The sequence below is a fragment of the Nicotiana sylvestris genome, chromosome 10 (assembly GCF_000393655.2).
Source record: "Nicotiana sylvestris chromosome 10, ASM39365v2, whole genome shotgun sequence".
Classification (NCBI taxonomy): domain Eukaryota; kingdom Viridiplantae; phylum Streptophyta; class Magnoliopsida; order Solanales; family Solanaceae; genus Nicotiana; species Nicotiana sylvestris.
In genome coordinates, this window is record NC_091066.1 from 144,062,346 (window position 1) to 144,127,132 (window position 64,787).

Here is a 64,787-nt window from a genome sequence, read left to right on the forward strand (position 1 = left end):
CTCCTTATGTCAAACTGTGTGTACACTACTACAAGAAAAACATGGGAGAGGACTCATGAGGGACAGATTCATATATACACGCTATATTCGAGCATAATAGCTCAACAATCAATCATCAATAATCATCTCAATCTTACGAATAATTGATCACGTCCAACTATCCCTTATAAAAAGGATAAGCGGTCGTTGCAAATATAATCCGGGTATTTAGCCCAGAGTCGAATCTCACAGAGAATTAACCAACCAACTACTGTTGTCAGACTCACTGAATTCTCCGTAATCAACTTCCCGGATATTTTGAATAACACTTGGTGATATTTCTACTAACTATAACTGAATAAAATTAAGCAAACTAAGAGCTAACTATGACTGAGTTGTAAACAAATAAGAGAATGATCTAAGGTTGTGATTTCCCCTATTGATGGAATCCCTTCCTGTTATGTTTCGCATAGACTTGCCTAATCGTCTCTATCAATCATGAGCACTCTTACTACCGTAAATCTCTCCCGAGTAATTACGATAATTTACTAGATGCACTCTCCCGAGTTACGCTAGCTGGCTTTTCTTACAGCTCACTTAGATCGCACCCAAGATTTTGTTATCCCTAATCCCACCTTTAAACCCTCGGTTATTGATTCCTCATATACTTTGGGAGTGGTGTTGTTCAACAGCTACATAAATATGCACTCTCTCCCGAGTAATACATATTAAATATGCACAGCTAATTGAGGATCCTATCAATTAACTACAACAAGAACGTAGTTGAACAAATAGAGATTAAACTGGGCAAACTATATTAACACAACAAGAAGTTCATCCCTCAACAGGTTCCATCAAAACCCTAGACTAAATAATTAGCTACTCATAGCAAAGCAAGATAAAATCATAAAATTATTCATAATTCGCAAATAATGATAACAAGAAGAAGATTGAAAAACTTTAATGGTGTCTTGATCTTCTCAAACTTGTTCTTGCCTCCAATTCAGTCTAAAAATAAGCTTAACCTTTGCTTGGGTGAGTTTGTTGAGTTTATATAGGGTTAGGATAAGTTTCCCACGATTTACACTTAAGTCCCTAAATTTTTGGGCAATTACAAAGTCGGCCGCGGCAGAACGCGGCGCGACCACGGTGAATTGCATCAGTTCTGCTTCACTCGTTTGGCCTACCGCGTTCCAGCTGCGGTCGATCGCGGTGGCCTCTTGTCCAGTCATCCATTGTCTTTTTCTTGCTTATTTTCATTTGGGTTCTTCTTGATTGGCCTTATATCCACATTATTGACTCCAAAACACTCCATAGTCTTTTCCTAACTTGGATTAGTTCCTACAAAGCAAAAGAACAATAATTAGAGTATTTTGTTATCATTTTGCATTTAAAACAACAATTAAATATGGTTCATTTGAGTGTAAATAACGTCTATATAGCCTACTATCAACACCCCACACTTAAACCGTTGCTAGTCCTCTAGCAACAAACCACACTCTATAGGCCTAATCATCACAGGATCCCTCCCCTACTCTTTATACCAAGAATACTTCACATGGGTAGACTACTTCAACACAACCTCCTCGCCTCAAGAGTGGACTCCTTTCTAGCCACGCAATACCCCTAAACAACTCTCCTACTCTCAGTCAGAGGTCCAGACTTACCTTCCCTTCATGAATCATATGCCAACTCACTACAAAAGAGACTTATATCATTTACAAACCACATACTGAGGAACTCGAATACAACATTTCACTCACCCTCAGAAGCAAATTCTTATGCCACAAACAACACAACATAGGCTTGCCCGTAGTGTAATACTCGACTAATCGAGCTCATTCAGTCTAAAATCAAATAGGACTTTATTCGGTCGTAATGTTGGTTGTGGGACGGGTAGGATACATATGCGTATAGTGACTACACCTCCCTAAGTACTCCACTACATTGTGTACTTTTAAGCTCTTAACTTTGTCACACCTTCATTCCACCATTACATTATTGTGTTAACCCCCATTTTTTTTCTTTAAGCACACTTTTTCTTTTGATAGCTACCACCAATTTGAGACTTCTTTTCTCTTCTTTTTTTTCTTTTTTTTTCTTTTTTTTTTCTGGTGGCCTCTAATATTGTTTATCAATTAGTGCACCTTTTTCTTTTCATGTCCCCTTAATTCCACTTAGCAGCCGACCAACTACCCCACACTTATATTTTTCCATATCTATGACACTTTGAGTGCTTCTAAGAGGTGATAGGGTTCAACAAGTTAGGCTATTTAAACTTGGGTTAGGCTTGTAATGTGGTTGCCAAGGAAAACAGGCTTATAGGCTCAATGGGGTTGACTAAGATATATACAATTAGGTGGGAGCAACCATACATAGAAAGTTTAAGAAAAGAAATGCCTATATCACTTTCCAGACCAAACGCGACTACCATTTCGCTTTGTACACACACAGGGCAAGTTCTAGGCATTGAATGTTAACACAGAATACACAAAGCCTCACTCACACATGTCACATGACTCAATTCAGTTAGAATCATCAGACACTCTGCTCTAAGTACTTGAACCATTCAAGAACACACAATTTAAGGCCTTATTGGAGTCAACTAAAGAGCCTAAGTGTTACTCTAAAGCAGTCTTTATTCAAGGTACCATAGAGTTAAGGGTCCCTATTTCCATTTTTGTTTCTTGACCAAGACTTCCTAAACTAAAAAAAACTAACTACACCCGGTTCAAATGGCAACCCTTGGAAAAGAACCGTGGTTTAAAGAAAAACCAAGGGGGAGTTGATACACTACCTAACAACAAAAATCTTCTTTTTTTGTTCGACTTAGGTCCCTCAAGAGACCCTTCAAGAGGTGTCCGTCTTCGGGCTAAGTCGTATTTCATTAACATCAACCAAAAACACCCAATAACAACAACACCAAACAAATTTATAAAGTTATACAACAACAACCATCCCTCACCCCACACTTAAAGATTTAGCATGTCCCCATGTCAAAGAATTTAAAGCAGAGTAAGGTAAGTGGACTCCCCTGGTGCTCAGTCCTGATCAGAGACGGTACTAGGATCGAGGTGACACTCTCATCCTAGTTCCCGGAGCCAGCCCATGATCTTTTTCTCCGACCTCGCATGTTGAGTAGTCAAATTGTCAACTCTAGTACCCAGGTCAGTGACCGAAGTGCATATGCCAGCAATTTTTTGCTCCAAGGCTGTCATGCGGGTACTTCGGCAGGCCTGTGATAGGCCCGCCTCATCAGCACTCGGCTGTGGTGGGGCGGCATCGTCCTCAGCATTATTATCATTATCAACCACTACTACCGGCTCTCTCCCAACTGTGATTTTGCTAGCCCTGAATGGGGCTTTCAATTGCAGCTTCCCATCTATTATGGGATTTTCAGGAACTCGTGCAGCACAGCATAGCTTAGTGACCAGAGAGGGGAAGCAAAACCCTTTGAGTACTTCCGGGGAATGAATGAACGTTTCATCATGAAGGAGCTTGGCCACATCAAAATCGTGGTGGGTCATAAAACAGTAAATAGCCGCTACTCTTGGCCCGTTTACATCTGTAGTGTTGCTGGAGGGAAGCAAACGGTTGTTGATGATTGTGAGCCAATACTTAGCTTCCCAAGTGAGAGATTGGGAGTTTAGTGTAATTTTGTGATTTATCCATAATGGCTCACGATCAACCACACAGATAGTTTCAAGTATTGGTGCCCACCAGATAGTTGGGCGGTGATAAGCATGGTAATAATCCATCCCTCTAGTAAATACCATCAGCCTGTACACTTGGTGAATGGCCTCAAGAGACGCATTCACCTGGGAATTTCGTACTGTGACCACCCTATTAACATGCTCCGGGCAGTTCGCATAAAATTCCCTTACCAAGAGTACATTTGCCTCTTCCGGTTCATCAAAGAAGATGTCCAGTTGACACCTCCTCAACTCTTCAAAGATACTTGGGCATTCCGCTTGCAATGCATGCCTGTCAATGTGTACTTCAGGTAACAATCTCTTGGATGCCTTGGCGTTAAACCTATCTTTGAGCTGCTTTTGAAACAAACCTAGTGCGGTCAAACTGTTCCGCACTAGCCTTACCCCGAGCTCTAGATGAACCTCCAGGTCCACTAGCGGAGGACCCTGTGGTACGTCTCTTCCTGGACTGATGCATTGTACTTACCAAAACAGAGGCTCCTATTAGTAAGGGTGTGAGTTGTGTGAACCCTGGGTGGTTACTCAGACTTAACCATCATCATGGTCACATTAGCCGTTACAGCTCCATTGGGGCAATTTCACAAACACCTTGTGAGCATGGTCTCTAATTTAACACACTTATCCCTATGGAAGCATAAACTCTCCCCCAAATCAACCATTCTCACTTCACAACTCCACCCTACCACAATTAACTTTGCACCACAATACCAAGCTCTTCTCTACAAATTTTTACACATTACCCACTAAAAAGAAGAATAAAAACCAAAAATCTAATTATAAATACTACAACAATGCAAACATGAAAATTGCAAAATAGAGAATTACAAGAAAAAAGATGGAAAGTTTGACATACCTGGGTCTTGTAGAAGTCGAGAGTAATGGAGATGGGGATGAGGGAGTCTCTGTGTGTGTGGGAGAGAAGTGGGTTGGTAATAGATGGGGAGAAGAAGAAGAAGAAGAAGAAGAAGAAGAAGAAGAAGAAGAAGAAGAAGAAGAAGAAGAGAAGAAAGAGAGAGAGATGTTGGGTTAGGGTTTTGTAAAGTGAGAGAAGAATAGGGAAAGTGAGGGTGGGGCGGGTGTCTTTTTAATTTTATTGGAGGGGGGGTAAAAGAGAAAAGAAAAGAAAATAAGGAATAAAAAAAATTAATTACAACTTACCTGGGCGATAGACTCGTCGCGAATCACCGCGATCCCACCGCATTGGGGTAGGGGAGCAAAACAGAATGTTCGTGTTTCACCGCGGTCGCGGTGGATCGAGAAATCCAAATCATAATACTCTTCATTTACCGCGGTCACGGTCACGAATTTTTTTTTTAATAAGAATTTTATTTTCCTACACATCTGGTACAACATCAAACAAAAGAAAAAGAAACAAAAGAAATCATAGGTTGCCTCCCACGTATCACCTGATTTAATATCGTGGAATGACTCAGATGAGCGCATTTAAGGCTCGCTTGACCTCTGTGGTTCAGTCAGATGGATCACTGACACTTCCTTGGGTTCATACATGCCCACATATAGTTTCAATCTTTACCCATTTGCTCTAAATATGTGGGAATGTTTTTCTAAGGCAATCTCTATGTCACCTAAAGGGAACACTTAGACCACCCGAAATGGTCCAGACCATCGTGACTTGAGTTTACCCGGAAATAGCCTTAATCTTGAGTTATAAAGCAACACCATGTCTTCGGGATTGAAATTTCGCTCAACAATGTTCTTGTCATGCAACCTCTTCATTCTCTCCTTGTATAACCTCGTGTTCTCGAAAGCAAGAAAATTGGAACTCGTCTAGCTCATGCAATTCTGTGACTCTATTATTTCCCGCAGCCTCAATGTCCAGATTTAGCTATTTCACTGCCCACCAAGCTCTATGTTCTAGTTCTACTAGCAAGTGACAGGCCTTCTCGAATAGCAACTTGTATGGTGACATACCAATTGGTGTTTTGAAAGAGGGTCTGTAGGCCCGGAGTGCATCATCTAGCTTTTTTGCTCAATCAGTTCTTGTGGTGTTCACTGTCTTGGTCAACACACTCTTTGTTTCTCTATTCGACACTTCGACCTATCCACTTGTTTGAGGATGATATGGGGTTGCCACCTTGTGGCGCACATCATACTCTGCTAGCAATTTCTCGAAGGCTCGATTGCAGTAGTGAGTGCCTTCATCACTGATAATAGCTCTCGGGGTTCCGAAACGGGTGAATATATTCTTCTTCAAAAACCCCACCACCACTCTTGCATCATTGGTGGGGAGTGCTGCAACTTCCACCTATTTGGACACGTAATCTACAACAACAAATATGTACTTATTACCAAAGAAGCTAACAAAGGGGCCCATGAAGTCTATCCCCCATACATCGAACACTTCAACTTCTTGAATTGGGTTCATGGGCATCTCGTGGCGACAGGAAATGTTCCCGGTTCGCTGACATTCATCACAGCCCTTCACCCATTGATGTGCATCCTTAAACACTGTAGGCCAGTAAAACCCGGATTCTAGAACTTTTGCTGCCGTCCTGACTCACCTAAAATGTTCGCCATATGCCGATGCATGACATGCCTGCAAAACAGAAGATTGTTTTATCTCGGGGATACACCTCCGGATCATATTGTCAACACAAATTCTAAACAGATAAGGTTCATCTCAGTAATATATGCGGCAGTCACGGTAAAACTTTTTTTTTTGCACATAGGAAAGGTCATAGGGAACTATACCGCTTGCTAGGTAATTTGCAAATTCTGCATACCATGGCACTTTCTCAAGGCTTTTGGCGAGTAGCTGCGCGTCTGTAAAAGTTTCCAGAATATCCTCAACCTCAACTGAGTTTTCAGCTCCTTCAAGTCACGATAGATGATCAGCGACCTGGTTTTCCGTGCCCTTACGGTCACGAATCTCCAGGTTGAACTCTTGTAGTAATAGCATCAAACGAATTAGGCGTGGTTGGACTCCTTCTTTTCAATCAAGTACCTGAGGGCAGCATGATCAGTATATACATTTACCTTAGAGCCAATCAGGTATGATCTGAACTTGTCGAATGCGAAAACCATAGCCAACATCTCCTTTTCAATCACAGTGTAGTTCAGCTGGGCTCCACTTAACGTTCTAATGGTGTAGTAAATTGGGTGCATTATCTTGTCTTTCCGTTGTCCGAGCACTGCCCCTACTGCATAATCACTAGCGTCACACATGATTTCAAATGGTTGCTCCCAGTCGGGGGCAACAATGATGAGTGATGTGACTAGCCTCTTTATCAACTCCTTGAATGTTATCCTGCAATCATCAGAAAACATGAAAGAGTGATCTTTTTCTAACAACTTACAGAGAGGGTTGGCAATTTTTGAGAAGTCTTTGATGAATATCCGGTAAACCGGCATGCCCGAGGAAGCTCTTGATTACCTTAACTGATGTGGGGGTTGCATATTTGCTATCACATAAACTTTAGCACGATCCACCTCGATTCCCTTGCTTGATACCTAGTGTCCCAAGACTATACCCTCTTGTACCATGAAATGGCACTTTTCCCAGTTAAGTACAAGGTTAGTCTCGATACATCTTTTCAACACTCGCGTCAGGTTTGTAAGGCACTCATCGAATGAGTTTCCTACCACTGAGAAATCGTCCATGAACACCTCCACTATGTCTTCGACCATGTCGGTGAATATGGCCATCATGCACCTTTGGAATGTGGCGGGCGCATTGCATAGGCCAAAAGGCATCCTCCGGAAGGCATAAATCCCATATGGACATGTGATGAGGTCTTCTCTCTGTCCTCTGGTGCAATGGAGATTTGGTTGTACCCTGATTACCCATCCAGAAAACAGAAGTGGGACCTCCCTGCCAGCCTGTCAAGCATCTGATCAATGAAGAGAAGTGGGAAGTGGTCTTTCCGGGTGGCCAGATTCAATTTCCTATAGTCCATACAAATTCTCCAGCCTGTGATGGTTCTCATAGATATCATCTCATTGTTATCATTTTTTACCACGGTTATACCACCCTTTTAGGAATACATTGCACCGGGCTAACCTAGTTGCTGTCAGAGATGGGGAAAATGATTCTCGCATCCAACCACTTAATGACCTCCTTCTTCACCACTTCCTTCATGTCGGGGTTCAGCCTTCGTTGGTGCTCCCTGGAAGGTTTGTTCCCCTTTTCTAGCAGAATTTTATGCATACAATATGCCGGTCTGATCCCTTTAATGTCTGTCATGGTCCACCTGATGGCAATCTTGCACTCTGTGAGTACCCACAAAAGTTGTTGTGCCTGCACATCTGACAAACTAGATGAGATAATAACAGGTAATGTGGAGTTAGGTCATAGGAACGCATACCTGAGATAGGCGGGCAGTGGCTTCAACTCCAGCTTTGGTGGTTCTTCTATGGATGGCTTGGCTGGAGGAGTTTCTCTATTTTCTAAGTGCAGGGGCTCGAATTCAAGTGTTCTCTCCCAAAACCCTCTGCCCTCTAGAGTTAGCACCCATTTTGTCAATTCTTCCCCATTCACCTCATCTAAATTCACAAGACATGCAACAAAAGGATCCTCAATAGTCAATGTCTCATCATCCTCTTCCATGATTACATCCACATCATCAATAAGAGAACAATTGGCGAATTCACTTGGTCGCCTCATAGATTTCTGCACGTTGAATGTTATCTCCTCATCGTTCAACCTCATTTTGAGCTCCCCAGTTTCACAATCAATGAGGGCTCGCCCTGTGGCCAAGAACGGCCTTCCCAAAATTATGAGAATTTCTTCATCCACTCTACAATACAGAATCACAAAATCTGCAGGGAACACAAATTTCCCTACTTGTACTAATACATCATCCAAAATACTTGAGGGTCTTGTCACAATTTTGTCAGCCAGCTGCAACAACATAGATGTGGGTCTAGATGTTCCAATCCTCAACCTCTTATAGATCGCCAAGGGCATAAGATATATGATGGCCCCCAAATCAAAGAGTGCCTTGGTAAAGGCAAAGTTACCAATAGTGCAGGGAATTGTGAAACTCCCTGGATCAGACAACTTCTCAGCAACTGGTCTAGTCACCACAGCGCTGCAGGTCTGAGTTAGAGTCACTGTGGCCAAATCTTGAAAGTCGAATTTTTGGGACATCGAGTCCTTCATCATTTTTGCATAACCAGGCATCTCCTTCAAAGCATCAATCAATGGAATATTTACCTGGATTTGTTTCAACATCTTCAAGAATTTCTTGTATTGTTCCTCTTTCTGATATTTGGCCAGCCTCTGTGGGAATGGTGCTGGAGGTCTCTTCTTCCCAATAATTTGGGTTTTCTCATTGTCAGACACCACCTCAACTACTGTTTCCTGGGCTATCTCAGCTTCTTTCTCAGCCTCAATCTGTGTGTTGGTTTCTTCCTGTGCCGGATGTACTGTCACCTTTGTCAGTTTTGCTGAATCATCTAGCTCAATGAGCACTGGTACAAGTGTTTCAGCCTGTCTGATTTCTCGAGACCTCTCTTGCTCCAAGTCTAAGTCTCTTCCATTACGTAGACTCACTGCCATCAGCTGCTTCGGGCCTTGATCTTTTGGATTTACCTTAGCATCTGCAGGCAATGTCGCATGAGGACGATTATTTAAAGACATCGAGATCTGGCCCATTTGCACTTCAATATTCTTTATGGCTGACTCATGTGCATTTACTCATTCACTCATTTTTGCATTTGACCCAATAACCTGCTGCATCACTGCCTCGAGTCTAGCAAACTTATCTTCATGTCTCCCACCATGTTGCTACTGAGGAGGATGATAACCTTGCTGCTGATTTTGGTTATTGTATCCCTGTGGCCTTTGGTAGGGCGCCACATTATTGTGAGGTCGCATGGCTCCCATATTTCCATTGTTGTGTTGTGGATGGACTGGCCTGTATGGCTGATTCTGTTGGCCCCAATTTTGACCACCCTGTCTCTGGCCCCCATAATTAGACACATAATTCATGTCCTTAGGGTAATGATGATGATCAATTTTCGCATTCCACTGGCTACCAATTGGCTGACTAATGCAAGATGTGCATAGTCCCCCATTGGTTGTATCTACAATGTGCATTTGTTGCTTCTGACCTGACTCTTCCACCTTTTTGGTGAGTATGCTTATTTGTGTCATTAAGGTGGCCATATTTTCAGCAAGAGTGCTGGCTGGATCTAAGGGCATTGAGTGAACTACTGGAGTGATAGGTGCATTCCTGGTTGTCCACCCCGAATTATGTGCCATCTTGTCAAGCAGGATCTGGCTTTCTCTCCATGTTTTGCTCAAGAATGCTCCACCAGCTGAAGCATCAATATTAGCCTTCACGCTATCTGTTAGACCCATGTAAAACTGCTACCCCAATATCTGGTCTGGAATATCGTGGTGCAGATATATAACCAGCATCCCTTTGAATCGTTCCCATATTTCTTGAATGTTTCCATTGGTTTCTATCTGAAGCTCAAAATTTCATCAATTTGATAAGCAGTCTTGTTAGGTAGATGAAACTTATTCACAAATTGCTTGACTAACTCCTCCCAAGTCGTGATGGAATTAATAGGGAGTGAATTTAGCCAAGTCTAGGTAGCTCCTGTCACTGAAAATGGAAACAACAACAGCTTTATTGCTTCCTCAGTTACATTGGGCTACCTTTGAGTTTTGCAGATTGACAGGAAATTCTTCAAGTGTTGTTGAGGATCTTCAATGTATGACCCTGAAAATAGTCCCTTGTTTTGCAACAAGTGCAACATGTTGTTTGTGATTTGAAAAGATTCAGCTTGTATCTGTGGGACTAATATCGCTGTGGCCAAATTCTCCGTTGTGGGTTGCGCCCAGTCATATAAAGAAGCCTCTGGCACTAGAGGTGCCACTACCTGCGCAGCTGGGTCTACCACGTTATCCCCATTGTTGTTTTTGTTGTTTACCTGGTCTGCCATGTCTGGTTCAGGTTGTTCAGTTGATTGTTGTTTTTTGTTTTTCCGGTTGGCCCGATTCAAGGCCTTGAAAACTTTCTCGAGATCTGATAATGCTATAAATACTTCACAATTTCTCGATGAGTTTCTAGGCATGCACCTGTAGTTAACAAACGTTAAAATTTCAATATATGGATTGAAGATAGAGAAAACTAACTACACTAAGATTTTTTATATTTTTTTCAACTGTAATTGATAACACCGTTAATTCCCTGGCAACGGTGCTAAAATTTGATCACGCCCAACTATGCCTTATAAAAAGGACAAGCGGTCGTTGCAAATATAATCCGGGTATTTAGCCCAGAGTCGAATCTCACAGGGAATTAACCTACCAACTACTGTTGTCAGACTCACTGAATTCTCTGTAATCAACTTCCCGAATATTTTGAATAACACTTGGTGATATTTCTACTAACTATAACTGAATAAAATTAAGTAAACTAAGAGTTAACTATGACTGAGTTGTAGACAAATAAGAGAAAGATCTAAGGTTGTGATTTTCCTTAATAATGAAATCCCTTCCTGTTATGTTTCGCATAGACTAGCCTAATTGTCTCTATCAATCATTGTCACACCTCCTTTTTGCGCGCCCGCCCCAAAGGGTTAAATGCGCGAGGGGAGTTTTTCCAATTTAAGTGACAATATTCGAAATGGGATTATTTATTTAATTCAGAGTCGCCACTTGGGAAAGGTTTGGCTTTTGGTATCCCAAGTCACCGGTTTATCTTAAATCCCAAGTCGAGGAAATTTTCGACTTTTCCAAATGAAGTCTGCGAACCAGAAATTCTAAGTAAGGAATTCTGTTGACCCGAGGGAAGGTGTTAGGCACCCTCGAATCCTGTGGTTCTAGCACGGTCGCTTAAATTGTTATAATGGCTAAATATCTGATTTAAATACAATGTTATGACTTACATGCTTTTATTAAGTTTAAACCGCTTTTATCATTATCACTTATTTTATAGAATTGCAACGTCGTGAAAATGCATCTCGAACCACGTCACAATCAATGCGCACATGATTGTCGATACATTTTGACTTCGTTGAGATTTGGATTTGGGTCACATCAATGCGCACCCAAATTTAAGAATATGATTTAATTAAGTCGCGCCTAAAGAGCCTAACGCGTTATTATTTTTTGAGAAGGCCATGAGATTCACTAAACGGCCTAGCCTGAATTCTAAATATTTATTATGATTATTTATCGAGAGCCCCGCAATTTTGCATTTTTTATTTGGCGAGGCTCGTCTCTATTTTAGAAAGGATATCCTAAAGTGGCTACATTTCTAATACATTTGTCCCTAAAATTAGAAGAAAAGGTACATGCTAATTTAATTATATGCTTTGGCCTGATCCGGATTCTTATGATTAATTATTTACAAAGTTAAGAAAACGTTATACTTTAATGGAAAAATGCTTTAATCTGACAAGAAATCACATACGAGCTAACGAAATATAACACTTAATCCGAACATTTCTTGAGTTGAACTTAACTAAACTTATTTAGGCTAGATTAAAGGATTTAGCTACTAGATATTGTTACCAATGGGACTTTGAATATGACCCTACGTACTGCCTAATGGAACCCCAAAAAAAACTAAATGAAACAGAAACAGCATTGTACAAGGTCGGAGTATACATACCCCGTACTAACAAACAACTGACGAACTAACACAAAGGGCTAAATTCAATCGAGTATCAGTACATACTTTCACACTATTGAATTATAAACTAATCAATTTTTTACAGACCCGTTAATGTACCATGAATATTACAACAAATACTTGAACTTCTTCAACCTTTTCATTTCATGCTTTCAAACTGTTTCAGTTACATCAATATGGGACTTGAAATGTGTACCTGGAATGCTGAAATGCAAAGAGGAAGAAGAGAATAACAGGGAAGATCAGCAGCAGCAGGAATCAGAGTAACAGTAGCGAATCAAAACAACACAGCAGAGCAGATTCTATTGCAAGGGGTGGAACTATAGTTGAAGAGAAAGTAGCCAAATGAAGCAGCACACAGTGTGGTGGAAACAGAACTCCAGACAATCCAATTCCGAGATATACCAAATGCAACAAAACACTAACAGTAATCTCGATTGAAACTTAGAAGAAGCAACACTACCTAACAAATTGACAACAGATGAACTTCAGACAAACAAAACCAAGTTTCTGATTTCCTAATCTGTTTTATCTCTTTCTTGCTCTCTTTCTATTTCTGTATATATGTGTATCTATGTATGTCTCCAAACCTCTCTTCTCAGATCTCTCTTGATCTCCTCTATCTTTTCCTTAACAATTTCCCTCTGTCTCGCTCTATTATCAGATGTCTTCTTCCCCCTAAAACTGATGGAAGTCCTCTTCTTTTATAAGCCTAAAAGTCTGCCCTTTAACAGCCTGTTAGATTAATCAGATACCCCTCCCATGTGCTGTCCCTTTTCAGTTCCACTTAGCTATTTAATATTAGAAACCCATCACATTCCCTGGCAGACTTACCCTTTTGAAAGAGGTTTAATTCTTCTTAACTAAAGCAGGGTAATGGGCAGCAGAATATATATCTGACAGCATGTGCTGTCGATTATTTTATTCAAAAGCCCTTATGCAGGGCACAGGCTGTGCACAAATGCACCTGTGGTGCACAAATGCACATGTTGTGCAGAAAGTGCACATGCCCTCCAATTCAGAAGTTAAACAAACATTCCTTTTACATTTCTGATTCAAATTAACAACTATAAGTAAACAAACTCAGTTCCTAATTGATTCAAACAAATGTGTCCAGAAGCAAATCGATTTGTTATTGTTCAGGCAATTGAAACTAATTGACGACACATGTCGACTCGACTATATTAATCATAACATGCACAATCGTAGCTGTGAGCACATGATTTTTGCCTTACGAAAAATTACTCCAAAATAAATCAAAATAAATTTCTTGTACTGTGTAATTTCTGAATTTGCGTGGTGTTAAATATTTGTTTATGCCCGTAAAATGTTTGCTTTGTTATAATTAAACAAAATTAAAATAAAATACATGTTGCATGCATATAGGATTTAATTATGCATTTAAGAGATAATTTAAATAAAAAAACACAAAAATATGCATTAGTTTTATTTTAAATGTTTCACTGTGTCATTGATGTTTTGTCTATGTGTTAAATAATTATTATAGAGTGAGGAATATGAGCCGCTGAAGACTTATTTTCCTGATGAGGAAACAATGCATATCGACGAGGTGGAGCAAATTGAAAAACCTGGCTGGAAACTTTTCTTTGATGGAGCTGCTAACATGAAAGGAGTCGGAATAGGAGCTGTAATCATTTCTGAAACAGGGCATCACTATCCTGTTACGGCTCAACTACGATTTTATTGCACCAATAATATGGCTGAATATGAAGCTTGCATTTTGGGGTTAAGGCTAGCTGCAGACATGGGTATCCGAGAAATCTTAGTCATGGGAGATTCGGATCTTTTGGTACATCAAATTCAAGGAGAATGGGAAACCCGAGATTTGAAGCTCATACCATACCGACAATGTCTACATGATCTTTGTCAGCGGTTTCAATCAGTGGAATTCCAACATATTCCAAGAATCCATAATGAAGTTGCCGATGCATTGGCTACCCTAGCATCAATGTTGCACCATCCAGACAAAGCTTATGTGGATCCAATACATATTCAAATCCACAATCAGCACGCTTATTGCAATATGGTTGAAGAAGAATTTGATGGAGAACCATGGTTCCACGACATCAAGGAATATATCAGGATGGGTATATATCCCGTACAAGCCACAGGAGATCAAAAGAGGACCATCAGGCGATTAGCAAATGGATTCTTCTTAAGCGGAGGAGTTTTGTATAAAAGAACACCAGATCTCGGATTATTAAGATGCATAGATGCCAGACAAGCTACAACTGTCATGTCTGAAGTACATTCAGGAGTTTGCGGACCCCACATGAGTGGATATGTGTTGGCAAAGAAAATCCTCCGAGCTGGTTACTATTGGCTTACCATGGAGAGAGATTGTATCAGTTTTGTACGCAAATGTCATCAATGCCAAATACACGGAGATTTGATTCATTCTCCACCATCCGAGTTGCACACAATGTCGGCACCATGGCCTTTCGTTGCTTGGGGCATGGATGTGATTGGACCAATTGAACCGGTAGCATCCAATGGACACAGATTCATTCTGGTAGCTATTGATTATTTTACCAAATGGGTTGAGGCCAAGACATTCAAATCAGTGACCAAGAAAGCTGTGGTCGATTTTGTCCACTCAAATATCATATGTCGATTCGGAATCCCGAAGGTGATCATCACAGATAACGGTGCTAATCTTAACAGCAACTTAATGAAAGAAGTATGTCAACAGTTTAAGATTACACATCGTAACTCTACCCCATATCGGCCCAAGGCGAATGGAGCAGTAGAAGCAGCCAACAAAAACATAAAGAAGATACTGCGGAAAATGGTAGAAGGTTCAAAACAATGGCATGAAAAATTACCCTTTGCATTATTGGGATACCGCACTACTGTTCGCACTTCAGTAGGAGCAACTCCTTATTTGTTGGTATACGGCACCGAAGCAGTAATTCCTGCAGAAATTGAGATTCCTTCCCTTCGGATCATTGCCGAAGCAAAGATTGATGATGATGAATGGGTCAAAACCCGTCTAGAACAGTTAAATTTGATTGATGAAAAACGATTGACCGCAGTATGCCATGGTCAATTATATCAAAGAAGAATAGAAAGAGCATACAACAAAAAGGTGCGTCCCCGGAAGTTCGAAGTAGGTCAGCATGTGCTGAAACGCATTCTTCCACATCAGGTTGAAGCAAAAGGCAAATTTGCTCCGAATTGGCAAGGACCATTCATTGTGACCAGAGTATTATCGAATGGTGCACTATGTTTAACAGATATTGAAGGCAAATGCATAGATATGGCGATCAATTCTGACGCGGTAAAGAGATATTATGCATAACTTTTGAATGTTTGTATTTAGCACTATTTCAAAGATTGAAATGACAAAGGCAATTTATTCTGCTGTCCAAACACTATACCATTTGCTTCCCCTTTGAGTCATACTTGTTTCTTTCCTAACCTCTCTTGGAATAAATAAAAAAAAAAAAATCTTCACTATTACGAGTGAACTACGTTTGACCTGATTCCTCAAAGAAGGATACGTAGGCGCCTCATGGCTCGGTCATAGGGTGCACAACATGCACAATGTGCACGGAAAAGAAATATCAAGAGACCCCAATCAAGAAACTGGGGCAGGAATTGTATTGGAAATAAGAAAAGATTCCAATAGTTGTAATTTTAAACCCATACCACAGCTATTTAGCTTTTAATACCTTTTTCATTCCTAACCTTATACCAAAAAGACTTTTCGATCAATCTTAGAAAAAATGCTGATGCAAGCAAATGAAGTGGTACAAACAAGGAAAGAAAGTAAAAATGAGAGAGTCTTATAGGTGAAAACCCACACGGGCACCATAAGGCGACGGAAGTTGAGAGAAAAGTAAAATGAGAGAGTCTTATTGGTGAAAACCTTCGCAGGCACCATAAGGCGAAAGGGAAGTGAAGAAGTGAAAAATGAGGAAAATTGATCAATGAAAACTCCTTGAGACAATTGAAAGGAGATTGATTAAAAGACTGGGTTGATTAATCCGAAATGCATACCCTGATCATTGGTGCCAGTAATTCCAATCAGATAAGTCTTTTATTCCTTTTCCAACAGTCATCCAAAAATTGGATTTTTCTTTTCATTCTATAATTGTCGAAATCAGCGTATTTCGCTACTAATAATCTTACTTTCTCCAAGCTTTGAGATAAATTTTATTCTAAACAAATAAGAAAGAATGTCAAGGTATACTACCAAGATTCAAGGTTACAAAATACAGCCACGAAAGGTGGGAGATAAAAGTACGGGTGTAAGAAAGATGAAATCAAAAGAGGATCAGCAAAGTCAAAAGAAGCACATGATTACAGTTGAAAGATTTTGAAAGAAAACACACAGAGGGAAATCCTATAGTCAAGGATCAATTACAAAGACAAAACAGTCTTTTCAATCATTCCAAGGCAATAAAGAAAGACGAAGAGAAACATCACCATCGGCAAGAATACCACAACCAGCCACCCTGCTTTAAACTAACGAAGTTTTCTTTGATTTAAAATAGGGGCAAATACAATATTTGTGTCTGGAAATACCTGGTAAAGAAGAAGAAGTCAGGCGTCCACCTGGAAAATGAGGATGAGAAAAGAAGAAGTCAGGCGTCCACCTGGAGAATGAGGACAAAGAATTGAAGAAATCAGGCGTCCACCTGGAGAATGAGGACAAAGAATTGAAAAGTCAGGCGTCCACATGGAGAATGAGGACAAAGAATTGAAGAAATCAGGCATCCACCTGGAGAATGAGGATGAGAATTAAAGAAATCAGGCGTCCACCTGGAAAATGAGGATGAGAAAAGAAGAAGTCAGGCGTCCACCTGGAGAATGAGGACAAAGAATTGAAGAAATCAGGCGTCCACCTGGAGAATGAGGACAAAGAATTGAAGAAGTCAGGCGTCCACCTGGAGAATGAGGACAAAGAATTGAAGAAGTCAGGCGTCCACCTGGAGAATGAGGACAAAGAATTGAAGAAATCAGGCGTCCACCTGGAGAATGAGGATGAGAATTAAAGAAATCAGGCGTCCACCTGGAGAATGAGGATGAGAATTGAAAAGTCAGGCGTCCACCTGGAGAATGAGGACAAAGAATTGAAGAAATCAGGCGTCCACCTGGAGAATGAGGATGAGAATTGAAAAAGTCAGGCGTCCACCTGGAGAATGAGGATGAGAATTAAAGAAATCAGGGCGTCCACCTGGAGAATGAGGATGAGAATTGAAGAAATCAGGCGTCCACCTGGAGAATGAGGATGAGAAAAAGAAATCAGGCGTCCACCTGGAGAATGAGGACAAAGAATTGAAGAAATCAGGCGTCCACCTGGAGAATGAGGATGAAGAAAAGAAGCAGTCAAGGCACCCACCTGAAGAACGATGGAATGCAATTGAAGTGTTGAAACCAAAAGCCCACTCATGTGAGAAAGGAGCACACTTAGAATCAATAAAGCAGAGGAGTCCAACAGAATCCCCAGCAAGAAACAACAAAGAGTTCCAAGAGGAATACGGAATAAGCCAAATGCCCAAGATTCACCAAGATATCAAGACAACAAGAAACAAGGGCATGATCTAGATAAGATTTTTATAATTCTTGTACCATAATCTAGCTTAATTTTGTATTTCCTTTAAAGTAAGGTGTAATAAGGAGGTCAGTAAGCAGTAAAAACAGCACGAAGCAGCAGTAACATCACAGTCCCACGGTAGTCCCAGCTACCCAAAAATTCCCGAACTACACTGACCTGATTCCTTTATAGCCAAGGATATGTAGGAAACCTTTGAAGCAGAGGTTCGGTCAAATCTTTCTAAAAATGCTTCCCACGGAGTATTCGAACGGGCAAAAATCGCTCGTGTCCGCTCACTTTATCTTTGTACGAAAACTCTTCGAGTTTCCGCACAAAGAGGGGCAGCTGTGAGCACGTGATTTTTGCCTTACGAAAAATTACTCCAAAATAAATCAAAATAAATTTCTTGTACTGTGTAATTTCTGAATTTGCGTGGTGTTAAATATTTGTTTATGCCCGTAAAATGTTTGCTTTGTTATAATTAAACAAAATTAAAATAAAATACATGTTGCATGCATATAGGATTTAATTATGCATTTAAGAGATAATTTAAATAAAAAAACACAAAAATATGCATTAGTTTTATTTTAAATGTTTCACTGTGTGATTGATGTTTTGTCTATGTGTTAAATAATTATTATAGAGTAATTAATATTCTTTGTGTAAGGTTAAAAAATTGTTTATAATTTTATTAGGATTTTTTTTTATTTACTAATAAAATTAGAAAAAAATTGAAAAGGAAATAAAAATTGGACCTGGATTTAAATCCAGGCCCAAAACAAATTACACTTCCTCAGCCCAATCCAAACAACCTGTCTGGTCCAGTCCCAAGCTAAGACCAAACGACGTCGTTTGGTCACCTCTCATCAAGAAACCGTTCGATCAAATCCAATCAACGGACAAGATACATTACCCTTACCCGTAACCCGTTACCCGATCCATTAACCCGATTCAGTCCGACCCCAACTTTAAACCAAACGACGTCGTTTGATTTAATGAATTAATCTCAGCCATCCATCCTTCCTAATCCAACGGTCCATATCCACCCACCATTCCCCTATATAAACCCGTAACCCTTTACCCGGCCCCCTAACTAAACACCCCCCCCCTCTCCGCTCCTGTTCATCATCGTCCCAAACCCCCACTCTTAACCCTAGCCGCCCTAGGATTCCACCGCCTGAAACCCGGCGGCATCAACGCCGCCGGTCACCAACTTAACACCCTAGGACCCCATGAACACCCTCTATCCGAATATGTTACCAGCTTGGTTCGAATCTCCCTAGAGATTCTCGAATCTTCATTTGAAGATTCGAGCCAAGTTCAGATCTAGACCTAACAGTCCCAAATCGACACCACAGCTCCACCTAGTCACCCTGAATATGGATCTATCATTTGTTTGGTTCGAATCAGTTCGGAACTCCTCGAATCTTCTTTTGAAGATTCGGACCAAACAAAAACAGACTCAGATCCGTTTCAAACTAACACCAAATAACCCCTAGGCTACCCACACCCTCGTATCATGTTTGGTTCCCTGCAAATCTGCCTAGAAATGTTCGGATTTAAGATCCAAGAACCTGAAACCTTAAAAATTTCCAATCTTGGAATTTTTCCGATTTCAAGTAAAAGATTGAGGTTTAATCGACCTTAGTCGAAGTATTTTCAGTGGAAAATACTTCGACTAAGGTCTGTTTGATTTCAAACAAAAATCCGAAGCTGAGTTGGGATCGAGTCTGATTAAAGTTCAGAGGTATTTTTCTATTTATTTTGTGTATTCTACGTGTATTGTTGTCCGTATTAATAGCTTGTTAATTTTTCATATTTGTTTTGATCAATTCTGTCATTTCTGTCTATTTAATCCGAATGTGAATTGTTTCTGTTGGTTATGGTTATTTACAATGTGTGTAATCGACTCGATTAAGTTCGTCGATTAATTATATTACGAATTTTTTCATTTCTGAAAATGTTGACTAAAACAGTCTGCTTCTATTATTTTAGACTAATTATTGACAAATGTTGTAAATAGTCAATTGATTAATGCTCGTCAATTAAATCATGATTGTCTGTGAATCAGTGAATTCAAATGTATGTTGTATATGTTATTGTCTGAACATTAAAATTTCAGGACATTGTCAGTATTGACAATGATCCTGTGTGTGTTTGATTCTAGTTCAGTATTAAGTCCAGTCTGAATTGTTTTGATAATTGCAGTAATATGTTGTTAGTTCTGAATTCAGTATAATATTGCTGTAATGTCCAGTTTGAATTCAAGTTTGCAAAAGTTGGTCAAATGCAATTGTGTTAGGAAGTTAATAGGATTGGTTATAGCTGTAAATCAGAAAGATAACTAAGTTTGTACAGATTTTAGAATCTGTTTTGCTGTAGGTTCTGATTTTGTTTTCAGTAATAACATTAGGATTTCAGGGGCATTTCTGGGAATGAGCAGTAAAAAACAGGGTGTTAGTACTAGTATATTATAATGTAATGTTAGTTGCTATTAGTTAATAATACTAATGGGGAACAAGGGATAATGGGCTGCTGAAAATCAGGGAAAAGGTTTTACATAATGGGATTTTCTGTTTTTAAAAAGAAGAAGGGGGTCCAAGAAGCACTTAAATTGCCTAGGACCAGCCCTGTATAAATACAGGAGCTGGACAGACAGTTAAAGGACAGAATTTTTGAGTGAGAAACACAGAATTTAGGAGAGTCTTTGAGGAATTTTCAGAAAAACTGGAAGAAAGTTTAAGAGTTCCTTTTGAAGAAATTTTAGGAAAATTGAGAGGGAGTTTCAGATTTTAGGATCAGTTTTCAGAAGAGGAGAGTTTGAGAGATTTTAAAAGAGGAAAAAGAAACAGAAAAGGAACAAAAGAGCATTCACACACACACACAGATATACAGCAACAGAAAAACAAAAATCAGAAAAAATGGGATTTTGAAACTGAAAAGGAATTGAAATTTGAAATATTGTTTCTTTTGTTGAATTTGTTCAACCTTACTTGGTTCCATTGATTCAATTAATATTTGAAGTGTCCAGTTTTAAAAATAGCTGTACTGTGTATCTGTTTTCTTCGGATCCTCTTATTGCTCAAATTTGAGGGAATACTGGTATTTCGCTGTTTTTGTTACTGCTGCAACTGCTGAAACTTACTTCTTCTACCTTCATTTTCAGGTATATATATCCTTTTAAATTCTATGTTGGAAAGAGATTCAATATGGTGGATAAATGAAGATTGAATTGAAATTCTGTTTTTATCTGTCCAAATTCATCAATTTAAATCTCGTTTTTTTTATTTTATGTTAGTTAATTAGTAGTGAATTCAATTTGATAGCTATGAGCTAATTGTCTTACTTTGAAAGTTCGTATAAAGATTTGTAATAACATTAGCTCATTATCTCATTAGTTTAATCATATTAAATTGTCGAAGTAGGGAATATGGTATGAATGTTGGTCATTATTTAAATTTTGTTGTTGGTTAAGTAAGAAGTGATGTAGAAGGGCCAAGATAACTATAGTAGTGATATTTTTTGTTACATAAGGTTAAGATGATGATGTCGATAAGATAATAGATGTGTGTATAAACTTTGGTGAAAGGTGACATGGTATAGCTTGTTACGATGTTTAAAATATTATGAAGGTTTACAACATATAACTAAGTTGCATATAAGGTAATTTTATTGAATTGGCTTGTATAATAATTCCTTTCTTATAAACTCGAATGCCTATCTACCTTCTTAAAATAAATTAACCAAGTAATTAGGCCTATTAGATTAAAAGCAAGCATATAAGAATGAAAAAAGATGTATAAGCATAAATTGCCACACTTCATATCAATGATAATTAGAAGTAGAATTTGCATTAAATAAATAATGAAAATTCTCGGAAAATATTTCCTTCCTTTATGAATCATTTATTTTCAGTTTCATATGCAATTTATTCTTTGGCATATATATATATATATGTCATATATGTTTAAAAATAGTACTAATCATGTTTTTATTCTGTTCTTTGAACTTGAATAGTCTTGGATAAACATGTTATATGTGGAAATTCCATAATATCATTATAAATATGTCGCGCGATTAGGGATACGTTCGCGTACCCTGATTATATTTTTAAAAGCAAAAATTCGGATTATGCGTACGCGCAATTTCGAACGAATGTTTAATAAAAGGATTTTTTCTAAAGGCGTTAAATCAATTTCATAAAAAACCCGAGATGTACGGTTCACTATTCAAGAAAAATAAATATTCTTGATTCAAAACAATCTCGGAGAAATGATTGCTTAATATATTATAAAAAATTATTGTGTACACGTACGCGTGACACAATTCCGCATTTTTAATTTATAACACGAATATACGTACGCGTAATTCGATTCAAAGAAGGTTTCAATCGTAATAAGTATAAGCAGTAGTAAAATCAGAAAACATCAATATTTAATAAAATCAAGTTGATTAAGCCAATAATAAAAACAGTTAAGCGACCGTGCTAGAACCACGGAATTCGGAAATGCCTAACACCTTCTCCCGGGTTAACAGAATTCCTTTTCCGGATTTCTGGCTCGCAGAATAATAAACAGAGTCATATTCTCCTCGATTCAGGGATTAAAATTGGTGACTTGGGACGCCTTAAAATTCCCAGGTGGCGACTCTGAAACAAACAAACAAATCTCGTTTCGACTGTCCTTTAATTGGAGAAAACTCCTCACGCGCCCCGCGGGCGCGGGAAAAGAGGAGGTGCGACAGTAGCCAAAATCAGACATTTAACAGTATCGACACATGATTTGAATTATACTGACTAAACAAAGTGGTACTCGAGGAATCGGTTGATCAGTCAAAATTTGAAGCTCAATTATTCGCACAGCACATACATAGATACGCATTATCAGAATAGGAGAGGGATTCAAACAAACACAGAGGTTCAGGTAAAGTGGACAAACAACAGTTGATAAAAATTCAAAGACACAAATTAAAACAAAACATGAATAGACCTTTAATCAATCACATGGACTAACAGAAATAAGAAAAGAAAAAGCAAAACTCACCTTAAATCTCGAAAAATCAAAAGCCTTAACTTGGACTCGGACAGACCTTTCTTAAGGCTGAACGGACTTTAATCGAAGTGTTTCTCAGATGAGAAACACTTCGATTAAGGTCCATTAGACCTTAATCTCTTCGGCTTGAACAGACACGGAACATGCACGGAGAAAACTAGGGTTCAAAAATTAGATCTGGGATTCGTGTTTCCCTGGTTAGATTCGGACCAAACCAAGCATGGTTTGGTCACGAGGGGGTCTGGGGACTGTCTGGTGTGAAGTTGAGGTCGATTGGTGTAAATCGGGTTCCGACTCGAATCTTCAAATGAAGATTCGAGAAGGGGGGAAGGGATTCGAACTAAACGGCCAACAGATCAATGTTCAGGGCGGTGAGGGGGTTCTATGGTGTTTAGGCGGAGGTCACCGGCGTTCATGCCGCCGGGTTTCTGGTGAAGGGAGATGGGGGCGGCTCTAGGGTTCCGGGGTTCTTTGTGAGGATGATGAAGGCAGGGGTATTTGGATAGGGGGTGGGGTATGAGGGGAAGCTTATATATGGAGTGGGTGAATGGATCTCAGCCGTTGGATGAGGCACGATGAAGGGCCAGGATCCTTCAGCTCGAGGGAAACGGTGTCGTTTCAGGTGTTGGGGTCAAAGTTGGTTCGGGTAACGGGTCGGGCAAATGGGGTTATGGGTGAGAGATCCGGACCGTTGGATCAGCTTGGTTTGAATGGTTGGGATGGATTGGCATTGAAACGACGTAGTTTTGGTGTTAAACTACGTCGTTTTGCTGTTTGGGGAGTGGGCTGTGCGGACTGGTGGATTGGGCCATTCATTTGGGCTTCAGATTTTATAATGCTTGTGGCCCAAATTCATTTTAAAACAAATTTTCCCCTCTTTTTTTCTTTATTTCTAATTTCCTAAATACACAACCTAATTAAATAAAACTAGACACCATTAATTAACACTTAACATATTTATTTAACGCGTATAAAATGTTAAAAGTAGGTAAACTTAAACAAAGCAACAAATCAGGACAAAAGAAATGCGTATTTTTGTGATCTCCTATTTAACAATCGGATTACGGTTCACATTACGCACGAAACATACATTTTGTATTTTGTTTTAATAAAAAATGGGCAAAAAATCAAAAATAATTAACAAAGTGCCATGTAAAATCCAAATTTGCATAGCAGGACCATTTGTTATTATTATTATTATTATTATTATTATTATTTTAATTCTCTTGGAGCGATTGTCGCGCGAAACAAAAATCACGTGCTCACAATCATGAGCACTCTTACTACCGTAAATCTCTCCCGAGTAATTATGATAATTTACTAGATGCACTCTCCCGAGTTACGCTAGCTGGCTTTTCTTACAGCTCACTTAGATGGCACCCAAGGTTTCGTTATCCCTATCCCACCTTTAAACCCTTGGTTATTGATTCCTCATATACTTTGGGAGTAGTGGTGTTCAACAGCTACCTAAATATGCACTCTCTCCCGAGTAATACATATTAAATAGGCACAGCTAATTGAGGATCCTATCAATTAACTACAACAAGAACGTAGTTGAACAAATAGAGATTAAACTGGGCAAACTATATTAACACAACAAGAAGTTCATCCCTCAACAGGTTCCATAAAAACCCTAGACTAAATAATTAGCTACTCATAGTAAAGCAAGATAAAATCATAAAATTATTCATAATTCGCAAATAATGATAACAAGAAGAAGATTGAAAAACTCTAATGGTGTATTGATCTTCTCATACTTGTTCTTGCCTCCATTCAGTCTAAAAATAACCTTAACCTTAACTTGGGCGAGTTTGTTGAGTTTATATAGGGTCAGGATAAGTTTCCCACGATTTACACTTAAGTCCCTAAATTTCTGGGCAATTACAAAGTCGACCGCGGTCGCGGCAGAACACGACGCGACCGCGGTGAAATGCATCAGTTCTGCCTCACTCGTTTGGCCTACCGCGTTCCAGCCGCGGTCGCGGTGGCCTCTTGTCCAGTCATCCTTTGCCTTTTTCTTGCTTATTTTTATTTGAGTTCTTCTTGATTGGCCTTATATCCACATTATTGACTCCAAAACACTCCATAATCTCTTCCTAACTTGAATTAGTTTCCTGCAAAGCAAAAGAACACTAGTTAGAGTATTTTGTTATCATTTTGCATTTAAAACAACAATAAAGTATGGTTCATTTAGAGTGTAAATAGAGTCTATATAGTCTAGTATCAATAACTCACGTGCCATAATTATCTCAAACTGCACGAATCAATCATGTGCCATAATCGGCTCAACTGCACGGACCACTCAAGTGACATAACCTCAATCCATGTGAGAGATTAATGTGCATGATATAATGCATGTATACCTTAGAGATGAGGGGCGGAGGGAGAATGTTACGTTGGGTTCAGACGAACCCAGTAGCTTTTGTTTAGACCTTGGATTTGTATTAGGAAATTCATTAAATATGTATAAATACGCAATTACGAACCCAGTAACTAATGAGCTATGAGTTCGGTTGCAAATTCAGAACCCATAAATTTTAATTTCTGACTCCGCCTTTGATAGAGATAAATATGTGTGGTCCAATGTATATGTATACGAGAGATCAATATGCATGGCGTGATGCATAGCATTATGTATGGCTACGACTGTACCTAATAATCTAAAATACAATCACTATCATGTCAATTAACATGTAAAGGACGCCTAGACATTATTTCTAGTATGAATAAAATGCTCAAATAGTCATATAACAAACTATAATATGCCACAAGTAAAACCTGTACTAAAGCAAGACACAAAAAATCCTCACAAGCATAAAACAACATTAATATTTATATATACACTCGTCACTTCATTTATAGGTCACCTCAAATGCATAGCAAATAGTACATAAATTTAATTTAGAATTTTTTTTTATCAAGTCTAGGTTAGCCAGGATATTTATCGCTAGCCGAGGAATCTTCAAACACAACTTTACCTCGCTCCAAATAATCCAAATATTCACAATCTAGCCAAAGAGCATTCAGCGATATCAAATAGCAATAGAAGTCAATCCCACAAGAAAAAGATTATTTTTTTTCAAAATCTCAAAAATCAACAAAAAGACAACCTGGAAGCATATGGTCACAACCCGCGATCATAACCAAATTATATGCCTCGTAACCTTCTCGAGTCTAAATATTTAATTTGTTTCCAAATTAGAGTACATTCTATTGTATAAAACCACAAAATCTACTTTCTTAAGTTTTGGTTCAGAAAATATTTTTCCTTGTTGAAATTCTTGATTCTAAGGTAAAATTGAAGATAGATTCATGGAATAATCATCGATTCGAATTACAATTACTTACCCCAACAAAATAGATGACAATTTCCTTAAAATTTACTATAATCCATGTTCTCTACCTCCTAAAAGTAACAAAATGAACCTAAGTATGAAAAGAGGCTATTTATATTAAGTGCTAAAAAAATATTAAAATTACAACTAATGGCTGAAGTTGCTACTGGCTCGACTGGATTGGGGTTCAAATCAAACTTATGAATTATTAAGTTTCCAACTCTCATGCAATAGTGTCGAATCACACTAGAGCCCCTCGGGTCATAATCCGAACACACACCTAAATTCAAATCATCATACGAACATACTGGAACCTTCAAATCATGAGTCTAAGCTTGTTTACTCAAAATGTTGACTTTGGTCAATTCTTTTAACTTAAGGATTCAAGTTTAAGTGTTTCAAAACGCGCTCGAACCCTTCGGAACTCGTGCTAGCATCGGGCCAGGATCGATAGCGGTTCGACCTGAGGAAAGTGCGGTCAGATTCAGAATTCCCAATGTCTTGATCTTTACCTTCGCTTCGAGGGACAAGCACCGCATCTAGGTAAGCGGCATCTAATTGAATTGAACCGGATCTTCCATCTACGAAAATGGAAGAGATGTCTGTTACCCATCCACGAATGAACATACAGAAGATTCCAAATAGGAAAAATTGATTATAAAACTCAAAACGATCGATTTGATCGTTGCACTGATTAACTTAATAAAAATACCCGAACTCGTTTATCGGTTTAAAGATTATATCCACGAATTAGAGAACTTTACATGTATACGGCTCTTTAATTTTCATGATAATTATTGACTTTGGGCTCGATCTGTTGACAAGTGGCTATACAAGTCAATGAAATGAATGCTGTCTAGTAAAGTTAATATAGTGCCGAGATTAATTAAACGTAATTTCATAGTGCTTCTTCAGATAAAGTAGAATTAGTAGTTAATGACATTTGTTATGAATTAAAAAAAAAGGTTATGATTAATTAATGAAAGTAGAATGGAAGCAAAAGCCGGCACCGGCGGACATTCTCACACCTGTAACCCTATTTAATGTCTTTTCCCTTTGTTAATGACCGGAAAAGAAAAGGAAAAAGTAATTAATGGAAGTAATTATCCATAGAATTACAAAGGTAGGGCCCTCTCAAAAACTAGATAAAACAAACTAAGATGGACGGTTTGGTAGTTTAGTTAAATTGAATAAGGTCTACCAAAGAATAATACTATTATAGTTGCCCATTCACAAATTATAAATATATCTTTTCAAAAAATGGAATCAAAGAACCAGCCAACTTATATAACTCCAAATTAGTGTTATAGATTAGAGATTTATACTTTATTACACTACAAATGAAAAAGAGAGCTAAGTGTGAAAGCTAAAATTCATTATCTACTTACGTCAAGCAGAATTTTTCAATACTGAAATTTTCTGATCTTTATGATCGTACATACTCAAATGAAAATTATTAAGAATTTTTTATCAATAAATGAGTATAAAACTAGTGTACAAAAAAATCTGTTCGTAAGTTTTTAGATTTAAATTGCATCATTAAAGAGCATTTAAGTGAAAGCAAAGGCCAAAGAGAAGGGGGAAAAGGGGGGAACTCACGTGCGCCGACACGTGGCACTAGGAACGAGGGCGATGTTTGAGCGGATTCAAAAATCCAGGGGGCTTGGCACGTGTGATGACTGACGAAATGGGGAACTTTGTCGTTGTGGAAAAGCCGCAATCACATGCGGCGCACGAGCGAATCCCCAAAAACACACTCTTTTTAATTCACCTTTATTCTCACACGTACTTAACTAATCATTTTTAACCTAATAGTTATAAATTTAAATAAGAATATATACTAATTTATTAATATTAAATGAAAATTTTATTAAGAATAATTAATATTAAATCAAAAATATTTAAAATAGACGCTATATATATTTATTTAGGATAATTATTTTGATAGATAGTTTGATTTGCGAATCAAAAAAGAGAAAAACTATGGCATCAAGTCGTACACGATAATTATAAAATTGAGCATGACACGCCATTCCTTAGCTAAGCTCTCCTAAGCCACTATTTGTCCCTTTCTCAACCCCCCCCCCCCCCACCCCCCACCCCACCACCAAAAATAAAGAAAAAAACAATCTAATTTTTTTTTTTTTTTTTTTTGGGCTCTTATTAGGTGAAGTCAACTAGAACTTACGTTAAACGAGAGTATAGACCACCGAGAAATACAATGGGATAAATGAGATCTCTCGATTATTCGTCAAATATTTTAAATCTAAGTATATATTGGATTAGCATGTACCATATGCCGAATATCGGGCGCTTATGCCAAACAAAGGCAAATGTAGCCTTATCGCTAAAATCTACTAAAATGTGAACAAATATAAGATTTGAATTTATAATTTTTATAATATAATTAGTTGAGAATTTTAAAAGTTGCATTCATTAATTTAAAATCTTGAATATGCTCTGACGCGAAAGCAAAAATAGAGGAAAAATAATTCTGCCTTGTCCACGTTCCAATATTTTTTCTTTACAAATTTTCTGGGTTTTTTTCTAAATTCTTTGGGGGGGGGGGGGGGTAAATACAGAAGAAAATGTTAAAAGGAAAAACTGGAACACTAAAATGAGTTTTTTTTTTTTTTTTTGGTTTCCCACGTTATGTCCAGTATCCAAATTGGAGTCCGACTAAATCCGGATTCGTGCCGGAAAGTTCCACATTGGGGATAAAATACTCCATAATAAAGGTGACTCCATACCCAGGGATTCGAACGGCAAATGAGTTAGTACAACAGGAAATAGTATGCTGCAATAATTCTCTTTTTTCGGCTGAATTTATTTAGTCATTTTGTATTTAACGGTTGTTTAAAAGAAGGATGCATTATGATGTTCTTTTTACAAGTCAAAAAAGCTACAAGGATTCGAAATCGCAACAACCAATCACCATCATTTCGTTTAATTACTATTTGGATCTAAAATGATAAATCTTTTGGTATTCTACTTCGATTTTAGTGTATAAGTGTATATGTGTTGCCTTAATGAGTTTAATCCATAAATTAAAAAGCTTTTTTTTATAGGTGGATAAATTCCAAAAGCAATATTATATCTTTTCCAACAAATCCATGTTATACAATGAAAAACAAATAGAAGGAAAGATTATAATCTTTGTATAAAAGAACACGTGAAAAAAATATGCAAAAGATGGGTGATCATAGTCAAGCGATGTTAATCTCGAATTAAGGTTGAACGACATGAATCGAGGTGTGAATTTGACCAATTAAAAAGAGAGGATATTCATATAAAAAAATTACAAAAGGTGGAATAGTCAAAAAGGAAATTTTATCTTATCTAGAGATATTCAAAATCTCATGAAAAAAAAGAAAAGAAAAATAATCACTAACATTTGGCCGTTAGATGTGATTATCTAACACATGGAAAAGGACCACAAACAATTAGGGGAATAGAAAAGATGGTTTAGAACTATATTCATGACCCTACCATCACTTTCTATCTTTTGGTGTTTGGTCATTGGTAGAAGATCATCTTGAAGTTGGATAATGATTACTTTCACAATTAAGGGATTGTGACTCTAATCCAATGTTTTTAGCTCTCAATTAAATCTAAAATTCCCCCCATATCCTAATTTATTAAGCATTAATCAATTTATGGATAATTACTAGTTATATTGTCGGGTTTAGTATCACGAACAGTATATGAAGACAGCGATTACATATAGCGTTTAATGGTCTTTTGAAATTGGTACAATAAAATTCTAAATCTGTCTTGGATCAGTATTAGCTTTTTGTTAAAAATAATACTAATAAAAAACGCACTTTAAAATGCCGGTACCGTCGATGGTGTTCAAAGTTTTCAACAATATAATGTGAGAAATGGATAAAGGTTAAAGACTATAAGGGGCAAAGTTGGACTTTGATAAGTTTCTCTTTTAATTATGGCTTAATTTGATTGGTGGGGAAGCGCCTAATAGTACAAAAAAAATATGAACACATCAAACGGGTCAATTATAATAATGTTGGATGACCTAAATTTTTATTGGAATTGGGCAACTTAGCAACTTTTTTTGTAATTGACCCTTGTTTGATAAAACCAATTGACCAAAATCTTGGGGGGGGGGGGGGATTTCTTTTTAAAATTTTTGGTTATTTAATTAATTAGTGGACATTCTAAGACCAAAAAGAGAAATAAGCAAAAGAAAGAGAGAAATAAAGAAGAAAAAAAAGAATTTAAAAGTTGCATGAGTTAATATTAGTCTTCAAAATGACAATAGACAACAAAGTTTGATGCCGACCTTATCTTAATAAGTCTTCAACACAAATATTTTAAGTGTATATTTTAATCAAAGTTGAAATGATTATATTGGAGAATCTACGCACAGTTTTAAAGCATGTGAAATTTTTTAATCACATTAATCCTATTAGGAATTTTGTTTGTCTAGTTTGATTTGTTTCTTTGCGGTCCACAGAATTCTTGATTAGTAAATTCATTTATCAATCAAATGAGTTATAGAAAATTGATTTCTGTTGCTAATCACCAACCAATGCATTTAAAAAGCAGTTGGCATCGTAATCGTGGGATTAAATGATATATTACTAGCTTTATTGTCATGAAAAATAACATCTAAAATATACTTTTTATACTTTAGGATTAAATGATATAATATAATATATGGTTACTAAATTAATAGATGTAACGACCCGACTGGTCGTTTTGAGTATCTGCACTTTTTGAGAGCTCGAGTATCTCCGCATGATGTATTATGACTTGTGTAAATTGTCGATGTTGGTTTTCAAGTTATCTGGAATCGATTTGGAAGAAGGAACTAAGATTTAAGTTCTAATTTGGAAGAATTGACCAAGTTTATTTTATAGCATTTGACCTCGGAATGGAGTTTTGTCAGTTCCATTAGCTCCATTGGGTGATTTTGGACTAAGGAGCGCGTCCAGATTGTAATTTGGAGGTCCGTAGTCGAATTAGTCTTGAATTGGTGAAAGTTGGATTTTTGGGAAGTTTGACCAGGAGTGAAATTTTTGATATCGAGGTCGGATTCCGATTCCGGAAGTTGGAATAGGTCCGTAATGACAAATGTGACTTGTGTGCAAAATTTGAGGTCAATGGGAGGTGATTTGGTAGGTTTCGGCATCAGTTGTAGAAGTTGAAATTTCAAAGTTCATTGATTTTGACTTGAGGTGTGATTCGTCGTTTCGAGGTTGTTATGTATGATTTGAAGCTTCGAGTAAGTTCGTTCCGTCATATATAACTTGTCTGCAAAATTTTGCGCCATTCAGAGTTGATTTGATATGGTTCGGACGCTCGATTGTAATTCTAGAAGTTCTTGAAGTTTAGTTTGATCTTCATGTGTTTTGGCGTCCGATTCATGGTTTTAGAAGTTATTTTGATGATTTGAGCGTGCGAGCGAGTTCATGTTGTATTTTTAGACTTATGTGTATATTTGGTTTAGAGCCCCGAGGGCTTGGGTGAGTTTCAGATTGGTTTCGAAATGATTTCTCATAATGTGTGATTGCTGGTGCTGGTATAATCGCATATGCGATGTTTTTGTCGCAAATGCGACAGCCGCAATTGCGAAGAAGTCATCGCATTTGCGAAGGCTGGGCTGCTGGGCAAAATTCGCATTTGCGATGAGCCATGCTGCATTTGTGAGAGTTGGTCTTCGCATTTGCAAAGTTTTGGTCGCAAATGCGACCTTGACATGACTCCTCCTGGTTCGCAATTACGATAAGTTTCTCGCATTTGCAGGGTTCGCAAATGCGACATTTGCAACCTTTTAAGTGCTGAGAATTTCGAGTCTTAGCTTCATTTTTATGTATTTTGAACCCTAACTTCGATGAGAGGCGATTTTTGTTAAGGGATTTTCTACCAAATCATTGGGTGAGTATCTTTAATCATTTATCAACTATATTTCATAATTCTATATAAGATTCAACATCAAATTCATGAGAAATCTATGGAAAAATTTGGGGATTTTGTCGAAGTTTTGGAAAATGAAAATTTGGGATTTGAGAGTCAAATAGGACTCAGATTTGAAAACAAAATATACATTTGGACTTGTGAGGCCATCGGTAGTCAAGACCTACCCTTAGGCCCGGGTTTTGACCGGGCGGGCCCAGGGTTTGACTTTTGTTGACGTTCTAGAAATTGAATAAAAATCACAGCTTTATTAATTGAAATTATTTTCTCTTGCATTGTATTATGTATTCAAGTCGTCGTTGGCTAGATTGAGTCGAGCGGAAGCGAATTTGTAGAGGAAAAGGCTAAGTTGAGTATTGAGTTAGGCGAATCGAGGTAAGTGTTTTGCCTAACTTTGTTGAGGGAATTTTCCTCCTATTTGTCACTGTTTGCTACATACGGGGGTGATACATATATGAGGTGACGAGCGTATATGTATGTGTCAGGGTTAATCATGATCGGGGAGTGGATTATGTTACATTTATGTTTGTAGAATTTCGTGACCTCCTGTTGCATGCCTTACTCGACTCTTATATACTAAGAACATAATATTAAATGATAGAAACCAAGACTTAGCTTATTATAACTTGATCAAACTTGACGGAAATTCTGAGAATACATTGATGTTGTCTAATTTGGTCATCTCTATGTGAAATCATTGCTACATTTCTATGGCCGATATTCTTGAGATACTAGACTCTATACTTGTGTTGTGGATCATTTGTGAGATTCGTGGAAGTATTTGAATACTCCGGTTCTTGAGAGTTGTTGATGTTGACTTGGAAAGTTGTGATAGGGATTTATTTGGAATATCCGTTAAAACACTCTTCTTGGTGTCATTTATGCTTCCTGCCTTGTTTGTCATTGATATACATATGCTTGGTAAGGAAGAGTGTAAAGCACGAAGGGTGATGCTGTGCCATTGTTTCTACATTATCATGTGAGGGAGAGTATAGAGCATGAACGGTGATGTCGTGCCATATTATTGAGAGTAAAAGCACGAAGGATGTCATGCCACGTATTGAGAGTAAAAGCACGAAGAGTGATGCCGTGCCATATCATTTGAGAGTAAAAGCACGAAGGGTGATGCCGTGCCATTTCATTTATATTGTTATGCTTGTATGTTATCGTGAGGTCATGGCATGATGGGTGTTTCCATTCAGGCGAAGATGAGGGACATGTATTATGTTTGATATCAGTCTTCCGTGTATTCGTTTATGCCTTTACCTTGAACCGGTATTGTCATAATTATAGATCTGATGTGACTTGTTGCTATCATTCTGTCATTGTTCTCTATCTCAATTGTTGTTGTGTTACTCATACCTTCTGCTTGTTTAGCTTGCAAACACCATGCCTATTTCCTGCTTTTATAATTATACTAATGTCGTATCTATTCTGTTGCGCTTTAGTATAAGCCTTCCGCCATGCTAGTAATTCATGCCCTTACTTGTTAACTTGGAAAGAACATGTATTTCCTTCTTATTGGTTATATTTGTACTAGGCTTCCCTTATGCTAGTTAATTGAAGTTGATATTCCTCGTTTTCCAATTGTTATTATTACTCACGTGCTTTCTGCTTAGTTTTTTACTGTTGCCACATGTATATCCTTGTCTATTGTTGCTACTTGCGTATTTCCTAATTAGTAATTCTTGTTATCGGTATTTCTGTCATCTAGTTGGTTCTATCATATATACATCTGAAAGGATGAGTTGAACGCACAAAGGGTGTTGCCGTGCTAATTGATTTGTCACATAAATTATTTATATATGGTGAGGAAGAGATAGAAGCACGAAGGGTGTTACCATTCCATTTAATTTGATATCTTGGATACACTTCTCATACCAAGAAAGATTGCAAATCTTCTATTGTGATTCCTTCTAGTAATTGTTGTCTGTCTTGCAGAGTTGTATACGGTACTTTTATCTGTTATGTTTTGAACTGCCTATACTGTTAGTTTAATGTACATGTTATAACAATAAACATCTTTTAACTAAAAGCCTCGTCACTATTTCGACGAGGTTAGACAAAATACTTATCTGTACATGGGGCCGGTTGTACTGATACTACACTTCTGTACGATGCGTACAAATTCTTTTGGAGCGAAGCTGTTGGTGACGTCGGGTGCTGATTCGGAAGATGTTCGTGCGTTTCGGGTATAGCTGCCACTTGTCTTTGGTAGCTTAGGTTGTTGATAATCTGTTTATGTAACTTTCAAACAGAATGAGTATTTATTTGTATCAGTTTTTTTTTGAAATTTCAAGTCTTAGAAGCTCGTGTTCGTACTATCAGATCTTGGGTAAATTTGTAAATGTTCAGTTATCTATTCTCTATTCTCTTATAATCTCAGTTGAGTTGTATTTTCTGTTAGTTGGCTTACCTAGCTAGCGGATTGAGTTAGGTACCATCACCGACTTGTAATTTTTGGGTGGTGACAATAAAAATTAATCTACTTTTCAATTATTATCATCATTCATCACATTCAATGTGGTGAGCCATTCTTAACCTCTCTTTTTTTTTTTGGCTCCTTTGGCCATAGTTGAATTGGAGAAATTATATTTCTCTTGAAAAGAGAAAAAAATTTCTACTCCATATATAGTTGAGAACACATATTCTTAAAGCCATGTGCTATGCCATCAACTACATGTTAAATATATTATTTCCTTATATTAAGAAATATTACGGTGAATAAATTTACTATTGAATGTATAGACCACTTTTTCTTTTTATAATCGAATTGGAGGGAATTTAAACGTTCTGCATTTTACGGGCTAGATTGATAATTGTAAACCACAACATATATGAGCAAGCACCTTTGTGCTCCTACTTTAGTAGGATTAAGTAACATTAAGTACTAGTATTATTGTCAATAAAAACAACAAACTCCATTATTTCAACACCTTAAATAGATTAAGGCCTCATTTGCCTTTTTTTTTTAATATTAACACGCCTGAATCTAAATACACATCTAAATATTAAAGCATTTGAATCTGAATACACATCTAAATATTGCGATGTGTATTAAGATCTTAATACTAAATGATTAAGACTGTTTGATTTTTAAAATCTGAATTATTTAAAAATTAATAAATATAAAATTCAAATGAAATACTTTTTAATCTAATATTCAATCAATAAAATGTATTATTTTTTAAAAAATATGATTGTTACTAGTGGCGATGGTTAACTGTAGTGTTTGTGAATACCGACTAGAGGCGGTGGTTGGTGGTAGTTTTGGTTGATGGTTGTGGTTCAGGGTAGTAGCTAGTGGTGATTTGTATGGTGGCAATTATGATTGAGGATGGTGGTGATGGGTGGTGATAATTAATAATAGCGGATGGTGATGGTAGTTGTGATTGAGGATGGTGGCAGTGGGTGGTGGTAAGTTATAATGATTGACAATACCGGCTATGATTGTTGATGGTGATAGGATGGTTAGTTTAGGTGGATGAATGTTGGTTGTGGTTGAGAATGATGGTGGTAAGAATGGTGGGGATGGTGGGTGGTGGTAGTCGATAATGGTGGCGGATACGATTGAGGATGGTGGTGGTGGATGGCATGGTAGTAGTTGATAATGGTAGGTGATGACGACATTTAATAATGAATATGGATGATAGCATTTTAATGAAAATAAATCTCTATTATAAATCTTAATAATATAGACCTATTCAAACTCATTAAGTAGTTGTGCAGTAAAAGAAGGGATTGTTAAAAAAATAGTCGGTCAAATTGACTATTTATTTTTTCTAGCCAATATACATAAATTATATATTGATATATTTATACATATATTATACCTTAACTATGAATATATTATACATCCGCGGGCTACTTTTAGTTTAAGATATTAGATGGTCGGCTACTTAGGTTAATTCTTCTAAAAAAACACATTTAACTAAGATGTGAATAATTAAGATTCAGACTTTAAAAATAAACACACTTAATGTCTGAGATCTAAATAATTATGATTTAATCCTCCATTAAGTGCAAACAAATGAGGCCTAACCATCCTTACTCTTTTTCAAAGTTGAACTAGAGAAATTCATATTAATGCAATGTGTTAGTCAACGAGAATTAAAAGAATGGAAAAGGGCCTAAAATGCCCCTTTACTATATGAAATAGGACAGGCTAGCCCCCCGTTAAAAGTTGGTCTCTGTTCTGCCCTTGCCGTCAACAAATGGGCTCGTATATGCCCTCCATCACTAACGGAAGACTCATAAAGCCACGTGGAATATATGTGAGGGCAAGTTAGACCTAACTCGAATTGTACAAGGGCATATATGAGTCAGCTATAATAGTCATTTCTCAAACACTTCACAACTCCATATCAGTTTAATTAGACACCTATTTGACAACACCAAACTAATTATCACAGCAAATAAACTAAGTCATAGACACAAACATTCAAATGAACGGCAATGAGTTCATTAAATCCTAGTAGCTCAAAGGGGTCGAATCATAACAAAAGACAACAAAAGACAATGTCGAAATGTTCTAGTAGCTCAAAGGGGTCGAATAGGAGGTGTCATTACGGACTTACTGCCAATTATTTCATGGCATGGACACCTTTAAATGCTGGGAGAAGGTTTTTCAAGTGCCCGAAGCATGAGGTAAGTAAAATTTTTGATGAGTTCTTTTAATTATTCCGATTTGCTTGTAAATTTATTTTATTTATTTTTGGTTTTTAGGATGAAAAATATTCTTATTGGGAATGGCAAGATGAAAAGCTTCCTCCTAGAGTTTCAAATCTCATATGTAGTTTAAAGAAGGAAAATGAAGCTCTAATCCGTGAAAGAAATGCTCTCCAAAGGAAAATTTGATCTTGAGAATGTTATGATGCTTGTCGATCATGGAGGAATAGAGCCTTATCGGAATTGGAAAGAAATGTTCTAATGAAGAAAGTGACCGATTTAGAGTACTCAGTTGTGCTTGATGCTAAATTTCGGAAGAAGATGTGGATTTTCATGCGTGTGATATTAGGATGTCTTTTTATGTTTTTTGGATCAGTGGGAAATGATATGTAATGTTAGTGTTATTGTTGCTTAATTGTTATCTTTTATTATGTAATGAAGCTTTATGTTTTTGTACAAGGATTTAATGAAGTCATTGCCGTTCATTAGAATGTTTGTGTCTATGACTTAGTTTATTTGATGTGATAATTATTTTGGTGTTGTCAAATAGGTGTCTAAGTAAACTGATATAGAGTTGTGAAGTGTTTGAGAAATGACTATTATAACTGACTCATATATGCCCCTGTACAATTCGAACTAGGTCTAACTTGCCCTCACATATATTCCACGTAGCTTTATGAGTCTCCCGTTAGTGATGGAGGGCATATACGAGCCCATTTATTGACGGCAAAGGCAGAATAAAGACCAACTTTTAACGGAGGGCTAGCCTGTCCTATTTCATATAGTAAAAGAGCATTTTAGGTCCTTTTCCACTAAAAGAAAAAGATAGATGCCTTAAATTGTTATGAAGCAAAATCTATTCCAAAGGATACTTTCATTAATAATTTCCGGATAGTATAAGTTGCTTTTTTTCTTGGTCAAAGTATATAGTAATACTTTAACATGTCACTGGTCAAGAAAAATTAATAACAAACAAAATTTATTAAAGAAATATTCTATTTGCATTAAATTGCATTACTATGTATTATCACTTCTCAAGAAAAATAACGACATTTTTTAATTACTGATAATACTCTTATTGCAGTGAACCAACGGAGCCAAACTTAGCCTTTTATAACCAAACTGGGAATTTTTTTTATAATAATTCTCGATATGTTAAATCAATAATTATTTACAATAACTTAAAGAAAATAACATTGTACTTGTCGAATAAAATAAATTTTATTTGCTTCATATTCAAGAAAATTATTGACAAAAAAAAAATTATTATAGAATTAGAAACAAACTTGATTTTTATCCTCTATAATTGCATTGAAAAAGAATATTTGATTGAAACGTGTGACATAAACAAGATATAATGCTACAAAGATGAAATAACCCAATAAGATAATGTTATCACAATTTATTATTATAAAATCATGTATTTTAGGTAAATGCCATGAAGCAGTGTTCAAACTATCACTTGTGCTGGTTAGAGCTAACCCTAGTTTTCCAAGCTATAAGTATTTGGAAAGTTAAATTAAAAGGTTATTCCAATCTTTTTATGTCAAAATTTACCATGAGAAATTTCATTGAGAAAATGATGATATTTGTTAGACATATATGGCAATTTGAGAAGGAATAAGATTGACATTAAAATGTGAGGGAAAATACATCATATAAGGAAATAAACATTTAAAACCCGAAATGCAAAAAATATTTAGGCTTTATTCATCTCTTCTTGCCAAAACAAAGGTTTTCCTAGTGGGATGTACGATATACTTTCTATCCCTAATTAGTAATTTCAATTCTAGCATTGAAAAGGAGACATTCTTAGTAGGGTGTAATTTTAAATAAATTTTATGAGACGCGAATTAAATTAGTCTGGCCAATATGTTTCAGATACTAGATAATGAAATAAAAAAAAAAACGTAAAGAGAACGTAATCCCATTTATTCCTACTTTACTTCTCTTTCTCGAGCACAAATACGTCTCTCCACCGCTTTCTTTCGGTCACTAGTCACCTCTTTAATCCCCCTTCTCCGCACCCTTAACTTTTATTATTAACAAATACCCAGAAAGCAATCAGGAAAAAAAAAGACCAAAATTACGAAAATTAACTCAAGAAAAAAAATCAATTTGTTTTACATTTTCGAAGGAATCTCTTGATGTTTTTTGGTCTCTATTAAATGAAAGAGAAATGAGTCAGGAATATGATGATTTTCTCTTGATTATTATGTATTCTATATACTTACGTAAAAAGAAAGATCATTTTTCTCTAGTTTGTATTTTTGTAATTAATTACATTAGGGAAGGGGATGGACAAAAACGAAAGGGAATGCGATTATTATTAGTAGAGTTTGAACTCTCTACCTTAACTGCGGAAGGCAAAGAATTCAACAAATGAGCTAGTCCTCCATCCCTAATTTCACGTTTAAGGTAATCGATGTGATATTTTATTCACATCCTTTATTTATAAAAGAACTTCGAATGTGATACTATTCTTTATATTACTAGATTACAACAATAACAATTTTGCGTTACTTTCAAACTTATTAAGATCAACTATATGAATCAACATTAACTACCTTGATCTATTTGAACTTGTTCATTTTAGTATTAAATAATTTAGATTCTTTTAATTAATTTTATGTTATGTAAAGAGATCGGGAAAAATTTAAAAATAGCCAGATTTACAAGTGGTTGTTTAAAAATAACTTAGTTTTAAAAATAATCGAAATTTAGCCACTTTTCATGTAAAGATAAACTGAACGAAAACATTGTTCAAAATTCGGAAAAATACTCCAGCATAATATACTGGAGTTCCAGTATATTATACCGAAACTCCAATCTAATATACTGGAGTTGCAGTATAATATACCGGTCCAACATAATATACTGGAGTTTGGAGCACCAGTGCTCCACTCTCCAATATATTATACTGGAGCCAATAAAATATACCGGTCCAGCATAATATGCTAGAAGTTCATACACAGGTGCACCGAACTCCAGTATATTATGCTGGACCGGTTTCTGTTGCAGCAAAATAGTGGCTATTTTTCATTAACTTGATAAATATTGACTATTTTTGAATGACCAGTCCGAAAACTAGCTAGATCGTGCTATTTTTGCAAAGAGATCGTGTTTTAGTTTTGATGTCTTAGCTTATTTTCCTTTTTTTTTTCTTCGAATTTCTATTTATATGATTTTATTTTAATTTAAAGTGATCAAAAAGAACATAAGGAAAAAAGAGGTGAAGGAGCTAACCTCAACTAAGCTGTATAGTGGGACCCACAACCTTCCTCCTCCACGCTTATCCTCCTTTCTTCCACCTCTCTCTTTTGTCTTTTATCTCTCACTTGTATTTTTTTGTATTTAATAATAATAAATAAAAATCCATATACATAATACACACACACACACTACACACACAATTACACAAATCCAGCTGTCTATGTGTAAATATGTAAACAACTATTCTGTGGAATGAACCCCCCCCCCTCCCAACCCCCCCAACCCAAAAAAAAAACCTTTTTATTTTTTATTTATTTTTTTGCAGAAAATCTATTTAAGTAGTTGAAATAAAATAGAGTTTTGGAGAGAGAGATGAGAAGAAGAAGAGAGATAAAGTTGTCCTTCAAAGATTATGCCCCAAAGCATAAGCCAAACCTTACTTTGATTTTCAGAGAGTATCCAAAGCCATAACTTCTTCTCTTCTTCTTCTTCTTCCAAATAGAAAATAAACAAAAAATAAACAAGTAACTGCCCTTATACTAGTACAAACAGAAAAACAGAAAGAAAGAAAGAAAAGAAAAAACTATAGAGATAGGAGAAACAAAAACATAGTGGTAGAATTTAAGTTACATACACAAGAAAAAAGATTGTTCTTTTTCAGTTCATTCATTCCAATCAGCTTCACTTTTCATCTTATCCAATCTGTAAGTTTTCTGTGCTATTTAACTATTTCTTTATTTTTTTTAATTGCATAAACTGTTTTATTTTTGTTGCAATTTATATATGTTTTCTTGTTTTAAGCATTGAAATGAATGCAAGATTGAATTTTTAGTGAATTTGAGTAAAAGGGTGTTGTTTGATCTGAATTTAGGAGATCTGGGTGTGCTAAAGTTTGCATCTTTAATGATTCTTGCATGCTTATTTGATTGAAAGTTTTGATTTTTAGGGTGTATTCTTGAGTTTTTGATTATGGGTTTTTGTCATTTGATTGGTTTCAAGGATCTGCTTACTTATTCAGTTATGTTATGTATTAAAAATTGAATCTTTGTAAGGAATTTTCTTGATCTGGATTGTTGGTTTTTCTACTTGAATCAATGAGCTGTCCATAGATGTTTTTTTTTTGTGTGCGTGGTGTTTTGCTTTGCTGACAAATCCCTGCATTTGCGTTATTGGGATTGTATTTATCCATAAAAAGACATTGGCGTTACTTGGATTTGCTTTAATTAATGATCGAAATTGATGTTGAACCAAATACAGCTATAAATTTCTTTTTTCCCTGCTTTGGATGATTGAAAATTTCTCTTTTTGTAGTTTCTTAATTTGCCCTGAATTTATGAGTTTTGATATTTTTCTCTTTGGGGGAAAATTTGTTGTTCTTTATTAATTTTCTGCAGTGGATATCAGTCTTGTGAGGAAGAACAGAGGGTAGATCCAGATCAGAGCAAGGCCGCGGAACTTGTGCTTTTATTGGGTTGAATCTGGACGACATGTTAGAAGACCGGTCTTGTTTGGTGTCAAGGGATTATCGGACAGAAAGTAACTGGGCAGCTTGCATGAGTTATCGCCTTGATAGGATTGAGGTCCAGCATGGCAAAAGGCCATTGGAAAATGATGAGGAGAGTGAACATGTGCAATGTAAGTTGCCAAAGCAGTCCGATGCTTTCAACCGAGTGGAAGGAGTGGCTCTATCCTTGGGCAATTCTTCAGCATCCCCTGATGAGCAAGCTGACAATCAGCGTCATGCTGGGGATAATTCTGATTCGAGCTCGCTTATTCATGCAATTGGCCGTGACAACTCCATCAGTTGTCTCATTCGTTGCTCTAGGTCGGATTATGGCGCCATAGCATCTTTGAATAGTAGCTTTCGCTCATTAATTAGGAACGGTGAACTTTACAGATTGCGGCGGCAAAATGGTGTGGTTGAGCATTGGGTTTATTTCTCCTGCCAGCTCCTTGAATGGGAAGCTTTTGACCCTACTCGCCGCCGTTGGATGCATCTGCCAACTATGAATCCCAATGAATGCTTTGTGTTCTCCGACAAGGAGTCTTTGGCCGTTGGCACAGAGCTGCTTGTGTTTGGAAAGGAGGTATTGGCGCATGTCATTTATCGTTACAGCTTATTGACAAATACGTGGTCATCTGGAATGCAGATGAATGCACCAAGATGTTTATTTGGTTCCGCCAGCCTCGGGGAAATTGCCATTCTAGCTGGTGGTTGTGACTCGCAAGGCAGTATTCTTAGCTCAGCTGAACTTTACAATTCGGAGGCAGGAACATGGAAGACCTTGCCGAGCATGAACAAGCCACGTAAGATGTGTTCTGGGGTATTCATGGATAGAAAGTTTTATGTGATAGGAGGCATTGGAGGAGCTGAATCAAAGCTGTTGACATGCGGGGAGGAGTATGATCTGGAAACAGGAACATGGACTGAAATCCCGAACATGTCTCCTGTGCGTACAGCAAGGAACGATATGCCTGCTACATCTGAAGCACCTCCTTTGGTGGCAGTTGTAAATAATGAATTGTATGCTGCTGATTATGCTGACATGGAGGTGAGGAAGTATGACAAGCAGAACAAAGAATGGGTTACCATAGGACGACTGCCCGAAAGAGCAGCTTCAATGAACGGTTGGGGTTTGGCTTTTCGAGCATGTGGTGATAGGCTAATTGTAATTGGAGGGCCTAGGGCAATTGGTGAAGGATATATTGAAGTGAATTCGTGGGTACCGAGTGAAGGGCCTCCGCAATGGAACTTGCTTGGCCGAAAGCGATCTGGTAGCTTTGTGTATAATTGTGCCGTCATGGGATGCTGAAGATATGGAATTTGGCAGCCCCCATGTGTTGTACTGTAGCGGCATTGGATGCCGATAGATACATAATTGGTTTCTGGGGCAACAGGATTCTTGCTAATGGGTAATTTATCCCAACTTCTTTTTTTTTCTTTTCACAATCTCTCTTTTTTTTTTAATCCTTTTCAGAGTGGGGGAGCACAAACGTGGCTCAAGATTCAACAGCATAGTTTTCTATGGAAGGTCTTGAGTACAATTCTTCTTTTCCTTTTCAACTTCTATCCAAAGTTCCTTTCAATTGAATTGTCTTCTCCCATTTTCAGTAACATGATATTCCAAAAGTGGCCATCAAATAGCTAGAGATAGGTGAAATAACATAAGGGAGCAATACAGTGATAGATTTTGATTAGTGTTTGCTAAAGCTTCTCTAGGAAAGTCATAGAACTTGTTCTTTTTGGGTTTCGCGATCCTTATTTTCTTGACTTTGTCGAGGAGAGAAATAAGGTTCTGCAAGGTTGTTCTTTAGCATCTTGGCTTGTGTACTGAGTACATTTATTCTTGCAATTGATGGTCCACAAATTAAGCTTACTTTCAAGACAATTGGTAGCTTTGGAAATGAAGTACTTTGTTCCAACTTTCAGTTTCATACATGTTATCTTAGGAATTCTTTCCTTTATTGTGACAGTTTCATACTCACCTGTTTTTTATTTTGTGAATACATGAAAAAACAAAGAAAAAAATGGTGTAGGCACCAATTATATGGTGCTTTGATATTAATATCATTTGTTATTACTGCTTCTTTTTCTTTTTTCTTTGAGCTGGTTGTCTATTGGAAACAACCTCTCTACCTTCACAAGGTAAGGGTATGGTCTTGCCGTCTGCGCACACTCTACCCCCAGACCCCTTATTACACTGGTTTTTGTTGTTGTTGTTGTTGTTGTTGCTGCTGTCGAGATGAGAAAGAAAATCAGAAGCTTATGGATGGTAAACCGGCTTTTAAGAGTTGTAAACTTGACGCGAGATTGTAACCTTAGTTGATGCATGGTATTCATGAGGTTTACCTGCTAGTTGTCCAGATTCATTTTTATGATATTCCACTTTCGTGTTTCTTAGTTATGCATCCCTTGTTGAGTATAATTTCCTTTCGGTTTCTCCCTTTTAGCCGTTACCTGAATTCACGCAGTTTGAATGCGTGTACTTGAATCCTTGTATAGCCATTTATTACGCGATTGCACCTGTACAATCATATAGCAATGCTTACACAAGTGTCTATTTTGCCAGTAATTGGCTCTCTTGCTCTTATACAGTGTAGCTGAAAGCTTGACTTCCTCTTTGATAGTTCTCTTCTAGCACATATTTTCCATTTGCCACGTGGAAAGTATATCCTTTTTCGCATTTCCCTTTTCTGCTTTTCCTTTTTAAGCTTATTTGTATACATTTCTGGGCAAAGTTTCTATCAGAAACAGCCTCTCTACTCCTCCGGAGTAGGGGTAAGGTTTGCGTATACACTACCCTCCCCAGACCCCACTTGTGGGATTTCACTGGGTTGTTGTTGTATACATTCCAACATTTCCTTTTCTGAGTGTCAAATTGAATTTAGTACTCATTGGAGATAGATGTCTTTCTAATTTGAGACTTGTTTTAGGTCCTCTTGTTGATGAATATGTATAATTTGGGAAACCCTTGCTTGAGTTAAACTCTGTCATACTTGGTTGGCTTTCAAGTTTTAGTTTAGTGATCCAGAATATGGTGTAAAATAATGGAGGGGAAAGTTGGGAGTGTAGAAAGAAAGATAATACTAATAAATTTGATGCTTCAGAATTTTGTGTCATTCACTGAAACTGCCAATGAATATGGCACATTTAGGTGGAGAAGTGGTTATTTATCATAACAGATCTTGATTTGTAATCTTTTACTGCATTTCTGTAGAAATTCTTATTACAACAACATATCTAGTGTATTCCGATAAGTGTGGTCTGGGGAGCTGTACATAGCCTTACCCCTACTTGAAGTAGGTGGAGAGGTTATTTCCGATAGACACTTGGCTCATGACACACATAATCAAAGCAGTAAGAAAGGAAGTATAGTAGTGAAAAATTCATGGAAAAAGCAGTAACAACAACAAAATAACAACAAAACCAACGCATAAGCAACATTAGGTAGTAGGAATAAGACCAATTGAAGAGAACACTAAAACTACTAGTATGAAAAGGGCATACGCTCTACACCCTACTAGCCTTTTGGCCTAATTTTTGACTTGCACAATCTCCTATTAAGGGTCATGTCCTCGGTAAGCTGAAAATGTACCATGTTCTGCCTAATCACCTCCTCCCGGTTCTTCTTCGGCTTTTCTCTACCTCTCTTTAGACTCATCATATTCAACCTCTCACAATTCACCGAGACATCTGCACATATTCTCCTCACATGCCCGAACCATCTCAGCCTCACTTCTCGCATCTTTTACTCCACGGAGGCCACTTCCACCTATCCCGAATATTTTCGTTTGTGACATTATCTCTCATAGTATACCAACACATCAATCTCAGCATTCTAATTTTTTCTACTTTCATCTCTAGACAAACTTGTTACAATTTGCAGCGATGTGACGAGTTCGAATCCTGGCCCTTTAGGCTAGTTTGGGATTGACATGGGGGTAAAAAACCTGATCCAATCAAGACCTTTTTCTATGAGAAACTCCCTACGTGAATTTGCAAGGATCGTTTTTCAGTTTTTGCAGTGTTTGAACTGTTTTTGCTAAAAAAAGAATGCTTGCGTTTATCAAAGATTTCCCAATTCATGCTTTTAAGTCTTTGGAAAACTGAATAACTCCTGAAAGGCGTATTTCAAATTTTCTAAGATTTGAAACTTTTTCTACAATGTTTTAAGGAAAAGAAACTTTTTTTTTTTTTTCTGTGCGTGTGTGGCAAAAAAGTTCAAACAACGTTTAGTGCCTGCCGGCTGAAAGGTAAGGCAATTGAAGCAATGGCGTTGGGCCCCCAAAAAATTTGGGGCCCCATTTTTCACTTGAATTATTATTTTTAAATTGAGCATCTTAAAGTAAAAAAGGTATAATTTTTTATTGATTTGATTGTTTACCTTGAAAAATGCGAATAACAATTAAATGTGATTTGTGATTTTAAAGATATGTGATTTATTCCAATACTAGTGAATATATACAAGTAATACTAAGCTTAAGTGAGAAAAATTGATGAACAAAACCAGTATTGTTAGAGAAAGAGGGGTCTCGAGCTCGATTATCTCAGGGGCCTCGAGGTGAGCTAAGAACGATAAAGTATAAACTATAAAATAAAAACAATAGAGCTGAAGGACAATTGTGGAGCATAGTAAACGAGAAAAGCAGAGTAGAATGTTCTATTGTAGTGAATGAGAATGTTTTTACAAATGATTGGGGTCCCCTTTATATCGGAGGGGAAAATCCTAATATGGTACATTCCTAATTGTGGTAAAGAATTCTATTGGTACAGTTGTATAACACCCTGGTACGGACTCGTACTATTTCGTACAAATTTTATCCTTTAATTTGTGCCCTGATCCACGTGTCCTTGAAAAATTCCCGCTCTTTCTTGAGTGTCGTCGAAATTGTATTGCCCTTGTGGCAGATCATGACGGGTCTCCAACTTGCTTCTCGAGGTGCACATCTAGTCGAGGCTTGATTCTTACTTCGAGCTTCCTGAACTCAAGCTCGGAGTATGATCAAGTCTTCGAAATCGAGCTCTCTGATTTCGACCGTATACAGATCGTCCTCGCATTTCTTAGAATAAGATGATAAGAAATAATTTGAACCTCGATTTTCCCGAACCTCTCGTGATGATGTCATGCCCGTGACGTAGACATTCGAAGTGACTGAAACGTCCCGTCGGTCCACTTTCCCAAAACATTGAATGCATGCCAGTATTGGTCGGTCACTAGTGCTGCCGAACTGTCGCTGCCCTTCTATAAATATAAGGCGATTCTTCTAAGTAAAGAACTTTACTCTTTCTTCACCCTTTCCGGTCTTCATCTCTTTCTCTAATCACCCATTTCCTTTGCCTATTCAAGCACCGGAAAACGCCAAGCTCTTGCCAGAAACACCAAATTCCTTTGCAACCCGTATTCTTTAGCTTATAACCATGGCCAAAACATCCAAAACGGTCTCTAAAAAGGACAAAGCATCATCTTCTTCTGCTTCCCGTCAGGCCAAACCGGTGGTGCCGCCAACACTTGAGGAAATCACCCCCCAGTCCTTGCATTATTAAGATTTTAGCATTGAGAATCCTCCTGACATCCCCGGCCGATGCGAACACGCATCTCGATATATCAGCTTGATAACGAAGAAACTTATCAAGGATGTAAAGAAGGACTGTGGCTGGGGAAATGAGATCGAGGTTCAGATCCCACGCCCCGATGAAAACATTATTACCCACGTTGAGGGTTTTTTGAGTGTTTATACTTACCCCTTCACACTGGGTCCCCTTGATCCAGTGGTGATCGACTTGTGCAAAACGTACGAGTCACCCTCAGTCAGATTCACCCCTCTTTTTGGCATATCGTAATCATGTTATGGTACTATACCGAAACGGCCGAGGGTTTGGAATTCACCCTCAACCACCTGGTTCGATTGTATCGGCCCCAATTATTTTGAGGGCTCATCAAGCTGCAGCGCCGAACAACGAAATGCTTCTTTCCAAGTACTAACGAACCCAAATATCTGGGTTGGATGAGCCGGTTCATTAGAGTGAGAACTTCGGACGTCATCCCCGGGGATAAAATGTCGTTCCCGTAGAGGTGGAACTTTAACCGTAATTGGAGTTAGTATTCCCAGTATCTATTCATATTCTGCTTCCATTTTTCATAACGCTTTTATCTTTCTTTTGGCAGCCAATGCTTGGGCGCCCCAAGCGGTGCCCGACCTCGAGGATTGGGTCCAAAAGTTAGCTGCCACTTCTTCCTACGACGAGCACAAGTGGCGTGAGTTATCGAAGGGCCAGTGGGAGGCCAAGAACCACAGTAAGTGTCTTTCAACAATTTCAAATGTTTTTCATACATTGACAACGTTTTATTCACGCTTACCTGTGCAGGCCTCGGCGATGCATTCGCAATGAGGCCGGCTCCGACCGAGGAAAAGGCCAAGCCTTCAAATTCGAAGTCTGAGAAGGATAAAAAAAGGAAAAGGGTTTCGAAGCCCGAAGACTCTCAAGACAAGAAAACCCCCTCTCGAAGGTTGAAGAAAAGATTTGCTCAAACGGGCGCTGATTTGGCCCGTGATTCCCCGGATGATGAAGAAAATGATAATGAAGAGTCAGCGCTGGTGACTCGGACCAGGAAGCTAGTCGAGGCCGCCGAGCCTTTCAAACTGGAAACCTCATCCCGTGGTGAGGAGACCTCGAAGGAAGAAGCGGGCAGAGCTCCTGTGTCCCCGGAGGTTGAGATTGTCCCTCCGTCTTCAACAACTATACCATAGGGGTAAATTCTAAGACCCCCAGTGCTAATGGGAATGCCTCAAGTGAAGAGCTCGGGGCCATGACAACATGTCACTCCCTTTCATTGCCAACCTTTTCCGAAGGGGCAATCGAAGAAGCCAACGCTCTGTGCATGCCCGATCCGAACAAGGTCATCAAGGATGATCCGTTTCAGGGTTGATACGCTGGGATTGAGGATGCCGATGACCTTAATGATGCATCCACCATTTTCGAATAGGCTCAACATCTCCTTTCTCGGGTAAGGACTTGCCCTTTTTATTGTAATTTTTTTCTTACTTTCTTTTCTTTTGACTGATATGTCTCAGTTTCACTTACAGGCCATCGTAAAGTTTAGAGTTGAGCTGAGCCAATGTGAGGCCGAGCTTAAGAAAGTTTCGGGCGAAGAGAAGGCCCTGAGGCTCCTCTATAGCCAGAAGGAAGAAGAGCTTAAGGATCTCCGAACTGCATTGGCCAAAGCTCAAAAAAGCGAGTCCGAGTTGGATGAGCAGGTAATTGTAATTTTAACAGAGTACAACCTTCTTGGAAATACTTCGGAGGCTAATACTTTGATATCTCAGCTGCAACAAAAGCTAGATATGATCAGGCAACTCTGGGGCGAGGTAGATCAAGTTCGGGCTGATTGTCTTCAGCGGAAGAAGAACATGGATCAACTTGTTGCCGATAAAGAAGCTGTTGTGGCCCAACTGGCCTCGGCTGAAACTCAGCTCCGAGGCATTGAAGCGAAGGGTCGGGCTCAGGCTAGTAAAATCGAGGATTTGGAGGCTGAGCTAGCTAAAGCCCGGGCCGAAGCTACACAGGCTAAGGTTGAAGCTGTACAGGACAAGGCCGAAGCTGAGAAGGTGAAGGTTGAGGCTGATAAATCCATTGACATATACTTGAGGGAAACCGCGACCATTCAAGCTGAGTTGAGGGAGGCCTCCTACCGGGGGAAATAGAGCAATGAATTGGCTAAGTGCCAAGATCGGAGGGAGACTCTCGAAGAAATTCATGCCCGAGGTTTTAACCTCACCGGGGAGATAGCCGAGGCAAAGGCGCGAGAAACCGATGCTAGATTTCTTGTCTCCTCCGATGAGGAGGATATGGTGAGTGGCTCCGGGGACGAGGAAGGTAGAGAAGGGATTCCCGAATGAGAGGAGAACCCCGAAGATAGAGCCGCTGAAGATGTAGTTTCTGAAGATGATGCTCCCGGGGGTGTGACCCCGAAAATAGATTAGGCTTTCTTCTTTTTTTTTTCTTTTGTGCAAGGTCCACTTGTGGGCATTGTAAATATGTTTTGTAAATTTCCCTTCTGAATATAGAGTATCTTTTTGCTCTATCCTCGACTTGTGTTGAATTTTATTTTTTCCCTGTTTGTAGAAAATTTCGCTAATTCAAATTAGTATTGGTTCGGACTCAGAACGCAATAAACCCTTAGTCTTTAATTGATCAACATCATACCCCTTAAGGTTTTATTACTCCTCGAGTAAAGTTTAGATTGGTTTGATGTGAGCTCGGGATGTTGAAATTCTTGAGTCCGATTCGAGGTCTCGACCTTTATCTGTTTTGACCCTTGAGTCTTTTAAGTTGGCCCTTAGGCTCTTATACATCGGCCCTTACGCTCTTCAAGTTGGCCCTTGGGCTATTAAGTTATGCCGTTTCGTCCTCTAAAATGGCTATAATTTTTTCCTCATTTCAGCTAAAAGACTTAGTGAAATTTTAGTTATGCCTTAGCATGTGTTTTTGTACCAGTTGGGTTTTTCGAAGGTTCAACGTATCAGAACCTTATTAGTCATTTGTTTTTGTAGACATAATCGAATACCTCTTGAGGTTTTTCCGAAGGCTGGTGTTATGTAAGCTTTTGGATTATTCGAGGGCTGTATTTATCGAAGCCCTGCGATTTTTCGGGGGGCTGAATTTATCGAAGCCCTTTATATCTTGCTTTTGCAGGGGGTAGCCTGACTTAACTGATTTTTCAATGTTTGAAGGCCTTTAATTTTATAGCAGAAGTCGGACGTCTCCGAATTGCATTATTTTGGCTGTAGCCTTTATGTGACCATAGTATTTAGTATGGCCATAGCCTTCGGGTTTGTCACTTGGACTTGTTTCCCGATAACTTTCTGAACTTGTTCGAAAAGTTAGTCCCCGAGTATATTGGCCTTGGCCTTTGTTTCGAGGGGGTGCCTCTTTGAGGTTTTATGAGTCCGAATTTTTGATAACTTGGATGTATTGACTGTCAGTGACAGTCACCGAGTATTTCAGGGTGCTTTGGCCCTTGAGCCTCTTTCCGTAGGATTGTAAGTGTAGAGCTCGTATGATAGTAAACGTCTTTGAGATACAAAGTGCTTTTGATATAATCAGAATGCTTCTTTAAATAGCTGATACATGTGTACATGTTTTGCCGTCGGGGCTCGACTATTCTATATAGACACGGTTCATTTGACCGTTTTGTCCATTACAAAGTTCTCCTATCGAGGCCCTCTTAGGCGTGAAGTATCTTTCTCAAAAATATGACCTCCAAGGGTGATGCCCCACAGTATTCAAGGTTGATTGAAAAGAAGCCTTGAATATTTGTTGAATGTTTCTTAGGTAGCATATAGGTGTTGCCTCGTTAAAAACTTTGCCGGTAAAACCCACTTGGGATAAAACCCGATCTAAGGGAAAAAGAGTGCAACGCATGCTTTTAAACCCAAGGTCTTCGAGCTGAAAGGTGCCTCGATATCTCCAATCGAACATCTGCAATGAGTTAGTTTTAAATACAAATGGAAAAGGGGAGAAGGTCATACCTCAACAGTAATATCGCTTAAGCAACGATACATTCCAATTGTTTAGTAGTTGCTCGCCTCAACAGTACTATCACTTAAGCAATGATACATTCCAATTGTTTGGTAGTTGCTCGCCTTCCACTGTGCTAAGTTTGTAGGATCCTTTCTCTATGACTCCGAGGACACGGTATGATCCTTCCCAATTGGGACCTAGTTTCCCTTCATTTGGGTCTCGAGTGTTGAGAGTGACTTTCCTTAGGACTAAGTCCCCGACTCTGAAATATTGAAGGTTCGTCCTTCTGTTGTAATACCTTTTGATCCTTTGTTTTTGAGCGGCCATTCAAATTAATGCAGCCTCACATTTTTCATCGAGTAGTTCGAGAGAAGTGTTCATAGCTTCGTGATTTGAGTCATTGGTGGCATGCTGAAACTTGATGCTAGGTTCCCCGACTTCGACTGGGATCAATGATTCGGACCCTTATACCAAAGAAAACGGGGTCTCCCCCGTGCTCGGCTTTGATGTCGTTCGATATGCCTATAGCACCTCGGGCAATACTTCTCTCCATTTCCCCTTTGCATCATCTAACCTTTTATTTAAGTTTCGAATGATGGTTTTGTTTGTGGACTTCACCTGACCGTTTGCATTTGGGTGGTAAGGTGCTGATAGAATCTTTTTGATTTTATGGTCCTCAAGGAATTTTGTTACTTTGCTGCCGATGAACTGTTTTCCATTGCCACATGCTATTTCTGCGGGTATCCCAAACCGACATATGATGTGGTCCCATATGAAGTCGATAACTTCTTTTTCTCTTATCTTCTCGAAGGCCTGCGCTTCAACCTATTTTGAGAAGCAGTCAGTCTTAAACAAAATAAATCTAGCTTTGCCTGACGCTAGGGGGGCGCCGATGTCCATCCCCCATTTCATAAACGGCCACAGGGATAGGATCGAATGGAGTTGTTCACCGGGCTGATGGATCATCGGTGCAAATCTTTGGCATTTATCACACTTTCGGACGAACTCCTTGGTATCCTTTTCCATGTTGTCCCAATAATACCCCGCTCTGATCATCTTGCAAACCAGAGAGTCTGCACCAGAGTGGTTCCCAGAAGTGCCCTCGTGGATTTCTCGTAGTACATAATAGTTATCCTCGGGTCCCAAGCACACTGCTAGTGGTCCATCAAAGGTTCTTCTATACAACGTTCCATTTTCATCGAGAGAGAATCGAGCTGCTTTGGTTCGAAGTGTTCTCGACTCTTTTGGGTCCGTGGGGAGCTTCCCATGCTTCAAGTAGTCGATGTACTTATTCCTCCAATCCTACGTTAAACTTGCTAAATTAATCTCTGCATGGCCTTCTTCGTCCACCGACTTCGATAGTTGGGCGATATTTCCCGGGACAATATCATCTTCTTCAATCGATGACTCTAATTTTGCAAGTGCATCAGCCTCGCTATTCTGTTCTCGAGGTACATGGTCCAGTGTCCATTCCTTGAAGCGGTGCAATGTCATTTGAAGTCTGTCTAAGTGACTCTGCATTCGATCGTCTCGAAGCTCCCATTTACTTGATTTACTACCAAAGGGGAGTCACACTTTGCCTTGACGACTTCTGCTCCAAGGCCCTTGGCTAGTTCGAGACCTGCAATCATGGCCTCATTGTTAGTCAATTTAGAAGTTTTGATAGATTGCCTAATGACACTGCCCATAGGAGATTTTAAAACGATGCCGAGCCTGGATCCTTTCACATTCGAGGCACCGTCTGTGAAGAAGGTCGATACCCCCGATGACGTACCCGTTTTTAACAAGAGTTCCTTTTCTACTTTGGGTACGAGGGCAGGCACGGAATCGGTCATGAAGTCTGCCAAAATTTGAGACTTGATAGCCGTTCGAGGCTGATATTCGATATCATATCCTCCAAGTTCGATGGCCTATTTGGCCAACCTGCCCGATAATTCGGGTTTATGCAAGACATTTTGAAGTGGGTACGTGGTAATTACACATATATGATGGCATTGAAAATATGGTTTTAATTTCCTAGATGCGCTTATTAATGCAAGAGCTAACTTTTCCAAATGGGGTACCTGGTTTTAGCATCTCCTAGGGTCCGACTCACATAATAGACAGGAAATTGCATACCTTGCTCTTCCCGAACCAACACGTCACTTACCGCTACCTTGGATACGACTAGATACAAGTAGAGTGTTTCATCCTCCTTCGGAGTATGGAGCAGGGGTGGGCTCGAGAGATACCATTTTAATTCTTCCAAGGCTTGTTAGCATTCCGGAGTCCATACGAAGTTGTTCTTCTTCTTGAGTAGGGAAAAGAAATGATGACTCCGATCTGATGACCTCGAGATAAATCGACCTAGGGCAACTATCCTCCCGGTCAGCCATTGTACGACTTTCACATTGTTCACCACGATCCCCCTGTTCGACACCATGAAGCCCAAGAACTTTCCCGAGCCGACTCCAAAAGCGCATTTCTCAGGTTTGAGCTTCATGTTGTATGTCACGCCCCAAAACCATGGAATGTGACCGGCGCTCAACCGAGTAAACATGACTGAGCAAGCCTGTTAGATTTCATTCTGCCCAAGCTAGTTCATGAACAAAGAGGGAATGTGATCCTATCTTATCAAAACACTAAGCAATCTTCCATTAGCAACTTTCATCTCATTTCCGTTAATGACTTCATTCATAGTTTACAAAATATTACAAGTTAACAAGTTTAATAAAAAACATGCTTATCAAGTACCAACTTTTCTAGTCTGGACTCCCAACATCAACCACCACCCACAAATAGTCTACGGAGCCTCTAAATACAATAGAAGAGTAATAGGTAAATGCCAGCAACAAGGCTCCGGCTATACCTCAAAATGTGATGAGAAAATAAACAAAAGATACATAACATGACCGTGGGATGGAGTGGGGCTCACCAAGACTACTGGGAAGAGAGTACCGCTATCACTGGTCGATGCCGCCCGGTGTGGAACCACTTGTATCATTAAACGATACAGCGCCCCCGGCAAAAGGGACGTTAGCGTCGTCGAATAGCACTAGTATGTAAGGCTAAAATTCCTCTTTCAGAATAGAATAACCATACAAGCAAAGAAACCACAAAACAGTAAGTCAAAATCAACAATACACTAGCATCCAATTCGAAACATGTAAGTCTTCTAGTTTACGAAAATAATATATCTAATTTTTTTAGTTGGGAGATCATTAGCACCAATATGAGATTTACCACCGTCTTTGTTAGCACAGAGTCCGATCACGACCCGAACGTCTAGGTTGTCCCTTTGGAGACATGTACCACGATAACAATTTCCAGTTTTGAATTTCCAGTTTTTGATTCCTAGCACAATACCATCATGTGTGCGGTATGGCGTCCGATCACGGCCCGATCGGCTAGGATGCCTTCCCATATATGACTTGTGGGTTGGCGTTACCAATTTAAAAATATTACCAAGTTCATCCCAATTAAGAGGAATAACCACGATCCACCCCTACACTAACACGTGTAGTTTCAGGTGTGAGCCTTATGACCCACCCTTCCTTGATTTTGTTAATGATACTCCCAAAAATATTTTTTTGATTTGATTTGATATTGCACACAATTGTAGTATAAATACAAGTATACAAATATATCATAAACACAACCATGATTACCTCAATACCTCTCACATTTTGTAGTTTTTATTAATGTTCTCAATCTCTCTTGATAACCGTATTTCTTTGGCCCTTTCATAAGATTCATCTTTTCATGGCACGAAGGCCGCATTTGGTTTTCCACATTTTCCATATCCTTTATTTCCAAGGATCACCAACCAATATCAATGTACCAAATATTCTGGGAATCATATATTTTCGAGTCAATAGTAATATAATCATTAAACACAAAGGATTCTTCCCAAAGGGGAACATGCCAACCAACAATTGAAATACACATTGAAGTTATAAGCAAGCAATCACCTCAATTATCCTTGAACCCCTTTTTCCATCATGACAAATGTCACACCTCCTTTTTCCGCACCCGCGGGGCGCCGAGGGAGTTTTTTCCAATTAAAGGACAATCGAAATGGGATTTATTTGTTTTATTTCAGAGTCGCCACTTGGGAGATTTAGGGTGTCCCAAGTCACCAATTTTAATCCCGAATCGAGGAAAATAATGACTCTATATTACAGTCCGCGTACCAGAAATCTAGATAAGGAATTCTGTTAACCCGGGAGAAGGTGTTAGGCATTCCCGAGTTCCGTGGTTCTAGCACGGTCGCTCAACTGTTATATTCGGCTGGATTATCTGATTTTATACAAGTCTGAACTTATGTGCAAAATTTAACTTTTAACCGCTTTTATCATTTACTGTTTTTATCAAGAATTACAACGTTGAGAAAATGTATCTCGAACCGCGTTACAATCAATGTACCCGTGGTCGTCGACACACTTTGACTCCGTTGAGATTTGGATTTGGGTCACATCAATGTGCACCCGAGTTTAAGGAAATTAAATTATTAAAAGCGCGCCTAAAGCGACTAGCGTATTTATTCTGGGTAGGACCGTGGAATTTTACTAAACGGTCCATCCCGAAGTCTAAATAATTTTTAAAACAAATATTTACTGAGGGCCCCGCAATTTGTATTTTTTTGACAAGGCTCATCTCATTCTTATTTTTCTTCAAAATGAATTTGCAACGTCATGGACACGCATCTCGAACCACGTCACAATCAATGTACCCGTGATTAGAAACACATTTCGACTCCATTGAGAATTGGATTTGGGTCACATAAATGTGCACCCGGGTTTAAGAAGGTAAGATTTATTAAGGCGCGTCCTAAAGAGTCTAACGTATTGTTATTTTAGGAGGGTTGTGAAATTTACTAAACAACCCGTCCTGGAAACTAAATGCTTCACTAATATGCGTTTAACAAGGGCCCCGTATCTGCGTTTTGTCTATTTTTATCGAGGCTCATCTCGTTGTTATTTTTAAGGGATATCCTATAGCAACTATGTTTCTCGTCGTGTTTGTCTCTATCAATTGAAAGCAGTAAATAACCTTAGTCGATTATAAAACCGTATTTAAAATGCTACTACAGAATAATAAAATGTGACTGCACCTATGGCCAACTAGTCGCAAATTATGGGCCCAAACCCAGCTCATGCGAGATGGCCCGACTTGGGCCCTGTTTTCCGATACAGGCCTAGCTGACTTTTGATTTGGGCTCGGCCTTCCTGGGGTGGAGGCCTAGAACTGATTCTTTGTTCTTTATCAATTTATATGTGACAAACTAGCAAAAAGGGGAAAGAACTATACTAGTAGTGGATAGTTTACATGCCTGGCCTACATTAAAGAGTATGTTACACAATTTAAACCTAAGTCTGGGATACAACCTACTGCATTAGGAATATTCATCTAACAGCCTACATATACAACTAACATTCAATCCCCATACATTGATATTTACTATGCGTACAAGTTGCCTTCAGTATCCAAAAGAAAACGTAAACTATCATGCATTATATGATATTCAATACAACAGCCTATGCTTAAAGTAAACAATCTTCAATTCTTCTCTTTTGCATTCATACTCAACTTCAAGTTACATTGACAGTATTAGTCGTGTACCTGGATATTTGCACAATAAGAAGAGGAAGAGAGAGAGGATCAGCAGCAAGTAATCAACCTCAACAACAGATAGCAACAACGCAGCAACACAACCAACAGCAACTATGTAACCCACAGTGTTTGAGCATCAGACAGACAAATCCCAGAAAAAGAACAATGAACCAACCGAAAACCCAAGATACCAAATGTAACAGCAATAGAAGATCCAGTAATCACAAAGCTCAGCAAGTACTCAATACAATTCCAAAAATCAAGAAGGCTAAAACTCAATCCACAGCTCACAGAAAAACTCAGTATAGTAACAATCACAGCAGAAGACACACAGCCTTTTCTTAACGGAACAGTGATGACCCTAGTTAGAATAACTGACTTGGCCAGAACAGCTTAACCAACTTAGTTCCTTGTGCAGTTTTGGGCAATGTTTTAGTCAAAGTATTCTGAAAATTTTCACTTTGTTTTTCTCTTTTCTCCAGACTAAAAAAAAAATCCCCCGTTTTAGTTATCAAATGGCCTATTTATAGGCCAAATGACTCAGTGCAGCTAGGCTGCCCTTTTTGCTGCAACTTGCAGCCTGCCCATACCCCTTTAAGCCCCATGCCTCAGCATCTTTTGGTGTCAGCCCCCTTTATTCCCCACGCCTGATTTTTGTTTAATCCAGGAGTTATGGGCATCCCCTTTTTTATTCAATTTAAACCCCATACCCTTGTGTCTTGCTCCCCATTAGTATTGGTTTAATCTTAATTATTACCCTACTTGTCAGCTCATTTAAACTAATTATTTCTGTTCTTTTTAACATCCCAGAATACCCCTGTTAACCTTGATTATTACTGCCCCTGCCTATTGCAGCATTAGGGCATTTTTGCACTGATGAAAGCTCGAACTCAGGACTGCCTAGTCTGAACCTTTTCAGTCAGTTTTATAGTGCAAACAAACCATTTCAAACAATGCTGGGGCATACAGTCAGTGACAAAGCTCAATTAGTCATGCGACCTTATTAGCTCATTCGATTTATTAGTTATAGAAAGCTAATCGACGATATTTATCGAGTCGACTATACTAATTATAACAGGTAATAATCAATCGCTCACATAAACAATACGTCTAGGGACCTAAAGGGCATCAGACAATTCTGTGTTCAATAACTGGGAACCTATATAAGTTTATTCATTTGACGACCAATCTAATCGAACATGTTCATCACAGAGTACATACAGAATACACCCATAGAAAATCAACCGACCAAAGAAAAAGGTCTTTAAAGAGATGAAAGAAATCTGGATGAAAAATAACAAAAATAACAAACAAACACAAAGAGATATGCTGACAACTTATTTGGAAATAAAACAAAAGAACGGAAAACTTACCAAAACGTTTAAACCAAACAGACCCAAATCAAACTCGACTTCGAACTTTTGAGGCCGAACAAACTTTAATCAGGGTGTTCTCACATGAGAACACCTTGATTAAGGTCTATTAGACCTCAAACCTATGTCCAAACCGGCCGGATTCCCCAAGTGCATGTGTTCTAAAGTCTGGATATCCAGATCTGGATTTTTGGGAGTTGTGGGTAGATTCGGACCAAACCAAGCTTGGTTTGGTCACGAGGAAGGTCAGGGGGGTGTCTGGTATGAAGATGGGGTGGTTTGGCATAGATCCGGGTTCGACTCAAATCTTCAAAATGAAGATTCGAGACGAACGAAAGTGATTCGAGGCTAGGGAGTAACAGATCCATGTTTAGGAGAGTGAGGGGGTCTTAGGGTGTTCGGGAGGTGGCCACCGGCGTTCATGCCGCCGGGTTTTGGTGGAAGGGGAACTAAGGCGGCTTGCTAGGGTTTGGGGGTTTCAGGCTGGGGAAGGAGACGAGTGAGGGGTGGGGTTCGGATAGGGGGTGCGGGGTGAAGGGTCAAGTTTATATATGGAAGGGGAAGAGAGATTGGAGCCGTTAGATCAAGTGATCTGAACGGCTTAGATCTATTGGTGGGTAACAGGACGGGGTCGTTTGGTATGGGAACGGGGTCGTTTTGGTTTAGGTGAGGGGTTGGGTTGAACCGGCTAAATAGGTCGGGTCCTGAGGGAAGCCAGGGACCATTGGATCAATGAGGTTGGACGGCTCAGATCAACTTGCCTGAAACGGCGTCGTTGAGGTGAGTTGGACAGCCTGATCTGGACCGTTCCTTTGAATCAGATCAACGGCTTCAAATGGGGACGCCGATACGACGTCGTTTGAGTCCGTGCTTGGGCAGGCTGGATTTGGACTGGATCAGTGTTGGTTTGGGCCTGTTTTTGTTTCAATTTCTGGGCCCAAATCGATTTTAGACCCTTACTCTTTTGCTTTATTTCTTTCTTTTCTCTTTTTTTTTTCTTTTCTTTTAAACAAAAAAAATAAAAATAACAAATAATAAGGTAACGAAATTAAACAACAATGCAACATTTTAACACAATTATTACAAAAATATTTACGTAAGTTAGCTAAAAGCCTAGGACGAACGATGCACACATATATATTTTTGAATTTTCTTTTACTGACCGAATTATGGTTTAATCATCCTAATACATATATTTTGTATTTTGTTTGTTAATGATTAAATGCAAAAATGGACAGATCCACAAATGACTAACAACACATGTCACGAAAACTCGAACAATTGTACAACGAAACCATTTGTCACTATTTTTATTTTCTTTTGGAGCGATTGTCCGTAAAGCAAAAATCACGTGCTTACAGCTGCCCCTCTTTGCACGGAGACACGAAGGGTTTTCGCGCAAAGATAAAGCGAGCGATTTTTGCCCGTCCGAATACTCCGTGTGAAGCATTTTTTGAAAAAGATTTGACCGAACCTTTGCTTCGGAGGTTTCCTACATATCCTGGGCTGAACAGGAATCAGGTCAATGTAGTTCGGGAAATTTTGGTAGCTGGGACTACCATGTGACTGTATTGCTTGCTGTTGTTGTGCGCTGTTGTATGCTGCTGTAGGATGCTACTGCTCAACCGATCTCCCTATTACATTGCTCTAAAAGGAAAACAAGAAGCTAAGCTAAACTGAGGATCCTGAAATCTCATCCATCTTCAACTTGTTCTTGCTGCCTTGCTTTCTTGTCGGCTAACGCTTTCCTCTGACGCCTTTATTTTGTGAACTTGGGGATGATGCTGATCCTTCACCTATCCTGAATGTCAGTTCTCATCACTTGGCTTGATTTGCTGGGGACACGACCTTCTTCTTTTAGATCTTCCAATGGTTTCTTCCGTGGTATGGCTTTTCATCAGAATTGTCATACTGGGCATGCTACTACGTTCCCAAACTACTTCTTTTGAGACGCGTCCCCTCTTCCCTTTGAATGTGCGCTTGCTTTTGCAGTTGTCTGCTTCTTGGTGCTGGGGATTTCATTGTTTCCCGTTTGGGGGATCTCTGTTGTACCCTTCCGTCTTCAGGTGGGGTGACTGATTCCAAAAACTAGAGCTGAATGAGTATTCCCGCATTATACTGGTGGGCGACCTAGAACTTAAATGTATTCCCGCATTATACTGGTGGGCGACCTAGAACTTAAATGTATTCCCGCATTATACTGGTGGGCGACCTAGAACTTAAATGTATTCCCGCATTATACTGGTGGGCGACCTAGAACTTAAAAGTATTCCCGCATTATACTGGTGGGCGACCTAGAACTTAAAAGTATTCCCGCATTATACTGGTGGGCGACCTAGAACTTAAAAGTATTCCCGCATTATACTGGTGGGCGACCTAGAACTTAAAAGTATTCCCGCATTATACTGGTGGGCGACCTAGAACTTAAAAGTATTCCCGCATTATACTGGTGGGCGACCTAGAACTTAAAAGTATTCCCGCATTATACTGGTGGGCGACCTAGAACTTAAAAGTATTCCCGCATTATACTGGTGGGCGACCTAGAACTTAAAAGTATTCCCGCATTATACTGGTGGGCGACCTAGAACTTAAAAGTATTCCCGCATTATACTGGTGGGCGACCTAGAACTTAAAAGTATTCCCGCATTATACTGGTGGGCGACCTAGAACTTAAAAGTATTCCCGCATTATACTGGTGGGCGACCTAGAACTTAAAAGTATTCCCGCATTATACTGGTGGGCGACCTAGAACTTAAAAGTATTCCCGCATTATACTGGTGGGCGACCTAGAACTTAAAAGTATTCCCGCATTATACTGGTGGGCGACCTAGAACTTAAAAGTATTCCCGCATTATACTGGTGGGCGACCTAGAACTTAAAAGTATTCCCGCATTATACTGGTGGGCGACCTAGAACTTAAAAGTATTCCCGCATTATACTGGTGGGCGACCTAGAACTTAAAAGTATTCCCGCATTATACTGGTGGGCGACCTAGAACTTAAAAGTATTCCCGCATTATACTGGTGGGCGACCTAGAACTTAAAAGTATTCCCGCATTATACTGGTGGGCGACCTAGAACTTAAAAGTATTCCCGCATTATACTGGTGGGCGACCTAGAACTTAAAAGTATTCCCGCATTATACTGGTGGGCGACCTAGAACTTAAAAGTATTCCCGCATTATACTGGTGGGCGACCTAGAACTTAAAAGTATTCCCGTATTATACTGGTGGGCGACCTAGAACTTAAAAGTATTCCCGCATTATACTGGTGGGCGACCTAGAACTTAAAAGTATTCCCGCATTATACTGGTGGGCGACCTAGAACTTAAAAGTATTCCCGCATTATACTGGTGGGCGACCTAGAACTTAAAAGTATTCCCGCATTATACTGGTGGGCGACCTAGAACTTAAAAGTATTCCCGCATTATACTGGTGGGCGACCTAGAACTTAAAAGTATTCCCGCATTATACTGGTGGGCGACCTAGAACTTAAAAGTATTCCCGCATTATACTGGTGGGCGACCTAGAACTTAAAAGTATTCCCGCATTATACTGGTGGGCGACCTAGAACTTAAAAGTATTCCCGCATTATACTGGTGGGCGACCTAGAACTTAAAAGTATTCCCGCATTATACTGGTGGGCGACCTAGAACTTAAAAGTATTCCCGCATTATACTGGTGGGCGACCTAGAACTTAAAAGTATTCCCGCATTATACTGGTGGGCGACCTAGAACTTAAAAGTATTCCCGCATTATACTGGTGGGCGACCTAGAACTTAAAAGTATTCCCGCATTATACTGGTGGGCGACCTAGAACTTAAAAGTATTCCCGCATTATACTGGTGGGCGACCTAGAACTTAAAAGTATTCCCGCATTATACTGGTGGGCGACCTAGAACTTAAAAGTATTCCCGCATTATACTGGTGGGCGACCTAGAACTTAAAAGTATTCCCGCATTATACTGGTGGGCGACCTAGAACTTAAAAGTATTCCCGCATTATACTGGTGGGCGACCTAGAACTTAAAAGTATTCCCGCATTATACTGGTGGGCGACCTAGAACTTAAAAGTATTCCCGCATTATACTGGTGGGCGACCTAGAACTTAAAAGTATTCCCGCATTATACTGGTGGGCGACCTAGAACTTAAAAGTATTCCCGCATTATACTGGTGGGCGACCTAGAACTTAAAAGTATTCCCGCATTATACTGGTGGGCGACCTAGAACTTAAAAGTATTCCCGCATTATACTGGTGGGCGACCTAGAACTTAAAAGTATTCCCGCATTATACTGGTGGGCGACCTAGAACTTAAAAGTATTCCCGCATTATACTGGTGGGCGACCTAGAACTTAAAAGTATTCCCGCATTATACTGGTGGGCGACCTAGAACTTAAAAGTATTCCCGCATTATACTGGTGGGCGACCTAGAACTTAAAAGTATTCCCGCATTATACTGGTGGGCGACCTAGAACTTAAAAGTATTCCCGCATTATACTGGTGGGCGACCTAGAACTTAAAAGTATTCCCGCATTATACTGGTGGGCGACCTAGAACTTAAAAGTATTCCCGCATTATACTGGTGGGCGACCTAGAACTTAAAAGTATTCCCGCATTATACTGGTGGGCGACCTAGAACTTAAAAGTATTCCCGCATTATACTGGTGGGCGACCTAGAACTTAAAAGTATTCCCGCATTATACTGGTGGGCGACCTAGAACTTAAAAGTATTCCCGCATTATACTGGTGGGCGACCTAGAACTTAAAAGTATTCCCGCATTATACTGGTGGGCGACCTAGAACTTAAAAGTATTCCCGCATTATACTGGTGGGCGACCTAGAACTTAAAAGTATTCCCGCATTATACTGGTGGGCGACCTAGAACTTAAAAGTATTCCCGCATTATACTGGTGGGCGACCTAGAACTTAAAAGTATTCCCGCATTATACTGGTGGGCGACCTAGAACTTAAAAGTATTCCCGCATTATACTGGTGGGCGACCTAGAACTTAAAAGTATTCCCGCATTATACTGGTGGGCGACCTAGAACTTAAAAGTATTCCCGCATTATACTGGTGGGCGACCTAGAACTTAAAAGTATTCCCGCATTATACTGGTGGGCGACCTAGAACTTAAAAGTATTCCCGCATTATACTGGTGGGCGACCTAGAACTTAAAAGTATTCCCGCATTATACTGGTGGGCGACCTAGAACTTAAAAGTATTCCCGCATTATACTGGTGGGCGACCTAGAACTTAAAAGTATTCCCGCATTATACTGGTGGGCGACCTAGAACTTAAAAGTATTCCCGCATTATACTGGTGGGCGACCTAGAACTTAAAAGTATTCCCGCATTATACTGGTGGGCGACCTAGAACTTAAAAGTATTCCCGCATTATACTGGTGGGCGACCTAGAACTTAAAAGTATTCCCGCATTATACTGGTGGGCGACCTAGAACTTAAAAGTATTCCCGCATTATACTGGTGGGCGACCTAGAACTTAAAAGTATTCCCGCATTATACTGGTGGGCGACCTAGAACTTAAAAGTATTCCCGCATTATACTGGTGGGCGACCTAGAACTTAAAAGTATTCCCGCATTATACTGGTGGGCGACCTAGAACTTAAAAGTATTCCCGCATTATACTGGTGGGCGACCTAGAACTTAAAAGTATTCCCGCATTATACTGGTGGGCGACCTAGAACTTAAAAGTATTCCCGCATTATACTGGTGGGTGACCTAGAACTTAAAAGTATTCCCGCATTATACTGGTGGGCGACCTAGAACTTAAAAGTATTCCCGCATTATACTGGTGGGCGACCTAGAACTTAAAAGTATTCCCGCATTATACTGGTGGGCGACCTAGAACTTAAAAGTATTCCCGCATTATACTGGTGGGCGACCTAGAACTTAAAAGTATTCCCGCATTATACTGGTGGGCGACCTAGAACTTAAAAGTATTCCCGCATTATACTGGTGGGCGACCTAGAACTTAAAAGTATTCCCGCATTATACTGGTGGGCGACCTAGAACTTAAAAGTATTCCCGCATTATACTGGTGGGCGACCTAGAACTTAAAAGTATTCCCGCATTATACTGGTGGGCGACCTAGAACTTAAAAGTATTCCCGCATTATACTGGTGGGCGACCTAGAACTTAAAAGTATTCCCGCATTATACTGGTGGGCGACCTAGAACTTAAAAGTATTCCCGCATTATACTGGTGGGCGACCTAGAACTTAAAAGTATTCCCGCATTATACTGGTGGGCGACCTAGAACTTAAAAGTATTCCCGCATTATACTGGTGGGCGACCTAGAACTTAAAAGTATTCCCGCATTATACTGGTGGGCGACCTAGAACTTAAAAGTATTCCCGCATTATACTGGTGGGCGACCTAGAACTTAAAAGTATTCCCGCATTATACTGGTGGGCGACCTAGAACTTAAAAGTATTCCCGCATTATACTGGTGGGCGACCTAGAACTTAAAAGTATTCCCGCATTATACTGGTGGGCGACCTAGAACTTAAAAGTATTCCCGCATTATACTGGTGGGCGACCTAGAACTTAAAAGTATTCCCGCATTATACTGGTGGGCGACCTAGAACTTAAAAGTATTCCCGCATTATACTGGTGGGCGACCTAGAACTTAAAATGTATTGAAATTGTTTCCCCGTTCTTCCGAGAAAATTTTCGACAATCGGCAGAAAATTTTCTGCCCCGGTTTTTG

At 38.8% G+C, this 64,787-nt stretch overlaps 3 protein-coding genes across 4 annotated transcripts; 2 read left to right on the forward strand and 1 right to left on the reverse strand.

Annotated features, from left to right (window-relative positions):
• Nucleotides 1-5,751: 5,751 nt before the first annotated feature.
• Nucleotides 5,752-9,309, reverse strand: LOC138880066 (uncharacterized). The gene is made up of 7 exons (XM_070159719.1): nt 9,010-9,309; nt 8,018-8,868; nt 7,768-7,966; nt 7,296-7,532; nt 7,087-7,163; nt 6,690-6,960; nt 5,752-5,958 (listed from the first exon to the last, which is right to left on the reverse strand). The coding sequence occupies exons 1-7, from the start codon at nt 9,307-9,309 to the stop codon at nt 5,752-5,754; spliced, it is 2,142 nt and encodes a 713-aa protein (XP_070015820.1).
• A 31,118-nt stretch (nt 9,310-40,427) lies between these two features.
• Nucleotides 40,428-43,448, forward strand: LOC104227487 (F-box/kelch-repeat protein SKIP11-like). 2 transcript variants are annotated; one of them, XM_009779732.2, is made up of 2 exons: nt 40,428-40,775; nt 41,466-43,448. In XM_009779732.2, exon 2 carries the CDS (start codon nt 41,559-41,561, stop codon nt 42,882-42,884), a length of 1,326 nt encoding a protein of 441 aa, XP_009778034.1. In that variant the 5' UTR covers nt 40,428-40,775; nt 41,466-41,558; the 3' UTR covers nt 42,885-43,448. The 2 variants fall into 2 exon arrangements, with proteins under 2 accessions (XP_009778034.1, XP_009778035.1); XM_009779733.2 differs by having other exon boundaries at nt 41,476-43,448.
• Nucleotides 43,449-46,990: 3,542 nt separating this feature from the next.
• On the forward strand, nt 46,991-49,275 carry LOC104227488 (uncharacterized). Its single transcript, XM_070159720.1, has 4 exons — nt 46,991-47,051; nt 47,739-47,867; nt 47,939-48,168; nt 48,646-49,275. Exons 1-4 carry the CDS (start codon nt 46,991-46,993, stop codon nt 49,273-49,275), a joined length of 1,050 nt encoding a protein of 349 aa, XP_070015821.1.
• Nucleotides 49,276-64,787: the final 15,512 nt, after the last annotated feature.

What these genes read in the sequence shown, in the direction of transcription:
- LOC104227487 (XM_009779732.2), top strand. Translation starts at nt 41,559, where the DNA reads ATGTTAGAAGACCGGTCTTGTTTGGTGTCAAGGGATTATCGGACAGAA.
- LOC104227488 (XM_070159720.1), top strand. Translation starts at nt 46,991, where the DNA reads ATGGCCAAAACATCCAAAACGGTCTCTAAAAAGGACAAAGCATCATCT. An exon ending in ATCATCTTCTTCTGCTTCCC is followed by an intron (nt 47,052 to 47,738) that starts GTCAGGCCAAAC and finishes TTCTTTTGGCAG; the next exon opens with CCAATGCTTGGGCGCCCCAA. An exon ending in ATAATGAAGAGTCAGCGCTG is followed by an intron (nt 48,169 to 48,645) that starts GTGACTCGGACC and finishes GATATGTCTCAG; the next exon opens with TTTCACTTACAGGCCATCGT.
- LOC138880066 (XM_070159719.1), bottom strand. Translation starts at nt 9,309, where the DNA reads ATGGGCCAGATCTCGATGTCTTTAAATAATCGTCCTCATGCGACATTG. An exon ending in CCACTGCCCGCCTATCTCAG is followed by an intron (nt 7,967 to 8,017) that starts GTATGCGTTCCT and finishes TATCTCATCTAG; the next exon opens with TTTGTCAGATGTGCAGGCAC. An exon ending in CAACCCCCACATCAGTTAAG is followed by an intron (nt 6,961 to 7,086) that starts GTAATCAAGAGC and finishes TGATGATTGCAG; the next exon opens with GATAACATTCAAGGAGTTGA.